This window comes from Rosa rugosa, chromosome 2, assembly GCF_958449725.1.
Source record: "Rosa rugosa chromosome 2, drRosRugo1.1, whole genome shotgun sequence".
In the NCBI taxonomy this organism is placed as follows: Eukaryota; Viridiplantae; Streptophyta; class Magnoliopsida; order Rosales; family Rosaceae; genus Rosa; species Rosa rugosa.
In genome coordinates this window covers 49743476-49815564 of record NC_084821.1, presented here as the reverse complement: position 1 = coordinate 49815564, position 72089 = coordinate 49743476, and the positions used below count along the sequence as shown (strand labels likewise).

The 72089-nt window shown below is 41.4% G+C and overlaps 1 protein-coding gene, 2 long non-coding RNA genes and 1 pseudogene across 5 annotated transcripts; 2 read left to right on the top strand and 2 right to left on the bottom strand.

Annotated features, from left to right (window-relative positions):
* Nucleotides 1-3664: 3664 nt before the first annotated feature.
* On the bottom strand, nt 3665-10140 carry LOC133727927 (probable leucine-rich repeat receptor-like serine/threonine-protein kinase At3g14840; annotated as a pseudogene).
* A 198-nt stretch (nt 10141-10338) lies between these two features.
* On the top strand, nt 10339-11340 carry LOC133727930 (uncharacterized). The gene is made up of 2 exons (XR_009855445.1): nt 10339-11026; nt 11118-11340. It is a non-coding gene; the product is annotated as an uncharacterized LOC133727930 (long non-coding RNA).
* Nucleotides 11341-47262: 35922 nt separating this feature from the next.
* On the top strand, nt 47263-48665 carry LOC133727929 (uncharacterized). Of its 3 annotated transcripts, none has more exons than XR_009855443.1 (4): nt 47263-47328; nt 47439-47561; nt 48088-48159; nt 48271-48665. It is a non-coding gene; the product is annotated as an uncharacterized LOC133727929 (long non-coding RNA). The 3 variants fall into 3 exon arrangements; XR_009855444.1 differs by lacking the exon at nt 47263-47328 and having other exon boundaries at nt 47373-47561; nt 48271-48482; nt 48590-48665; XR_009855442.1 differs by lacking the exon at nt 47263-47328 and having other exon boundaries at nt 47375-47561.
* A 294-nt stretch (nt 48666-48959) lies between these two features.
* LOC133727928 (probable leucine-rich repeat receptor-like serine/threonine-protein kinase At3g14840) lies at nt 48960-56377 on the bottom strand. The gene is made up of 24 exons (XM_062155330.1): nt 56226-56377; nt 55621-55798; nt 55282-55353; nt 55118-55186; nt 54966-55037; nt 54796-54867; nt 54607-54678; nt 54439-54510; nt 54230-54301; nt 54020-54091; nt 53854-53925; nt 53580-53648; nt 53337-53402; nt 52746-52811; nt 52590-52625; nt 52456-52496; nt 51854-52230; nt 51587-51785; nt 51049-51183; nt 50743-50861; nt 50422-50632; nt 50101-50329; nt 49623-49773; nt 48960-49482 (listed from the first exon to the last, which is right to left on the bottom strand). The coding sequence occupies exons 1-24, from the start codon at nt 56329-56331 to the stop codon at nt 49099-49101; spliced, it is 3012 nt and encodes a 1003-aa protein (XP_062011314.1). The 5' UTR covers nt 56332-56377; the 3' UTR covers nt 48960-49098.
* Between the last annotated feature and the right edge of the window lie 15712 nt (nt 56378-72089).

The window sequence follows — 72089 nt, the reverse complement described above, 5'->3', positions numbered from 1 at the left end:
CAAGGATGGACGTCCCTACAAGAGGACGTAGCGCCACCCTACCCAGAGGTAGGCATGGCGCCAACGCCATAGAGAGTGGCACTCTGGCGTTACAGGCCATGGCCTCAGCTAGGATGCATGGGAGGCCCGTGGGTTCGAATGATACTTTGGTACATTCCAATCCTTTGATCATCAAGACTCAAAATCCGTCTCATGAGTATCTTCCGGGTTATGGTTATCGTTAGGGGACGCCTCAACGTTAGAACCCTATTCCTGAGAATATAGAGCTCTATGAAAATTACACTAGTGTACATGAGACGTGGGATAGAAACTCCATCATAATTGATGATGTAGTTGCGCATTTCGTTGCGCATGAGTTTGTTGAGTAAGATGATATCGAACCACGCTCCGTTGATGAATGAATGCCAACGTAGAGAGATTTGGCCTAAATGGAAAGATGCGATCCAGGTTAAGATGGATTCTCTAACGAAGAGGAAGGTTTTCTGAGCTAGTGATGCCAACACCTCCTGACATAAAACCTATTGACTAATGGGTCTTCGTTAGAAATCGTAGTGAGAAAAAGAGATGGTAATCTCGCCTTATGGCGCAAGGCTTCTCATAAAACGCCCTGGAATCGACTACGATGAGACATATTCTCTCGTAATGGATGTCATTACACTCCACTACCCTGTCAGTTTGGTAGTTTCCGAATAACTGAACATGCAGCTTACAAATGTGGTCACTACGTATCTCTATAGGGATCTAGATACGGAATATACATGAAGGTTCATGGTGAACTTCATTTACCCAAGTCAAGTGGCTCTAGACCACGGGGCGCGTTTTACAAAGAGGTTGAAACGCTCAGTAAGATGACTACTTGATTGGGAAGGGATATGCCCACGCGTTTCCATAACAAGTTTAGGATTCTATCGCGGTTCATGTTGGACATGATCTTCATTAGAAGCCCTTAAAGAGTTAAGGGAAACTGCTGAACACTTGAAATCCGATTTTGAGATGAAGGATTATGGGAGAACACGATTATGTCTCGGTTTGGAACTTGAGCATCGTGTTGATAGATGCTTAGGCATTTTGACAAGGTCAAACCTTCAAGCACCCCCATGATCGTCCGTAGTCTTGATCCTGAAAAGGATCCTCTTCGTTCGAAGGATGATGACGAAGATGCGCTAGGGGCAGAAATGCTCTAGTTAAGTACAATAGGCGCATTATTGTACATAGCTCAATGCACAAGACCGGACATCTCATTTACCATGAACTTGTTAGCTAAGATATAGCTCTGCGCCAACGCGACGCCATTAGATTGGTGTAAAAGATATCTTTCAGTACTTGAGATGTACGATTGATATGGGCTTGTTCTATCCCTACGGAGAGATGATGGATTCGGACCCATCACACACTAGGAACGCCGCCAACACTGGCCTGCGTCCACTATCCCCATCCCAAAACGACATGTGTTTTGGAAGGTTTAGCTGATGCTGGGTATCTCTCTGACCCACACAAAGGTCATTCCCAAACTGGTTAAGTGTTCACCATGGGTAAAGACTGCGATATCTTGGAGGTCTACAGAACAGACCCTAGTCGCTATATCTTCGAACAATGCAGAGATCATTGCTCTTCACGAAGAGATTCGTGAATGTATATGGATTGGATCCATAATTACGCATGTTCGAACAATTGTGGTTTGAAGTCTACCATAGATGAGCCTACGAGCATTTAGGATAATGCAGCTTGTTTTGAACAAATGAAGCAAGGCTACATCAAAGCGACAACACCAAGCTTAATCAGCAACAACAGACTCTCCTCAAGATCAAAATGAACTAGGTTCGATCTGAGGACAGTGTGGCAGACTTGCTCACTAAGTCATTGCCTAAATTCCACTTTCGAGAAACATGTTGGTAGCATCGTTTACGGAAGTTATCCGAACTCCCATGACCGTAGTCATCAAGGGGAGATGCAGACATCAGGGGGAGATGTCTACATGTATGGTCTCGAAACGTGAAGGGTGTGTTGTGCTCTTTTTCCCCTTCGACCGAGGTTATTTTTGTCCCACTGGATTTTTGTTACTCGGCAAGGTTTTTAATGATGCAACAAGAGAAGCACCACGTTTGGACGACACAAGGGGGAGTGTTCAAGGAAATCCCGATTATGTGTCTGGCCCAAACTCTAGGTTACTTGACCTAGTGGTAATAGGATTAAATTAGAAGGATCTAGATTCCTGTTCAATGTATGATTACTTTCCTTGTACGATTGAGATTCTATGCATTGTAATCCTCTATATAAAGAGGCCCCTATTATCAATGAGAATAGACAGCAAATTCCTCTCAATTTCAGTTTCTCTACAACAGGAATTAAAATATTTTAAAAATTGTGGGAGGTCCAGTCCATCTATCAAATTAGAAGGTATGAACAAAATTCCCGTTAGTAAAATATTTTGGGACCATAGTAAGCAAAATATGAGATGTGTATGATAAAAATATATATATATATATATATATTCAAATGATTTCATTTAGTACTTTGTTTTTTTTTTTTTTTTTTTTGAAGGGAAGACGACAAGCTTTATTAAGTGAAACTAAAAGTACAAGGAGCGATGCAAAAACATCAAAAATAAAGCAATAAACCAAACGGGATACACAAGCGCATCTAATTTTGAACAGTAACCAGGGCATGACTAAATGCCTTTCGAACATGACTAGAAGCCGAAAAGCCAATAACTGCACTGCATATATATCAATTTAGCAGCGAAACTGTAGTAGTAACCGTAACCAGGATCGTAACTATAGCTTGGGAGGTACACATCAAGAGAGCAAGGTGAGGCTCCCGAGAGGACGAAGGAGTCCAAAGGTGTCAAAAACTTGGACGTTAGCAATCGAACTCTCAAGGACAAGAACCATGAAATCGAGGCTCCAATCCAAAATTGAACTAGAGCCCGGATTAAGCAGCACCACCCCCCTGGGTCCCAAACACGAGCCCAAGAGTGCGCAGGCCTAGAGAAAGCCCACTCACTTGTAGAGCCCCACAAACACGCCCAGACCTAGGCCCAATTAAACTTACTATAGGCACCCAAGCCTCCCAATCCCATGATCCCATTCTTTCGCCGGCGCCACCCGACCCGCGTTGCTGGATCTCTGGAGGAAGAGAGACGTTCACCACCAGAAGAATGAGCGGCCCGCCGGAATGACACGGCCCACCATTCTGAGGCCACTCGCCGAAGTCCACGAGCCCAGACAAACCTAGCAAGCCGGATCGGATCCAGCCTCCCGCCAACGACGAAAGACTTCAGTCGCCATCCTCCTCCGTATCCGGCACCATCAGAACAACTTTTTCTGCCCTGAAAAAGAGAAGAGACAGGTCCAGGGTCCCAAATGCGAATCGCCTCGCACAAACCCATATATGAGAAAAGCCTCCTCCGGTGAGATCTTCAAGCCCAGATCATATTCCCCTCAAACACCGCCGCAACTCGAAAGTCAATTCAACAAGGAACTAATGCCACAACCCATAGGTTGAACATAGAGGAAGGACGACCTCAAGGAGGGCGACAGACATGCGTCACGAGGAGTAGGAAACTAGGGTTTGCCGCCGCCAGGCGAGAGAGAGGAGAGCTCTCGTCATATTATGAAAAAGTTTCATTTAGTACTTCGTTGAAATTCAAAAGTTCGGCAAAATATATTTAAAATTTCAATTAATCTCTAAGGGACCCCCGAATATATATGTATGATAGAAGAAACTTGTAAAGTTTTTAACACAAGTAGGGAATCGTAAATCCTTCAGACCTAGAGCCTGCATGAAATAAGGCTTGTCTGTCTACTTTTCCTCACAACTGGGACTGATTTTATAGAGATCTGAAGATGTTGTAGGAGCAGAAGAACCATTCCATGATGCATCTGATGAATGTATCAAGCTCTTAGTTCCACCTGCACTCTCTTCTGCAATCTGCTCAAACGGATTTCTCAATGCTGTTAACCTCATTTCTTCACTATATATACTTGGATCCATAATCAATTCATCGACAGGAGCTCGCCCTTCAAGCATACTCACGACTGCAGACATGTTAGGCCTAAGTGCAGCTGCCGGATTGATGCATAGCAGAGCTACTTTGGCCATTCTAACCGCCTCTTCCTTACTGAAATCCAATCCTAACCTTGGATCCACCAGTTCCACTAAACTCTCTTTTTGTTGTAAAACAAGAGCCTGAAATAAGATAAGTTGGAAATGAATTTTTTTTATTTTTAATAATGGCTAAGTTGAGTGGAGAAGTCATCAATATAATAGTAATCACAAAACTGTGCATTTAATTGCATGTACAGAAGGAATTTGAGTCCTTACCCAATCCACAAGGCCTACAAAATTCTCATTTGGTCGAAATTTCATGTTGTTTTTTCCGGCAACTATTTCTAATGCAACAACACCAAAACTGAAGACATCTGCTTTGAAGGTTAAATAACCCCATAGTGCATATTCTGGCGCCATGTATCCTCTGCATAACAAAAACATTGATTTGTATGACCACATATACTCTCTAGTACGAGGCATCACATCTTAAAGTTAATCGAAAACTTCACTGTACTTGACATAGAGAAGATAGATAAGTTTGGTCATGGTAAGGTCACACCAAGGACTTGGAAGACAAATGTTGGCCAGGGAGTAAAAGCAGAACAAAATAGCTTACATATGTAACAGTAGCTTACATAGTTCCAGCAACTCTGGTGCTAATGTGGGTGTTCTCTTCTTCGTGAAGCTTGGCCAGACCAAAATCCGAGATCTTAGCATTAAGGTCTTGGTCCAATAGCACATTCGTTGTTTTGATGTCCCTATGTACAACCTTAAGTGCTGATTCCTCATGCAAAAAAGCCAGACCTTTTGCTATGCCTATACATATTCTCTGCCTTGTAGGCAAGTCCAATCTTACTGGACCTTCCTCTGGACCTGCAAGTAACATAGATGGATTAAATTCCAATCAATGGCTTGTTTTAGTATCTTTTAATACATAATTTCAGGATTATGGTTCTACTTGATAGCTTACCAAACAAAGCATGTGCAAGGCTATTGTTTTCCATGTATTCATAAACCAACAGTAGTTCATTTGCTTCAATACAGGATCCATACAATCTAACAAGATTTGGATGTTGCAAACTAGAAATCATGCCTATTTCATTCACAAATTCACGATTTCCCTGCTTTGATTTTGAAGATAGTTGTTTAACCGCAACTATTGTACCATCCAATAATACACCCTGCATTAAATATATAGCTTATTAATTTATAATCACATTAAAGTCTAGGAAAATAGCTACAAAAAACCATGTAGAAGAAAAAATTAAAGTAAAAAGTGATGGAGTCAAATGGTACCTTGTAGACAGACCCAAAACCACCTTCCCCAATTTTGTTTTCCAGAGCAAAGTTGTTAGTGGCAGCTTTAATTTGGTTGAAGGTGAAAAAACCCGTTTGCAGATCCAGTCGTCCATGAGCTGTCCATAGATCAAACAAGGTCAAGATGCCAGTAATGTCATGTAAAATTTCTTCTCACCTAGTATCTGAGTGTGTTATTCAGAGTTTAATTCTTCGGTATTTGAAAGAATGTGACCAATGTGCTACAAAATTTCCCAGTATATTAGTAGCAGTAGCAGTGTAGCACCTTTTCCCCTTGATATCATGCTATCCAGACGGCCTTTCCACCAAAGAATGCCTAAAATTAAGAAAGCAACACACAAAAGCGAACCTCCAGCTGAAGCTGCAACCACAATTACCTTGCTGAGGAGATGCGACATCAGACTCTACAAAATGAAAAATATGCAAAATCAAGTTATCACCATAGCATGGACTTTTATTATTTAGGCCAAATCTAACAATCGAGACAGTATCTTTTGCAAAATTCTCAAGACCAAGTTTAATTAGCTTGATATATATTTTTATTTTTATATCAAGCAGAGAGGCAGAGAGAGAGCTAGTATTTGTAATTCAGAATATACCAAACACTACAGAGATAGCTGATATAAGGGGACCATATACTCCTCTCCTCGGGGAAGCTGTTGTCCCTTTCCCAGACCAATGAAATCGGATTTCTAAAGTTTTATCCTTAACCTCAACTAGGAATTCTTTTATTAATTCTTTATCAACCCTTCCTGCTGCCTCTTTAATCTCAAAATCCTTCAATATATGTTTATCCTGTAACAAATGCTGTCGATCAGAAATCTTCAATGTCATCTAGGGTGCCAAAGGATGAGTATATATGTTTTACTACCTGAATATAAACATCAAATATCCGTCTTCCAAGACTGTAAAAAGATGCATTGCCTCTGATAATTATCTCCGAAAAGTGAAGTCTCACATTATAGTTTCCATTTGCCAAGCAGCGTGCATAATACGTAAGAGAAAGAGGAGAGATGCGTGCATTTGTGTACAACTCAGAGTTGGTCATTTCGAGTATAGATATATTATTTGCTATGTAGTCTTTAGAGGTGATGTTACTATCCCAGAAAAGTCCAGTGCTACTGAATCCCCAGCTAGGCCTTGAAGGAACGAAATATGATGCACTTCCTAGGTCTTGATCCGCTTCAAATTTGATGTCTCCAATGGTGATTGCTTTCCCACCACAATTGATATGCAAAGAGTACTGATCTGTTCAGTAACAGTGAATAACCAACAAATCATATAAGAGAAAATATTTAGTATTAGAAACCATTTACTGTGAGATCATTTGCAAACTTAAGTTATCAACCAGATTCTTTTTACGAGATCTTTACAAAGTTAACCAATCAAAAAGCTAACCATAGTTGGATAACCAAAGTATATATTTCCAAATGACATTGTTACTTACCTTCTGTACATGGAAATTTGTCCAGGCACGCTCCAGATAATCTAGATTAGTATAGAATAAATCAGCTTATGTTATAAGTCCATAAAGTGAAAAGCAATCAAATGGCTTCATCATCAAAGGCTATTAAGTAGAAGCTTACGAGCTGTTTGGTACAGAAGAGCTTTTAAATACGTTCCTGAAACATGCCCAGTCAGTTGAGAAAGAAAAATTAGAGGTGAATGAAGACAGCATAGTGTGAGTATGCCAACTACACAGAAAACAGTTCTTACAGGTTTTCGTTACATGTAGGTGGCTCAGAGCTCTTTGAAAAATTATTGTAAGAAACATCTATCATGCTGATGACAATAGATAGGATGAAATTGTAAGCCAGTATATAAATTCACTGAAAAGTACATTTTAGGGTATTAATAAAACTGTTAATATGCTTCAAGCATGGAGGATGGGGAACATACTAGCGATTATCTTTGCTCTTAATCCATTCTGGAATAGAGCCATTGAGCAAGTTGCTAGTCAGATACCTATTCCGAAAGAAATATCAGTCACATTCTGTTAAAGCAATTATTACTTTAACTACAAAAAGGTTGGTTACCTGGAGGAAGATATTGATAAATCTATGCTTATGTATATGTGAAGATAGTGTATGCCGGGGCGGCCCCCTACATCATGATGTATGCTAGTCATGACATATATGAAATTCACATGTCTTACAAGTACTGCAAATTGTCCAGATCCAGAGCCAAAGCTTCAAGATTAGGAAAACTTCCTTCCAATTTGTTGAAGCTGAGATCTCTGCGAGATAATAACGAGAAGATGTTACAAGAACCTGAAACTTACTTTTGGAAGCTTGACTGAGCAATTAAACCTTGTTAGTCAAATTGCTAAAGAGAGTAAACAATGTATGAAAAAAATAGTAGAATAATTTTTTTTTTTACAGAATAGCAGTATTACAAGATATACAAATCTGTCATTGCTGATAAATCAGGAATAGGTCCAGATAAATTACAGCTCCTCAGCATTCTGCAACATAACTCCATATTAGCATTATTGCAGGTAAGCATGTATTAGTCCAAAACTGTAGATGAACAAAATTACAACATCTTTAAGACTTACAATCTTCGCAAGCTTGTCATATTACTTTAGTTTGGAAATAGTGAACTCCCTCCGCTTAAGTCGCTGATCCTTCTGCATAATTTCCACCATAAATAATTGTTTGAGGATTAAAAAAATAACATCCCTGCATATGCTTATAAATAGTTAAATGTATGTTAAGCATGTTTCCATTGTTAATGCAAGCTAGAATTGATTGTGGAACTCACAATTCTGTTAAATTACTCAAGACAGAAATGCTAGATGGAATGGGGCCTTGTAGACCACTAGCTTGGATCTCTCTGTCAAAAACAGAATACAATATGGATAGAGGTTACACCAATTCTATAATTTATGAATTATATTATAATAGCAAAAAGCACTTACAATTTCTTAAGTTGATTCCAACTTCTGAAAAAATCTGGAATTTTTCCAGTGAAGTTGTTACTGCTAATCCTACTGCATAAAGGGAATAACATAAAGCTGAAGATTTGCTAACAGAGAAATCTTGTGAAGTAATCAAAAGTACAGCAATTGTAAGGATTACACTTACAGTTCTTGTAAGTTAGTCAGATTAGTGAGAACCACTGGCAACTTTCCTGTGAGATTGTTTGCACTGAGAATGCTGGAGATACCATGGAACTTCGTAACTTATCAAATGACACTTGGTTTTCCAAGTTTTAATTGAAAACAAGAATCAAATAAAACAAACTGAAAATAGATAAATAAAATAAATATGGAGCTTACAGATTCTGCAAGCTAACCAAACTCCCAAGCTGAGCAGGAACAGTTCCAGAAAACAGGTTAGTCTCTATGTTCCTGAAACATCTTCCTTCATCAAAGTAGACTAAAACGAACAATAGCTCAAAATTGATGGGATAAACATAAAAAGAGGCAAAGAAAGATGTTGATCATACAGATACTTTAGAGTCGTAATGTTTCCCAAGAAGGCAGGAATTGGTCCTTGTAAGTTGTTCGCAGGAATAGACCTGTAGTGTACTCATTTCAGTTTACTTGATATAAACTATTATTGACTAACATTTAACATGGAGTTAAGAAGTCATTTTACAGATATTCCAACTTTGTAGAAGCCCATTCACTCGGTATGTTACCACTTAGGTAGTTCCTCGTGAAATCACTATAAACAAAAGTAAAGATATCAGCCATGACATTAACACTTGAAGAAATCATATATGTCTTTTCAGATGGTACAATTTCAAACAATGCAACAAAAAATTATCCCGTACATTGCTGTTAGGTAGGGTAACTTTGCAACAGATTTTGGAAGTTCACCAGCGAGATCTTGTCCTTTAAGAAAACTGTACTACAAAAATTTCAAGCTGATCAAATTTTGTAGGCAAAAGGAATCCTACATATAAGGGTACTTCAAGTAATGGATTTTTTTTTTTATATAAAATGGCAAAAAACAGAGATCTTCGACTAGGATGTAAGTTAACGTACATCCCAACAATGTGGCATAGACCATCAGGATAGGAGCAGTTGCATGCGAGAGTGTTGTTGTATAAGGGCTCCTCGGATCTAGGGGAGGACCGCCAGGTTGTGTCCGTAATATTGCAAGGGTCAACATCCACGTCCCAGCCTGTTTTTCCTAATTGTACACCAATTTCTAGTAGTACTTCCCCTGCGCACACAAGTCAGATCCATAATTTTTCTTTCTTATGCAGTTGTTCTTCTAACTCTAGAGATCAAAGGGAAAGATTGTATTTAACAAGATAAGCATACTATCTTGGTCCTACTATTGGCTCTATTTGATCATCAATAACATTGTTCCCTTAGAAAAAGAAAAAGAAAATATAAAAAAAAACTCTTGGGTAAATGAACGTTGCCTACCACAATAACTAGGACTCTAGGAGCCTAGGAGTTCACACCAACTTAATTAAGTGAAGGAGAAGGAGGAGGAGGAGGAGAAGAAGAGCGAGAGTGAATTACGTTCTTCAGCAGCAAGACGTGGGGATTGTGCTTCAACTTGGAGTGGTAGTGTTATGCAGACCACGCAGAGAACCAAAATGGGGAGCATAATGGTCTTATGCTTCATCTTCTTTTGATGCTATTGATGAGCTTTGCTCTTCTTAGCTAGCTAGCTGGTATGCGACCTTGGTCAACACTCCATCACCAGAGGATCTGGGTTTCTGGGGTGTTGAGGAGGTTGCACAGATAAACAATACCAGACAGATCGATGCAAAAGAGACATACTCTTCTCCAACCGGTCAATTGCCATGTGGAAGCCCAATGTTTATTTTTGACAGTCCAAACTCTTCTCCAACGTGGAATAGACATATCCCTCTGACCCTCTCCTCTGTCAAATTTGACAGCTTCTCTGTTTCGGTCATTTATTTTTTTATTGTTTCTCACTTTCTCTTTCTCCTTTCCTCGTCCTCGTCTTTCTTCCTTCATCTCACCCAGAACTGATGCTTTTGAAACCCCAGTTCAAATGAGCTAAAAGTGATGCCTCTCTTCCCTTCAATCATGGTCGATTCTAATTTCTCTCTCAATCAATTTCTTTCTTTTCTGGGTCCAATCTTACTTTCTCTTCTACTATTTCGTGTATAATTTACTCTACTTTCAGACGCTCTATTTAGGTGTTTTGGTTATAGACCATGATTTGATCTCAATTGCGTAGGAATTTGTCTCGGTTAGGAATTTCTGTTCCAAAGTGAAATTGATCAATTGGGTGCTCATTAATTTTTGATCTTGGAGGAATTCATGCCTCGGAATTGTTGGATTTATGTGAGAATGCAGTGAGCTGCATGATTATGGTCCTTCCTTTTCTTGCATGATGATATTGAATTTAATGGAATTAGAAACTTGGATTTGAATCTCGTGGATTCAAACACTTTGCTGTCTTCAACTTTCTTCTCTCTTCTTAGAATAACAGGAACATGGATCAAAGTAAATATGGAACACTGGTATTTTTGGGGCACTTTGTGTATGGTGTTTACTGTTTACCTTCTTGTGGAGTTTGTTTTCTGGAAATAATAACATAGTTGTGTATTAGCTGTATATAAAGACTTGACTCAGTTTCACATTTGTTTTTATATTGGCATAGATAATTGAGGGTGTCCAGCTATGAGAGCCTAAAGACTTTTGCTCATACGTGAGAAGAGAGTAAGTTTGACTGCTAGTTTTCCTTTAATTTGTATAACAGAGATATCTTGATTTGAGTTGCTGGTTGCCTAATGATCTTTATTTGTTGCAGGTTTAAGGCAATGAGCAGAACTTGCAAGGCCAAGGTCAATTCAATGGCTTTTAGTTGCAGTTTGTCTCTGTTTATTTCTTTAGTTTGTATCAATAGCTTTGTATTTGTTTACTCTAGTCCATTATGTTTAAATAGGACTTCAATTAGTTGCTATAGAAAGGAGTTACTATATGTTTTGTCAAACTGATATACAATTTAAGTATTGCTGTGGAAGTTTGGTTTATACTATGGAGTAGATTAATGCTTAGATGCACTTGGCACAGAACAACATAACTGAAATTAGGACAGATGCATTGAAGCTGATTTTGATGCATAAGAGGCCAATTCCTCGTGTTTCCACAACAATTGGTGCTTGGCTGAACATATTTCAGTAATGTATGTTTTGTGGTTACATAAGTATTGTTGTATTCATGTAAGTGTACCAGCTGTATATAATACTTTGGTAATATGCCAGAGTTTACAGCAGCTAGTTGGTCTTGTATTCCCATCTCTCAAATTCTCATAATCTCAATTGCATCTCTTTTCTCATAATCTCAATTGCATCTCTTAAATGGAACCATTCATTGTATGATCTTTGATTACAAGATAAAAAAAAGAAAAAGGAAAAACAACATAAATAGAATTTTATATATTAAAGTAATATTCAAATTTGACATCTCCATTTGAGCTAAAATTAGTCAAAATGTTGCTATATCAAATTTGCCATGTCATATGTCAAATTCAAATTTGACCAAAGCCAAAAAACAAAGCCATTGGAGATGCTCTAATGAAACTTCACAAAGCTTTCCCTTGTGCATTGTTCTTGACTTATTCTTTTTTTTTTTTTTTTTTTTGTGTCTGCAAGCTTTTGACATAGAGAAATTTTGAAAAATGAACTTCTTTGAGTATTGAAATTGATTTATAACCTTTTTTTTTTCTAAAAGGTTGAAAAAGAACTATTTAGAAAGATAAAAAGTCGCAATTATCCTTATTAAATTTTGCTTAAATTTCCACAATTCCATATTTTCTCATTCTTCCCTCAAAGCTTTTCTCACGCCGTTGTTCTTCTTATTCTCTTCAATAAATGAAAAGGTTTACTGCAATTCCAACAACAAAGACTTCCTCTCTCAACACAATTTAAGAATACATTCAAATCATATATTTTCGATTACGCTAATTATGGTCTAGGGTTTCCTGCAATTCCAATGACAAAATTTCAAAATTTCAAACCCCACTCTTAAGCTTTGAAATTTTGAAAAACTTAATTTCAAAGTTTAATTATCTCACATCCCCACTCTTCTTCTTCCTCTTATTTTTTTCTTGATGAATTCTTCTTCATCTTCTCCAGAACACTATTCTACGTTTTTTTTTTAATAATTTTTTTTAATTTCTTTTTTATACAAGAACATTTTAACACTTGTCCTTGTCTTCTTCTATTTTTGGGGTTGAATTTTGCACTCCTCCCTGACATCCACTCACTTCTAATGTTCTTATACGTACTATTTTTTGTATTATTGATTAAATATCCCTCACTTCTCTCTTTTCTCTTCCAAATGTTCAAAACCAATCTTTGACTAATCTCTCTCTTCTCTTCGATCTCTTTTTCCCCATAGACTATTATGTTTCTCGCCATTACTTAAATCAATAAATATACAATATTTTGGAGTTTTAGTACCAACACAGATCCAACCCCTTCCGAAGAAAATTTCTAAATTATTTTATTTATTGTATTGTTATTGATATGGTATGCACCACATGAACGAGAACTTTCATTGCAAAACAAGCGCGATACTAATCCTTTGCTGCTCAATAAAATTAGAAAATTATAGTAGAAACAACCCAAATCAAAAATCTTTGACACAAAAACAACAGAAATCCTAGACCATAATTCTTTTTTTATTGAAAAGGAAACCTTAGACCGTAATTAGCATAATCGAAAATATATGATTCGAATGTATATATTCTTAAATTGTGTTGAGGAAGTCTTTGTCGTTGGAATTGCAGGAAACCCTAGACCATAATTAGCATAATTGAAAATATATGATTCGAATGTATTCTTAAATTGTGTTGAGGAAGTATTTGTCTTTGGAATTGCAGTAAACATTTTCATTTGTTGAAGAGAATAAGAAGAACAACAGCGTGAGAAAAGCTAACTGTGGAAATTTAAGCAAAATTTAATGAGGATAATTTTGCGATTTTTTATCCTTCTAAATGGTTATATTTTATAACAAATTACATATAAGTTATTGACAAAAGATGACTTAACAAATACATCATTTAAAAATTGAATTAAACATATAAGGACTAAATCTTTTTTTTTTTTTTTTTAGTAAAGGGCTGGTGCAACTGCCCTCAAGCCTTGACTAATGAAACTTTCGAATACAAGGGGGGAACATTGAGCTTAAACCCTTGATTACAATAGGCACCTAGAGAACATCTTGAAATCATATCATGACTCTCTACTAAACAATTGTATTCAATTACGCACCAACTAGCAAAGAGCGCTCTACAGGCGACTCTATTTGCTTTACAGCGGTGACACAACTAGCAAAGAGCGCTCTACAGGCGACTCTATTTGCTTTACAGCGGTGACACAACGGAAAGATAACTCGATCTGCAACTCGATTACAGCATAGCATAATTTCCATACTCACAGCTTTCCCATCATGTTGCCACTGGAAAATACATCCAGTGACACTTAGCTTCACCCTGCCACTAGGAGGCAGCGACCATTTGACGAAACAAGGAACTCGCTGCCTACCTAGAGCAGACAAGGTACTTAGAGTGCACATACAGGCACACAGCCCGACTAGTCCTACATGACACATATAGGGACTTATTGCTTGCAAAATGCGCAAAACAACTAAACAACTTAAAATAGGAAAAATATATAAAGTAAAAATAACAACTTGGGCCGGGTCCACAAAGTGAGCCCAAACCCTATCTACAGCCTAGATCGGGCCCACCAGCTGCGTCCAAGCCCAAAGAACCAGACCAGTAAAGTATCCAGCCCGCTCGGCCCAAAGCAGTAGCTGTACCGCCCCACCACCAAAACCGCCACCCCACCACCGGCGTCGGGCCACTGTCATGCCTCCGTCGCCGTCCACCCATCGGTGGACAACATTGAGCGGCTCAGTCCTCCCAACACCAACCAGCATCTAGAAAATCTGCAAAAGAAACCGAATCGATCGCCCGAACCCGCCATCAACCCCACTCGACCGTCGATCTGCTCCATCCGACCATCGAATTCGGCCGGCTGACCAATGACCGTCAACAGACGCCGCTCCGACCCAGCAAACTCCTTGTCCTTCTCCGATCCCCGCCCGCTTCCACAACGCAGCCACTCCCTTCAACCAATAGTGGCGAAACCGTACACCATCCGATCCAATCCTTCGAAACTGAGACACAACCTTGAGAAAAAACACCCGTCCGGCCACATCCAACAGCCACCGGCGCTGAGGCGCAGCCGAACAGGCACTATCACACATAGCGGCATCCTCTAGGGTTTTCCTCTAGAGAGAGTTTTTTTTCTTCTTTTATAAGGACTAAATCTTACAAATAAGGATAATTTGCTATCCACTTGCCACATATCATGAGTTAATTTACTTTTTTACCCTTAACTACCCCTTTGAAGATTGAATTAAACATATAAGGACTAAATCTTACAAATAAGGACAATCTGCTCTTCACTTGCCACATGTCATTAGTTAATTTACTTTTTTACCCTTAACTACTTCTTTTGACTTCTAATCCCTTTATGTTGCATTTTTTTTATTTTTTTTATGAGAATAGTCCATTTATATTACTTTTTTTTTTCCTTTCCTGAGAATAATCCCTTGGGTGAGTCTAGTTAGACCTCCCAATTTGCTATTTGAACATCCTCTAATTTTTGTAAAAATTCAATCACTGTTTTACCCCTCTCTTATAGAAAATACAAGCTTTTGGCCCTCATATATCCAAAAAAAAAAAAAAAAAAAATTACAAGTGAATATTGTAGCCACGTGCAATCCCAACAGAGAAGTTCCGATGTGATATGTTTACACTATTTATTTGCAGATCCAATATGTTTTCTCCGTCGTCTCTCTCTATCAAACTTAAGGAACTATAAATTAATTTATATTTAATCTTTCATTCAGCAACTATAACAAAGGCACCCACTACCTATGTACGAAGTCATGGGTTCGAGTCATCATCGGGGTAGGAGTGAAATCCTTTGATCCTCTTTTGGAAAAAAAAAAAAAAAAACTATAACAAAGGCAATCCAATGGGTTATTTCTGAATAAATCTGATGAGCAACAGAGGCAGCGAAAATCAGTATTCTACAATCCTTTATTAAAGAAATATAATTTCTATTCTCATTATCAACATGCAAGCTTTGGTATGCAACCAAACAATTAACTCAAACCAATTCCTCTCTTTTTCTTTCTTTTCTCTGCGAATATTTGTTTTTGGGCTTGCGCTGCCGATCAAATCGCTGAAGCTTTGCGGTGAACCTTGGTACCCGGCAATCAACTCGAGCTGAAGATATAAATGGATGGAATAGGAGGTTGATAAAATGGTATTCAAATATGTAAAATAAAAATAAGGGTAAGTTAGGAAATTTTGTGGACAAAAATAAAGAAGGAGGTATAAAAAACAAATTAGGAGGTTTGAATAGAACCACCCTAATCCCTTTATGTTACTTCTCAAAAGAAAAAGAAAAAAAAATATCTTCCTTTTACACGTTGCTAAAAGAGAGAATCTCAGAGCTCTTCGTCAAACTTTAAAGAAGAACGTGTCCTCGATTTAGTAGCAGCTTCATTTGCGGTAGCAGGAGCAGTAGCAATAGCAGGAGCAATTAGATCTGTCAATCCATGAATGAAATCGAAGCCTCCAGTTGAATCCCGGGTAGCAGGAGTAGCAGCAGAAGCAGCGGCAGCAGCAGCAGTAGTAGGAGCAGTAGCAAAATTTAGAGTTTCAAGGCACATATAGAAATAGGTAAATACTCAAAGCCTATTCTACACCATCCATGCATCTAAAATTTAGAAGGCATATTCAGCAAACAAGAGAACCAAATAAGTTCCCAGATAGGAACATGTTTCGATGCTGACTACCTAGATGCATTCGATATGAAACCAACCAATGCAGTAACAGAGAAGTGGAAGCCAGTCAAAGTTGTAACTGAAAATAATTAAAATTAATATCAGTTGCAGAAAACCAACTTGCCATAGCCATAATCTTCAATGAGATCATCATATGCATTTGAGTCGTAGTTTAAGCCTAACTAATTGAAATCCACCTAATCTATCTAAAATGCTGTCAGATCTACATGAATGATGACAAGTCTAAAGAGGGTTGCCAACAGAAGAGCAGCCATGAGTGGAAAAAATAATGGTCCATTTGTCCAAGTTCACATGAAACATGTTATTGGAATCTAATTGCATTTTGGCCCCTTGTGTCATCGTCTGAGAACAACAAGTCTTTCAAAAAAAAAATCTGAAAGGGAAAATGGTCCGTACGGTACCCAAACTTTTCCTCCTTATAACTTTTGGTACCTGAACTTCAAAAAATATCACTACGGTACCTGAGGTTCTTTGCCCGACCGAAGATTGATACATATGACCGTTGACTCCGTTACGGAACTTGCCAGCTGTCAATTTTGATCTTAAAATGACAAGTTTACCCTTTATTCTTTTTTTATTTTGTTTTTTCCTTTTTTTTTTTTGTGAACCTTTTTTCCTCAGTTCTTTTTCCTTAATTCCTCTGGTTTTTTTTTTTTCCTAAAAATTTATAGAGAACTAGCTCATTGACCGAATCAACTCTTCGTTGATGTACGGTAAGGCGTCGATGATCTTGGGCGTTGGTTAAGGGGCTGAGGCTTCTCCACCTCTGCAATTGAGAAGGAACAGAGTGAAAGAGGCTTCTCCACCTCCAACGCATTTGGTTCCATCTCCACCTCTGCCGTCTCCACCACCACCAGAATTCCATCACTTTCTTCATTCCAATCCATATGGTAGCCAATTCTAATCAAATGTGTGTCCCAACAACTAATAGGACCTAATTCAATTGTATTGTAACCAAGAAAAAAAAAATCGATCTTGATTGATTCCTTGAAATTATACATAAAACCCTTTCGCGGATAAGGAGAAGTTGGTGCGACGGGGACAGGGTAGTCCTGATGGTGGCAGTTGGTGACGGTAGAGGTCGGGATTATACCGATCGTAGAGACTGAAGGATTCCGGCGCTAGTTGGTGTCGGGGTCCGATTGTCACCTGGTCCAACAAGTTCACTGAGGTCAGGCTAGACCGTGCTTTAGGCAACCTTGAGTGGTTGAATTCTTGGCATTCAATGGACTGTTGCACCCTCACGAAAGCTACATCAGACCACTGCCCTATCTTACTGTCATGCTCAAAGCTAGCTACTGTTCCACGACCTCCCTTTAGATTCCAAAGCTTCTGGCTACAAAAACCGGACTTCATTACTTTAATCCGGACATTTTGGAGTTCTCTGCATTATTATGGTTGCCCGCAATTTATTTTGGCGGCAAAGTTGCGGGCTCTCAAAGGCATGTTGAAATCCTGGAACAAGGCTCAGGTTGGTGATGTGAATATTCAAGTAGCTAACTCCAGGGCAGCTTTGGATTCTATTCAGGCTGAAATATCTTTCCACGGTCAATCGGTTGAGAGGTCTACTATCAAAAATGCTGCTCACACCAAGTATCTTCTGGATTTATCCCTTCAGGCAACTATGCTACGGGACAAGTCTAGAATTCGTTGGTTAAAGGATGGGGATCGAAATACTGCTTTAATTTCCTTCATAACATGATTAAGATTCGGCGACTTCATAATTCCATCTCTTCTTTGTTGATGGACGATGCGGTACTCACTGATCAATCCGCTATCGCTGCCCATGCCGTGCAACATTTTCAAAATTGCTTCACTTGTGACCCACGTATCACAGACACTGGTTTAGTTGAGAGGGTTATCCCTACATTAGTCACTGCTGAGGATAATGCATCACTTTTAGCTATCCCTACTCCTGAGGAAGTCTTCTCGGCAGTACGAAGTATGGATGGGAAGAGTGCTCCTGGGCCCGACGGTTTTGGGGGTGACTTTTTCACTTTTTGTTGGTCAGTGGTGGCACATGACGTGATCCTTGCAGTTCAAAGCTTCTTTACTAATGGGTTCATTATGCCGCACTTCAATTCAAACGTTCTGGTCCTTCTCCCCAAGCTGCAAGATTCCGAGAGCATTTCAGACTTCCGCCCAATTGCTCTTGCTAATTTCGTATTTAAAATCATCACAAGAATTGTGGCAGATAGACTTGGCCCCATCGCCTCGCGGATCATCTCACCTAGTCAGACTGCATTTATCAGAGGAAGGTCAATTATTGATCCTATTGTTCTTACATCAGAGTGCGTCAACCTTTTGGACCACAAGTGCAAGTACGGGAATTTGGCAATTAAATTTGACATCCGCAAGGCTTTCGACACACTAGATTGGCAATTCCTTCTTCGGGTTCTAGTGGCTTTTGGGTTCAGCGAGAGCTTTGTCACTTACATTCATAATATTCTGAAATCTGCACACATCTCGGTTAATGTCAATGGGCAAGCGTGTGGCTATTTCACTTGTTCTAGAGGAGTTAGACAGGGTGACCCGCTATCCCCATTATTATTTTGCCTTGCTCAGGAAGTTCTAAGTCGTGGTCTTTTATCTTTGATCGTTGGAAAAAAGATACGGAGTATTGCATCTCCATCGGCCATCTCACCACCCTCTCATGTGTTATTCGCAGACGACGTCATGGTGTTTCTACAAGGTAAAGTTTCTCACTTGCGTAATTTACTTTCTTTCATGGAAGAATATGCCTTGAATTCAGGTCAGGTGATAAACAAGGCGAAGTCCCAATTATTCTTGGGGAAGTATGCTGCGCTGCGGCAGAATAGAATCTGCAGAGTTTTGGGGATCCAAGTGCACCATCTGCCTTTTATGTATCTGGGGGTTCCAATCTTCTCTGGGCATCCGAAATCTGAGCACCTAGTTTCGAGTGCCGATAAAGTGCGGTGTAAATTGAGCTCTTGGAAGGGGAAACAACTATCTCAAGCTGGTAGGTTGCAGCTTATTTCTTCGGTGATTCATGGTATTTTGACCTACAGTTTCCAAGTGTACGAGTGGCCCAAATCTTTGTTGAAGAGAGTCCAACGATGGATTCGAAATTTCTTCTGGAATGGGGATCCTCTCAAGGATGGCTCTGCACTTGTGGCATGGAGCACAGTCTGCACCCCAAAAGAGCAAGGGGGGTTAGGCCTAAAAAATATTTTTACCTTGAATAAGGCTCTGTTATTGAAGAGATGTTGGGATGTGGTGTCGTGCGCATCAAGCTCAGCCAAGTTTCTCCATGAGAGATTTGTAAAAGGGGGTCTGCAGCCCTGTTCTTACTACAAAAAATCTTCAATTTGGTTAGGGCTCAAGAAGCTTTGGCCAACACTTCTCGACGGCGTTCAGTGGCTAGTGGGGGACGGCACTTCAATTCGATTTTGGAGAGATAACTGGTTAGGGGAAGTTCTAGCAAATTCCGCCAATTATGCTCAGGAGGTCCAAGAGCTGCTCAATGACAAAGTATGTGAGTTTATTACTAATGGGCAATGGTCTCTTCCTGCAAGCTTCTGTCACATCTTTCCAGAAGTAGCCCAATCCATTCATTCAGTGGAAATCCCAACAGAACCCACGGTGGACCAAGTTATCTGGTCAGCCACGGCATCAGGCTCTCTAACAACTAAAGAAGCTTACAACACCCTTGCTCCTCATTTACCTGGGCCCCTGTGGTGCAAGAGCATTTGGCATGCTGCAATTCAGCCAAGGAAAAGTATTACAACGTGGAAAATTCTACTACACAAGATTCCAACTGATGATTTCATTCAAAAACGTGGGACCAGTCTTTGTTCAAGGTGCTTCCTTTGTAATAAAAGTCAAGAAACCACACAACACCTTTTTCTTACATGTGATACTGCTGCGGCACTTTGGGATTGGCTTCTGCAATTATTAGACTTCATCCTTCTCCAGGTGCGTCCCTGCATGATTTATTCCATGATCACTTCCTTTCTTCTCTTAATAGGTCCTCAAAGTTACTATGGTACATATCGGTGTGTAATTTGCTATGGTCCCTCTGGCAAGAAAGGAATAAAAGAAAGTTTGACAATGGTGATATTTGTCCTGCCCGTTTACAGCAATTCTTCGTACTATCTCTAAAAGAATCTGCAGGCATGGCTTTTGCATCTTATTCAGGCACCTCGTCTGTACTGCCCATCTTTGCACTCTTGGGCCTATCTCCTTTGCTATATTCTGCGCCTAGGTACATCCCAGTGGTCTGGAATCCCCCTCCAGTTGGCTGGTTCAAAGCAAACTCAAATGGTTCCTTCCATGACAGTGACCATGCTGGATATGGTGGAATTTTTAGAAACAGCGAGGCCGCATTCTTGGGTGCCTTCTCTTGTAAAGCAACAGTCTCTTGGGCTATTGATGCTGAGATTCTGGCAGTTATTGAGGTAATTAAGGTGGCTCGTGAGAAGAACTGGTTTCCTTTGTGGATTGAGACAGATTCCTGGTTAGTCTTGCATTATTTCAGGCATCCTAGCATGGTCCCATGGCGCCTCCGCACCCGTTGGAAGAACTGCATGAAATCTTTTAACCAGCAGCAGGTTCATATCTATCATATATACAGGGAAGGTAATCGTGTGGCGGATAAGCTTGCAAATTATGGTGCTATGAATATTGGTACAAACTGGTGGAGTTCAATTCCACAATTTCTAATTAGTTCTTTTGGTCATGATTTTACAGCTAGAACAGATTACCGGTTTGCTTAACCGGTTTATTTTTTTCTTGTTCAAGTTAGCAAGTCCACTAGTGCAGTACCCTGTTTTATGTAGCTCTCTTTTTGGAGGTGGTTTTGGCCTAGTCCCCTACCTCATGTACTTTGGCCTGTCGGCCACCTATTATTAATATATTTTCTAGCGAGGGATGGGCGGTGGGTCCCCGGTTGTAGTGGTCCCTTTTGGGGTTGTGTGGGTGCTTAGGCATCCCTTTCAGATCGCTGCAGAGGGACTAATATCGCCTAATCCTCGTTAGTTAAAAAAAAAAAAAAAATCAATCAAAACCCAGAAATCAAAACACACCACCACATTTCTATTAAATCAATACACAAAAACAAAAGTAATCCCCGTTCCAATTTCATAAAATTTCCAGAAAATCAAATCTAAAAGTCTTTGAATTTTTGTTCTAGCTCTCTGCATATGATCATCGTGAGCTACTGCTTTCCTTGACTGCTTGACACAAACCCAAACTCTAGAAATAGAAAAAAGAAGCCAAATCAATCAATCAATCAAATGGAAGTTGGAGGAGGAGGAGCTCAATCAGCAGACACGGTGATGTAAGAGGCGGGCCTCACCCAGCAGCCACCGGCACCTCATCATCAGATGGGGGCGGAGGCCATTCCGGCGACGTTGAGCCACGCCGGCAGATTCATCTAGTACAACATCTTCGGCAACATCTTCGAGGTCACCGCCAAGTTCAAGCCCCCCATCATGCCCATCGGCAAAGGCGCATACGACATCGTTTGGTGTGTATATTCTTCATTTCTCATTTCTCTTGTTCTGCATCACAAGTTCCATCAAATCATCTTAACCCAAGTCTGGTTTCGGTGAAGGTCCTAAAGGAAGAAGAAGAGAACGGTTTTCTTTTTATTTTATTATTATTGCAGAGAAAGGGAAAATATATTTAGTTTAAAAAAAAAAGTTTTAGACATGAAGGGACGAAAATACCCTTCAAAAATTGACAGCTGGCAAGTTCCGTAACGGAGGTAACGGCCATATGTACCAATCTTCGGTCGGGCAAAGAACCTCAGGTACCGTAGTGATATTTTTTGAAGTTCAGGTACCAAAAGTTATAAGGAGGAAAAGTTCGGGTACCGTACGGACCATTTTCCCAATCTGAAAAGCAACTATAATACCACCATCACCGAAAATTCTTCAATACACAGCCGTGAATTGTATGTGCACAGTCTGGCTGACACGTGGCAAAATCTGAACAATCAAATATGTGGGGTCAGAAATCAAGTTATCTTAGCCATCACTAAAGCTTACTCTGTTTTGACAATCAACGTCCACTGTCAAGGAAAAATTTATAGTGGTATGTTTTGTTTGTTGGTCAACTAACAAATAGTAGTTCAAGAGATAAAAACTTTTAGATGGTAAATATCCCCTTGAAATTTAATGTAAGCCCTCCGCCAACTCTGCTACCTCCTCCACCACCGATGAAGCCAGAGAAAAACGAAGCTCAATCTACGATCCGGAAGCTTAGTTAATTTTGGGATTGGATTGGATTTCGGTTACGATCGGCGACACGCCGTTCGCGTCGGCAAGTACGTTCCAGGATCTAAATCTATCGGCGGTGGTGCTTAATGGTTTGTATGTAGAGATACCTCATAATCATGCTGGGTCGGCAAGAATTTCCGGTGGAAGCAATTGCTGGGTCGGTGCTCATTCATAACGATGTATATATACCGTTTACTCGTTTAGTATATGAAAGGAGGAAATAAATGAACGATACCTGTTGTTGGCACAATGGCTAATTGGCCAATGTATTGAGGGTGGGCTATGCGAGCTCGAAAGGTCGCGAGCCGTGTCAAGCTTATTTGTTTTTTATATTACTTTTTATAGTTGTCTCTTTTGCTTTTTATTATTTTTTTGTTCTTTTAATAGTTGTCTCTTTTGCTGTTTATTATGATTTTTTTTTTCTAATATTATTTCCTTCCAACTATACTTATCCTTATAACCCTATATTTATATTCCTCCAAGGACAACCCCATTAAGTGATCAAGACATCTAAAATTGGAAAAACCGATAGTTTGATGAGATTATTGGAATATTTTATATATTTGTACAAAAAAAAAAATTCAACCAATCTCTTTCTCATTTCGACTTTGATCCATTTTGTCAACCAAATTTACTTTTATAACCACGACACAAGCAACTCCATCACGACACAAGGAATTGAGGAAACCGACCATTAGATAAGAGAATTGAAAAGTATTTTATGCATGTTGTAAAAAATTTAGTCAATTTCGTCATAGTTTTGATTTTAATCCACTTAGTCAGCCGAAGTAATATATATAACATCTTGGTTGACCGATGACATAACAACCACGAACGGTGCCAAATTTTTCACACAACGTATATAATTACGTTCAGGATACATGTGAATGGTTGACGGATCGAGAAAAGAAGTTACCAATGAGTAGTTACGAGAATTTTAGTTTGATGGGTATTTAAGGTTTAGAGTTGACCGCATGGATCGAGGCCTAAACGATGATGAAAATAGGTAAATTTTTACCATAGCTTTTTCTTCTCATCATGAGAATATCCAAAGGTGGATTTGGCAAAAATATATTTTTTCCATATTGTTGGTTTTAGAATGTATACTTTTCGATATAACTAATAAGCAAGTTAAACAACATTAGTAGGCATATAAGGATTTTGTAGAATTCAAGAAAATGAAATTGAAAATCGATAAATTTGACATTACCCATGTATTTATCGCGCATTAATAGATACTATGTTAAAAAGTTGACCTGGTCCATCGTCATTTGGATATTGGTCAAAGTGTTTAACCTTATATACTCGTATACTTCCCTACGGGCAGCCAAACTACGTGGAGATAAATGTTTCAAATTGTTTACATGGGTTGACAAAGCTTTTCCCGGTGAGAGTGTGAGAATTGACGGATCGAGAAAAAAATTTACTAATGAGTGGTTACGAGCATTTTAGTTTGATGGGTATGTAGGGTTTGGGGTTGACCACGTGGATCGAGATTCAAACAATGATGAAAATATGTAAATTTGTTACCATAGCCTTTTATTCTCGTCACAAGAATATCTAATTGTAGAATTGGCCAAATTATATTTTCTCCACGTTGTTGGTTTTAGAATGTAAACCTTTTCATATAATTAATGAACAAGTTAAACCACATTAGTAGGCATACAAGGATTTTGTGGATTCCAAAAAAGCGAAATTGAAAATCGATAAATTTGATATTATCCATGTATTTACTATGCAAGAATAGGTATTGTGGAAAAAAATTGACCAAGTCCATCGTCGTTTCGATATTGGTCAAAGCAGTCAATCTTGCATACGCTCATATTTCCCTAAGGGGAGCTGAAGTACGAGGAGATAAATGTCATGAATTGTTTACATGGGTTAACAGAGCTCGTCCCCTTAAGAGTGTGAACGTTGATGGATCGAGAACAGAAATTACGAATGAGTGGTTACGAGCATTTTAGTTTGATAGATATTTAGGGTTTAGGGTTCACCACGTAGATCGAGAGCCAATTGACAAAAAAATATAAATTTTTTACCATAGCCTTTTCTTCTCTTCATGTGAACATCCAATGGTCGAATTGGCCAGATTGTATTTTTCCCACTTTATAGGTTTTGGAGGTATACTTTTCCTAACTAATAAACAAATTGAAACCAAATCAGTAGACATATAAGAAATTTGTGCAATAATAAAAAAAAAAAACTGAAATTGAAAATCGATATATTTGATATTACCTATGTATTTATGACGTATTAGTATGTACCATGTAAAAAATTTAACTCGTTTTGTTGTCATTTTGACATCGGTCAAAGCGGTCAACCATATATACGTTTATACTTCCCAAAGAGGAGTCGAATCACGAGGATATAAATGTCCCAATTTTTTTACATGCATTGACATAGCTCATCCCCACGAGAGTGCGAGCGCTGACGAATTAAGAAAAGAAGTTGTGAAGAAGTGTTTAAGAGCATTTTAGTTTGACGAATATCTAGGTTTCAGGTAAAATTTAGGGTTTAAGATTTACCATATCAATTTAGGCCCATATGATGACGAATATAGGTACATTTTTTATCATAACCTTATCTTCTTGTCATGAGAACATGTAACGGTCAAATTGGCCAAATTCTATTTCATCCACCTTATTGGCTTGATAACGCATCATTGGAAGCAGTTAGAATCCGAAAATGTGCTAGCTCTCCCTTGTAGGATGCTTTGCTCTTTAGTTCCTTATCGACTTCCTGACGAGTGACGAAGCCTCAAATAGGCACAACACACAAACATTCCATAGCAAAGATAAAAGAGTGCGAATTATTTAGATTACAATCCCATAATCCTACATGGTAACACAAAGACAGAACGAAAATCGTTCGATACGAACTCTCACAGTTGAAGTGAGTTTGACTTCCTTTCTTTCCAGCGAGTCGAAATGCGCCATTCGCATGAACACCTTAGCGGATCCACACCGGAACTATATTTCGGAGTCTACACTCCTCGAAATATGTATCCCTCGTAAAATCACATGCGAACAATTCCTCCTTAAATGCATCGGGAATCAGTAGGTGATGAGCTTTATAATGTTCAATCGTGTCGACGATACCTATCACCCTCTCAACGGTTTCAGCTTTATCAGATAGTGAAGTATAGTGACGATCGTCATTATAATAGTGAAGCATATGTTCCCGAATCCTGGAGTTGAAACCAAGAATGTAGCTCCTTGTGACCGCTTGTCTTGATCTTACACGACCAGCCTTCCTTTTCTCCTCAAGCCCGCGAGCAAATAAGCAGGTATACTGACTCACAGTCCAGTCTTCCTGTAGTAAGTCTGCTGCAAAAGGCTCCGCTGGAGGCTGCACATGTCCCCAAGGTGGCCAATCTGAATGTGCCTGAAAATTAACCGAGGGACCACTAGCTGTAGATTCAGTTTCTGGACCAGTTAATGAACTCACTTCTACTGGATCCTCCTCATCATTCACTTCTTCCACTTCCCATGGCTCTTCTTCATTGGATGACATCGTCAAGCTGAAATGAAGAACAACTCTCAATACCACAATTTCATTCAACAAAATCGGACTTAGGACGTAGTCCTATACTGTAATCATTTCAACCCGAAACCAACATTTCCACAACTCAATTGCAACCAATCATATTTCAAATTTCAACAATTTCCAACATCAATCACATTCCCATATACTCAAGTTTGTCATTCACATATCTTGCTCCTTTTATTTTTACCTCATACTGGGCTCACAACTTTGCGGCGGTCTGTGCACTGTGGAGGAGCTTTGGGTGGCAATACTCGTTCAAATTCAAAGAACAAATAAAAACATACACAATAATTGGACTTGATCAAATTTAGAAAACAGATGCAAACACTGGCAATATTTCAATGAACATGATTCACTTAATAACACAACAAATGGATATACACGGTTTGAAAGTGAATCCATCAATCAATTCAACACAGTGTACGAACATATAACAATTGGACTTGAAAAGATGATGAAACAAATCACAACAATCGAGTTTGAAGAAGCAATCAAATAAACTAGACTCAACAAAATACCCAAAGAAGAAATAATTACCAAGTCCAACATTAATAGCAATGAGCACAATTTTAACGAACCGGATTCATTGAACAAAACGATGGCAAACAACCGAATCGGTAAATGAATCCCACAATCTATCAACATTCAAAAGGGATAAAAACCCGAGCAAACACAAGTTCAATTACAAAGACAAGTCCGAACATAAGTCTTCGAAGAAGGGATAACGATTTCCAGATTAAGGAATCCGAAGGGAAAACAAATAATAGTTCCGACTAACAACAAGTCGAAGTTCGGAGAATAACTCTAGAGTCATTTATTTGTCGCAAGTTGTATTCAGTAATTAACAACTTTCAACCTCGGTATGCATTAGGGGGATCCGGTGGCCAGTCGGGCCCTAAACCGTGTGAAGAGTTGTAATTATATGAACACACACTAGCAACAACCCTTTCTAGTAACCCTTTTTACCCTCTCACAACCAAGGAGTGACCCGGAATTTCATAGTAAAGAAATTCCTAAAATCTCCCACGTAAAGGGAAATCAAAACTCTAGACGAACTTCGAAAAACTGTTTAAATTGGTGTAAGGTTTTGTTCAAAAAACCCCAATGTAAAAACCCACGATCAAGTTAAACAACGTTTTCCGCTGAAACTTCCCTTTTTTGAAATCTCTTTTCGGAAACACCTTTAAAACCCGCTCGTGAACAGTTTTTTGAAATCCTTTTTCCAAAAACTTTCTCGAACGTTAGGTAGAAATTCGAACAACTTTTCAAGTCAAAGGTTCAGAAACACGTTCTTGAACAACCATTTCCCCGAGTCGACTTTTTAACAGGACTTGGAAATTTTCACGAGCCGACAAAACTTTTTCAGGTATCAGAGGTTTTTAAATCGTTGAAATCAGAAACTTGGAAGCATTGCTCTGATACCACTTTCTGTAACGCCCCAAGCTGCACCGCACCAGCTTAAGCATGTCACAGCGCCGCGAGTCTCTAAAACATAAACCGAACGCTCGATTTACATCCTACAGAACCGCTAGGCATTTTTGCTTGAATTTTTTTTTTCTTAGACACGGCGGAAGCTACAAATGTTTTCGAGGTGAAAACTTGAGTTGTTAAAACCTATTTCGTTCGTCCAGAACTTGGATAAAAGTTAGCATGAGGTATGAACCCCGATGAAAAGAATTCAACTAAATTTGACACGAGACTAGATATCAACAAGTTCTGAAACACGAAGATCGCGAAGTAGAATTTAGATTGGAATCCAAACAATGTTTTACCGAACTTGTTACGCACACCCAGCTCCGTCCGCTATTGTCCCGTCACCAGTGCACAGTACCTGCATCCATACTGTTGTAGGGGTGAGCTTTCGTCCTCGCTGCTCAACAGGAACCCTAACTCGACTAGGTTGAAAATCAACAGACAAGTATTTGGAGCGCTCCAGTATGAAAACATGCTTAAACCAAGTATTTAAAAGAACGACAAACTTTATAAAAATGCTTTTTGACTCGAAAATCGATGCATGATACTAAATTGAATACTCGCGCTGAATCTTACCTGATGGCCGGTCCCATAGATCCACTACACGACCTCAATTTACTTTATCACCAGGTAAGCGTAGCGAGAGCGTCCGCTACCTAGCTACACACACAGAGTCAGGTCGTCATTGCGATCGCTCACTGTCCGACCGGTGTAGCTAACCCTCCGGAGGTTTAGGGGATCGAACCCAGGGAAATCAGTGCCCCCTTCGCTCTCAAGCCATCACATTTCTCACAGGGTTTGGTCAGTATGCTTCGCATTTTAACTTAACCAAACCACATCACTTAACATGCATAACTTTAGAAACAATGTAACATAGTAAATGCGCATATCGAGGAGAGTTCTGAATCCCTACCTGGATTCCGATCTACACAACAAGACCCAAACTTCCATTCAAGAAGTCGAATTTTACCTTCGGAAGTCGACTGCAACCAAGCCCAACGCACTGCCGGGACCGGGAAGGTGATGAGCTAATGATCCCTCGTACTACAACCCAGAAAGCTTCACAATTTCTCGTCTAGAGCTGCAATCGAGTAAGAAGTGAAGCCCGGAAAGCCGGAGAAGTCGCCGGCAGCGAGGAATCGCAAAGGAGGCAGAAAGAACCCAGAAACACATTCGTCAAAACTCGATCGAATTGAAAAACTAATTATACAGACTTGTAGAGCAAGACGAGGGGATGAATTTCCATACCACATGCAAGCAAATCGGTGACCGGAGACGCCGGAAAACATCACAGAAAAGTCGGAGCTGTCGCTGCTTCTCGTCGTCGATTCTCCGTCTCCGTTCAGTGCATGGATGATCCAAGGATAGGGAGCCGCTCGCGATGGCGAGACGAAGACGATGGTGTATGTGCGCTGGTCAGAGGTGGCTTGACGGTGGAGCACTGGCCGGGTCACGTTGTCAGGTCGGGGTGTAGCTTAGGTCAGAGAACTCTGGTTCTCACCCTCTCTCGATCATTCTGGATCTTCCATCTGATCAAACACCTATATATAGATTTTTCCAATTAACATTGGACGACCATGATCAAGCGGTGGGGAGGATGAACGACTCTCATCACACCACCTAGTTTCTATTTCTTTATTTCATTTTCTAAAATCCCACAACTTCGGAAAATCGTTACAAATAGCTCGGGTATTCGGAAAATTCCCCAAAAATTCCCACGAACTCGCCGTGTCGTGTACTTTATTACCCCACTCCAAAATTGAGAATTTCACTTTATGAAAAATATTCTCGAGTAGCAGTCTCCCTCTGACGCCCTCTGTATTTCACTTGACAGGTAGCGGAAGCTTTGAGAACATCACTAGTATCGATCTGCCCATCGGATCAGCGTTAACAAAGGTTTAGCTACCGCTGAACTTTTAGACATTAACATTGGCGCCGTCTGTGGGAACCTTGAACGAAAGGCCATCCTACCACATCCACCATGACTAACGGTAGCAGGGGAAACGCGGAGGAGCAAGCGGATCAATCCGCCAACCCCCACCCCACCAACCCAGCGACTAACGTTAACCCCGCGGTTAATGTTAATCGTGCACTGTTCAGCACACCGGTCAACCCCAGCGGGGAACCCCAGGCCACTCCCCAGGCTTCGCCAACCCAAACTACAGCGGAGGCTCAACCGAGCGGCAGCCGCCCACCGGTGCAGGACCTCACCTCTATGTATGAGCTGGCACTGGCGGACCTTCACAAAGCAAATAGAAAACGCGAGCAGGAGCGCAGAGAAAAGGCCGAGGCCCAAAAGCAAGTGGCCACGCTGATGTCAAAATTTGACGAGTTGAAGAAGGCGCTGGAGGAGAACGCCAACCCGGTGCAAAGCGAGCAATCGCGGAGCACCAGGCGTAGTCAACCCAACACCGGCGGAATGGTACCAATACCAATCATACATATGCAGATACCACTGAACCCACCAGAGCTACGAGGAATGAGACCACCTCCACCGCCCCAGCTAATGTTGGAGCAAGAGGCGGAGTCTCAACCATTCACCAGCCGCTCAGCAGTCAGGGCTAGAACGAAAGGCAATCCCCCCGCCCCCTGGCGGGAGCCGGTTCAGCGGAACCTCCACGTGGGGCCCGCTGATGGCGCAACCGCCCTAATCCTGGAGCGGATGCAGCAACATGAGCAAAGGCTAATCCGAGCTGAGGCAGGCACCCCAGCGCCAATTCCAAATCCACTTTTTGCGTCCAGGCCGGGACCATTCACTGCCAGGATCCTGCATGCCATCCGCCCAGCACAGGCAAAAACCCCAAAGATGTCACATTATGGCAGTATGACTGACCCCTTTGTCCATATGGACACCTTCAAGAAGGTCACCAATAACAAGGGATTCGATGACGCCACCCTCTGCCACTTGTTCAGCGAAACGTTGGATGGCGAGGCAATGAGTTGGTTCTTTGAGTGCCCGCCCGGCTCCATTGACTCATTCCACGCACTATCAAATGCTTTCCTCTCTCGATTCATCCTGCTGGCCGCTGGACACCACAACACAGCTCAACTATTCAACCTCAAGCAGGGAGCGGAGGAAACATTGAAGGCGTTTGTCACCAGATGGCGAGCGGCAACTTCCCAGTGCCGTGATCTTGATAAGACAATGGCGCTGCAGCCTTTAAACAGGGACTCCTCAAGGGACCATTTCTCTATCACCTCAATTACATTCATCCAAATGCCGCTTACGACTAGGTCATGAGCGAGGTTGTCATTCACGCACAGGCGGAATTCATTACATATGGAGAAACCCCCCCACCACCACTAACACCTGTAAAATCCACCCAACCCTCCACCAGCCATCAGGAAACCGCCAACAAGACCTCCGCTGCACCGCCAACTGATAAGAAGAGAGAATGACAATAGGGCTCCCACCAGAGCAAGCGGCAGAAGGACCAACATTACAACAAGGGCAACCGCTCATCTCATGGAGATAACCGTAATAAACCAACGGAATCTTCCCAGCGGTATGCAGTTTTCACAGTCCTCACTGCCTCGTATGAAGAAATATACGACCAATGCAAGGACCAGATTCCGCCACCACCCCCAAGAAAGTACCCAAGGGTGGGCAAACCGCGAAACACTGGCAAGTGGTGCAAGTACCATGAAGACAGCGGTCACAATACCAACAACTGCAATGCGCTCAAAACCGCTATTGAGACTTTGTACCGAGATGGTAAGATGGAACAATTCAAAGTGCACCAACCACCGCCCGTGATAGCCAACGTGGAGACCATGGGCGGCATCAACACCATTGACGGTGGTGCTCCCATAACCAACATGTCTCACAGGGCAAAGAAGCGCTATGCACGTGCCAACCACCCCAAGGATGTGTGCAATATCCGCTACGAGAGGTCCGCCAAACTCCCAAAGTCTGGTTGGGAGCCCATTACTTTCTCAGAGGAGGAAGAGCGCGGAGTACATCTGCCCCACGACGATCCATTCTTGATCGACGCCATACTCGATAAATGGTCAGTGGGAAGGATACTTGTCGACAGCGGGTCCGCTGTAAATGTCATCTTCAACGGGTGCTACGACAAACTTCGGCTGAACAGAAAGCTACTACAGGATCATGAGCCCTTGCTTAGCTTCTCCGGTGACGTCACACAGCCATTGGGTTCCGACTACATGCGACTGGCTATCGGCGCCAGTCCACGTACGGCGGAAATCCATACGGAGTTCATCATTGTGGACTGCTTCAGTTCCTATATAATGCCATCATTGGTCGACCGGCACTTAACAAGCTCAAGTGCATCATCGCCGGATACATGCTCCTCATGAAGTTCCCCACTCCCAACGGAACAGGCTGTGTGAAGGGAAGTCAACAGCTGGCACGAGAGTGCTACTCCACAACCGTGGCTCGGTCAGCACGCCGTCATGAAATCCTAACTGTAGGAGACCAAGCAGCGGCACCAAATATCTTTGAGGATCCCAGGGATGACGAGAAAAAGTACGTCAAAAAAGAGCATGTCAACCTAGAAACATCCTTGAGGGTTATCAGCATCTCCGACGAACACCCTGAGCGGACGGTCAGCATCGGCGCTCAGCTAGACCTAGAGGTAGCGGCTGAACTCACCCAATTTCTACGTGATAACGCCGCAGTCTTTGCATGGTCCTACGCTGACATGGCAGACATCTCGCCTGAGATCATCACACACAAGCTAAGTATCAAGCCATCCGCCTACCCTATCAAGCAGCGGCGGAGGGCCTTTGATGAGGAGAGATACCGTGCAATAGGGGAAGAGGTGGCCAAGCTCCAGAGCATTGGATTCATCCGCCAAGTCAATTACCCCCAGTGGATTTCCAACCTGGTCATGGTCAAAAAACCCAGCGGCAAGTGGCGAATGTGTGTCGACTTCAAGGCCCTCAACAAGGCATGCCCCAAGGACAGCTTCCCTCTACCTCGCATAGACCAACTGGTCGATGCAACCGCTGGACACGAACTACTTAGTATGATGGACGGCTTCTCTGGCTACAATCAGATCAAGATGCACCCTGGCGACCAAGAGTACACCTCCTTCACCACTGATAAAGGCCTTTATTGCTACAATGTCATGCCTTTCGGTTTGAAGAACGCCGGTGCAACTTACCAGCGGTTGATGAATGCTATGTTTGCGGAGCACCTGGGCAAGATCATCGAGGTCTACGTGGACGATATGTTGGTAAAAAGCATAAAGGCCAGCGGACACGTGGCAAACCTCAGAATCATATTCGCCATTAATTCTCTTGGCCAACGGTATGTGCCTCAACCCAGAAAAATGCTTCTCCGGCGTCACCGCCAGCAAATTTCTCGGTTACATAGTCAGTGAGCGGGGCATAGAGGCCAACCCTGACAAGGTGCAAGCCATCCTCAACATGAAGGCCCCAGAGTGGAAGAAGCACGTTCAGAGCCTCCAAGGCAAACTAACCGCTCTTTCTCGGTTTATTTCCAGACTCACTGACAGATGCCTCCCATTTTTGAAAGTCCTGAAGACAACTCACAAAAAAGTCATCGACTGGAACCCAGACTGTGAGGCGACGTTCCAGAGCCTGAAGGAGTACTTGGCAGCAATTCCGCTCCTCTCTATTCCTGTGTCGGGGGAGACATTATATATATACCTAGAGGTATCACAGTCAGCGGTAAGCTGTGCAATTGTCCAGCGGGACGGCCAGGACGAGCTCCCCGTATTCTACGCCGGCAGAGGCATGAATGGGGCTGAAACAAGATATCCTCCCCTGGAGCAGCTCGCTCTCACACTCATCGTCGCTGCTAGACGCCTCCGCCAGTACTTTCAGGCACACACAATTCATGTCCTCACAAATCAACCGCTGAGACAGGTAATGCAGAACCCTGAACCCTTGGGACGCCTCAGCAAGTGGGCCATCGAGCTCAGCGAGTTCGACATTGACTACAAGCCAAGGACCGCCATGAAAGGTCAGGCGGTGGCAGACTTCATTGCTGAGCTCACCGAGCGTCAGGTTGAACCCAGCTCAGAGGCAGACCCCAATACAGAAATGGTAACCGCTGAAGAACCAGCCCCCCTACAATCAGACTGGAACTTGCACGTGGACGGTTCGGCTTGTGCCAAGGCCATCGGCGCTGGAGTCATCCTGACAGGGCTAGGGGGACTGAACGTGGAATACGCATTAAAGTTCAATTTTAAAGCCTCAAACAATATGGCGGAGTATGAAGCGCTCATCGCCGGTCTACTCCTCGCCATCGACTGAAGAGCTGACAGTGTCAACATATTCAGCGACTCCCAACTCGTTGTTAACCAGGTCAATGACAATTTCCAGGCCAAGGACCAACAGTTAGCGGCATACTTGGGGTACGTCAAGACGCTCCTCAAAAAATTCAAATTTCACACCATCATTCAGATCCCCAGGGAAAAGAACGCCAAGGCTGATTCACTGGCGAGATTGGCAACCACTCAGCCACACCAAAGTCCAGCGGACACAAGGGTGGAATGTCTTGACAGGCCAAGCATCACCAAAACCTTAGCGGAGATCTTCAACATTGAGGTCAACCCCAGTTGGATGGACGAGATCATTGAATATAAGCGTAGTGGGACACTGCCAGAGGACAAGGTCGAAGCACGACAACTCAAGCGGAGAGCAACCCGCTACAACATCCAGAATTGCAAACTTTACCGCCAAGGGTTCACCCACCCCAACCTCCGGTGTCTCACCCAGGAGGAGGGAAAGGTCGTTCTGGCAATGATACGCAGCGGGGAATGTGGAAACCACTCGGGCGCCGGATCCTTAGCCAATCGCACAATGCGACAAGGCTACTTTTGGCCTACTCTCGGCGACAATGTCAGGCAGATATCGAGATCTTGCCACAAATGTCAACAATATGCGGATCTCCCACATGCCCCGGCGGAACCACTATCGATCATCATCGGTCCATGGATTCACTCCACATGGGGCCTGGACTTGATGGGAAAATTCCAAACCGTCAAGGGCCAGTTCAAGTACATCATTGTGGCCATCGACTACAACAGCAAGTGGATAGAGGCGGAGCCACTGACGGCAATAACTACCGCTAAGGTAACTCACTTCCTCTGGAAGAACATTTATTGCCGCTATGGTGTTCCCCACACAATCATCACAGACAACGGCACACAGTTCAACAACAAGGAACTCATATCTTTCACCGCCAACCTGGGCACCAAATTGAGTTTCGCATCTGTCGCTCACCCCCAAACCAACGGCCAGGTCGAAGCAGCAAACAAGATAATCAAGAAGCTGCTAAAAAAGAAGCTCGACGAAGCCAAGAGTCTGTGGGCGGAAAAACTACTGGAGGTTCTATGGGCCATCAGGACTACCCCAACCTCCGCCACTGGCGAAACACCATTTTGCATGATGTTTGGAATTGAAGCCGTCCTACCTATTGAGGTAACTCAACCTACCGCTAGAGTCGAAGGCTACTGTCCCGAGACCAACGGCGAGGGCGTAAACCTCGACAGGACCTCCTAGAGGAGAAACGACACAAGGCCCATCTGCACAATTTGCAAAACAAACAACGGGTATCACGTTTCTACAACGCCAGGGTCAAGGCCCGGAACCTCCAACTGGGGGACTGGGTAATGAAACAAGTCATTCCACCGCCAACGACACTCCGCCCAACTTGGGAAGGTCCATACAAAATCATAGAGGTCGCCAGCCCCGACACCTTCTACCTGATGGACAAGGATGGCGTCACAACGACCCACCCTTAGAATACCGAACACCTTCAGTTTTACTTCAAATAGTTATGCCGCTACCCTAGCGCATCTTGACTTAGCTAAATTTTTGAATCAATATTTAGCTAAGGGAAGCTACCCAACGGGTACAACCCCGCTTTTTGTAAACGCTGGTACATCAGCTATCAATGAAACGAGGAATTATTCAAACCATTGTCTCCAAGTTCTAGCACAAGAATTAACTGGCAACACCAACAATATTCGGCGGACCACGTCCGCTACATCGTGCACTTGGACCAATTTTAATCCCTTTAATGTTTCATTGAGTCACAAAACAGCAGTCAAAACGCTAGCGGTTCAACCGTATTTAAACAATACAACCGGTAAACACAATCATATCAAAAACAAAGAAAAGCCATCTGTATTTTACGGGTCGGGACTCCCCGCCCAAATATAGCCATTACAAAGGGGCCTTAACGGCACCAAAAAAAAAAAAAAAAAAAGGACAAAAGGCCTCAGCGGCACTACTTCAGCCTACAACTATTTTTGTGGAGCAACAGCGACGGGCTCATCCTCTGGCGGCGGTTGTTGCTCTAATTGGCGGCTCATCTGGTCAGACCCACGAGCGGCTGGGCTCGGCGTTATGATAGTACCATCCGCTCGGGTATGAGCGACCATAAAGTTGGAGGAGGGGTCCGCTGAGGGTCATCCACCGGACGAGCACTACACTCTCCGCTGCCTGAGCGAGTGCCCCCAACCTGGGCAGGAACACCCTTCGCGGGCGGTGCTTTTTGGCCTGGCTGTCCGGCGGGCTGGGACGCCTTGACCCAGTCGATGGCGCCCTTCTTGTTCAGTAGCTCCACGTTGGCGGTGGCACCAGCTTTCGCCGCCTCAGTCATCGCATGCTTGTATTCTGCCGACTGCTTAAACTCAGCCACATCGGCGGCCCTGACACGGTTCCCCTTAGCTTCTAGCCGGGCAACCTCATCCTCCAGCCTCTTGACCTCAGAAGATTTGGCGGCAGAATCCCACTGAAGGATCTCAACCTTCTTATCCTTCGCCGCCACGCGATCCTTCAGCAGGGCTATATCCTGCTCCAGCTTGGAAACGTGGTCATTCCGCTCCAAGTCCCGCTCAACGACGACAGCTAGCTTGCCGCGAGCATCCGCAGCATCACAGTCTGCCTTGGTCAGGCGCCGCTCCGCTTCCACCAACCTATCCTTGGCCTCTCCCAGCTCCCTCTGGAGACCCTTAACCTCCTCCCTAAGCTGCCGCTCAACCCGAGGCTGTTTGGACGCCGCCAGGAACATCTCGTGCAACCCAACGGAGAGAATCCCAAAGGCCGAGATGTAGGGCGATTGATCAATAGCGGTCGACCGCACAATCCCCTCCAGGCCGCCAAACTCGAGCCGCTCACAGAGGTGAAAGAGGAACTCCCGCTCGTTGTCAGTCAGGAACTCCGCGTACGCGGAGAACGAGTCTAGGTCACTCCTTGGCATTTCCTTGATCGTAGCAGAGGCCACCTGGGACGGAGCATGTTTTGCCCTCTTCTGCTGACGGGCCCCGATGGTCTGCACGTCATCCTCTTCAGCCTCTTCGCCGGCGTCGTTTTGCCGACGCCTCCTCTGAAGCACCCCCCTGGAGTCAGCGGTGGGCCTCGGTCCACTCTGCGGCACCGGTTCCGCAAGAGTAACTACGCCAGTCGGCGGTACCACCCTTTCTCTCTGGGGCCCACGTTGGTTGGCGGGCTCTCTCTCTTTTTGCCGCGTAGTCGCAGCAGCGGCCTTACTCCCGCCGGCAGCCCCGCGGTGCACACCAGCCCCCGCCTGAACGACGGGTGCACCGTCAGCACCAAGGTGCCAGTGATGCGGTATCGGCAGCACCACCGGAGTCTCGGTCTGACTTAGCACCAGCGTCTCCGGATTAACAGCGATCTTCTGGGCCGCCAGCCCATGAGCGTACATGCTCTCCAGGAAATTGTCGATCTCGGCGCGGTCCATAGCTTTAATGAACGCCTCACGACTCGCTTTGTTTCCAGGCGGAGAATCTATAAAAAAAAAACGACTTAGCTCGGCAAAACACAACGATATCACACATCAGCGGAGGGTACTTACCAAGGGCTCGCGTCATCAGTTGATCAACCAACAACTCCCACCCGGTGAGTAGGCGGAGATCTAGCAAGTTGCGGTTCTGCCAACAGCCTCGAATTCTGGCCACACGACACTCTTCCTCACGCTTCAGATTATACCGCAGACCCGCTACACAAAAACAAAACGATCAGCAACAAGGAATTACTATATAACAAAGGTCAACCATGAGTAGAGGGGTCCGGCGACAACCTCAGATAGGTTGAAATTCCGACTTAATCCTACATGTCGGCTCCCCCTCATTCGACCCCGCTTGGAACTCCCATCCGGCGGTAGCAACACAGAAGGTACCTCGCCAGGGTGACATGGAATCCTTCAGGTTCTCGATCAGCTTTGGCTCCCCCTGGCGGCGACTCAGATTCACTTGCCCGCTGCATCCTTGGCGCTTCACGTACACCAACTCGTAGAAGTGGAGCACCTCCGCCACGGTGGGACCCTCACAACCGGACATACGCCAAAGTGAGTTGACCGCCATCAGCAACCGCCACATGTTGGGACAAATTTGCCCAAAGGCGACGCCAAATTCGCAAATCAGAATCTGGAGATTTGGCACCAGCAGAAATGTCACTCCCTGGCGGAAAATCGCCTCATGAACGGCTGCGTGCCCCGCTGACAGGAACGACGCTCTCTCGTCCTTCAGCGGCGGCCGCAACTTCACTACACCTGGCAGGCGGAACACCCGCTTCACACGGTTGACGACGGCCACCGTCTTTGGCCCTCCCGCCTCGTCAACCGCTGTGCCGTCACCAAGCACCCATGCTGACTCAACCTCTTCCCCGCCAACCTCTCTCGCCCCGTCTGCGGAGCCGCTAGCGGCGCTATTACTCGCCAGCCTCTCCTCTCGCCTTTTGCGGGTAGCGGCATCTTCCCTTTCCCTAGAACTCTTAGGACGACCGGCTGGACCCATGGCAACTTCCCAGGGTATGGTGTGGTGACCCGAGAGGGGGTCTCACAGCGCCGCGACTCCGAGCCAATGAGGAATCGACATGTCACGAATGGCATCTCGATAGCTCATCAACCCGAAACCGCAAGGCCTTTTGAGTTTAGGTTGTTGGTTTACAAAACACTTTCTTGGACAAATCATTCTAGCAACCTAACAACACTTTTTCAAAAGCGGAATTCGAAATGGGCTAAGAGTTTTGGGCTTGCGATCGGAGCCCAATTTGGAAAATAAAACTGATCTCTAAGTAACGACAAGTATGGGAGACGCGCCCCAGGGTTACGGGTCTCCCGGAATTTTTGTAAACGAGTAGGAAATAAATAAAAAGTAAATAAACAAGCTACTACAAAATCCGATTATGGACCAAAACCTTCTTTTGATAAAACTAAAGAGAAATGCGCCAAGCCGTGCCATGTGCCTCCCCTGTACGCTTCCCGACCACATGCTCGAAACCTGCACACTATAGTAGGGGTGAGCTTTCGTCCTCGCATGCCCAGTAGGGGCCGACCCAACCATGCTAGGTTTGAAAAATAATATACTTGAAAATATTACTACACAATATTGTGCACGTTTATCGAAAAATGCTTTAAGAAAAGTGGCAACCACAAACATTCGTTTTCTTTCATAAAACATGTGCAGTATGCTTCACACACTTGGAGCTCCGAGATACTTACCTGCCGGCTAAAGTAAAATAAATCAGTGACCGACCTGGTTCGTCCTGAGTACGAGAACCAGCCAACTACTCTGTAGTCTTTGTGACTACAAGTAGCGAAAGTGTCCATTTCCTGGCTCTGAGTCTCCTGTGACTGGTTCACTGTCTGTATTTACCTTTCCTTGACAAACATAGGAGCACAGCCCCCTCCGGAGGTTCGCGGTTATCGACACCGTGGGATCCCTAGGAATCTACGCGTCTAGGTCCCATTCACTTTCAGGTCACAAGTACACACATACAAGGGTACAGTATCTCAACATGCAAGTCTAGCCTCGGTTTTCACAATTTGCAATTATCAGTTCTGAAAACACATGTATCACGAGGCATCGACTAATGAACAACCAAAAACGTTCTTGCAGGCAACATACTATCATAGTATAGCATTCCACATATATATACTGAAAAGCCTCTAACAAGGAAGGGACAGCTCACCCTACCTGGAATTGGAGTGCTTGCCCACATTCGGGTTCGTTCCTGACCTTCGATCCTTTATCCAAATCCAAGTGCACACGCTCGGGTCCTTTATAATAAAATTTAACCAATAAGTAACTTGACTTCATTATAACTCAACTAACCGAGCAACCAAAACATTTACTTAATTTCCTTATAGTCCAACAAATTATCTTTTGATCAAAACAGCGATCTAGAGCTTATGCTTGAAAGAGTTTCTTTTGGTAGATAAAATCTATTATCCATTCCTAAATAATCCAAATCCAAATGATATAGCATTTGAATCATTTAGGATATGGTGATCACACTTGGCACTTTCACCTTCTTTTGTTTAGCACTTTTACTTTAAGAAAATAAATCACAACTACCATTCCCGAATGATTTTGTTTACTAAGTTCATCCCGGGATATGATAACTACGAGAATACTTTCATTGTTTTTGTTTCATTAACTTTAATCCAATATCCTAATTTAACTCAATCAAGCAAAATCCACCATTTTCATTTCCGAACCCCATTCAACATTGATAATTACTCAAGCTCCTTATTTTCTTTTACAACAACCATTTACTTTACAACATGACAATTCAAACTCCGTCATCGTTTTAACTTACAACACTAATCTTCTCCACACATTTAGCCATTTCATGCTTGTCCACAGTATACTTTATTGTAATCGATAACTTGAAGAGGCATTAATCAATCCAACAATTAACCGGGTTCCAACCATTTAATCAACAACAATTCAAACTCAATGCTTTCAATCGAGAAGCCACAGTTACAACCATTTGAACATCACCACACCAACAGTACTCAGTAACTAGAGACCCAGACCCTTACCAATTCTTCTTCTCCAAACTGAGGGCTAATTCCAATTGCTGCAATCTACCACCAACAGTCGTGAAAACACCTAACAAATACCAAATCATTAGTAACCAACCCTTAACCATTTCGGTGTCCCAAAACAGAACCTGTACATGGTTCTTACCTTCTCCAATTTCAACTGAAATTAACCCAGCAGCTCCTTCTCCTCCAAAACTCCAAATTCCCGACTCCACATACCCGAAGTCCTCCAAAAATACAGAACTCCTCCAACCTCAATTCTCAAATCAAACAGCAGTAGATTAGGGCTTCTCAATCCATATAGAAATTCGGGGTTTTAACCAAGAGAGGGTAAGATGATTACCTAATCGAAACTATCTGGAAATTCGGTATCCCCGGGCGGCGGAGTTATGGTGACTCATACGCCAGCGGCGGCGCGTGAAGCGCGTACGGCGGCTCTGGTCGGGGGTCTAGGGCTTGGATAGATCGTGAAGCTCTGATTCCATGTATGGGGGTGGTTTGGCTCGTTTCGGACTGGAGACCGGAAAACGATGACATGCGGAGCCGAGAGCTCCGGTGATACTCGAACGGCGTCGTCAGGCGTCGGCAGGCAGAGGGGCTTCTGAGTTTTACTCCTCGTCGCTTGTTGAGTGGAGATGTGGTGGCGCTGTGGCGAGGTAATGATCGGAGATCGACAAAAGAGGAGGGGCAGTGAGGTCGCGACTGTGGTGGTCGTGTACGGTGGTTGTGGACGATGCATGTCAACGGTAAGGCTTAGGCTTGGGTCGGATTTGGGTGCTGGATCAATTGGTGGTGGTGGTTTTGCAAGATGGTGGCCGGAGATGGTATTTTCCGGTGATGGCAGAGGGAGAACGAGAGAGAGAGAGGTCGGGGAGAGAGAAAGAGAAACGCGGCCGAGAGGGAGAGAGTGAGGGCTCTAGGGTTTTCTAGTTGCCCCTTTTCTATTTATACTTGTGGGTGTAAAATGTCCATTTTACCCTTGCGACAAATTACGGAAATCTCCTTGCTGATTCCTTTCGGGTTTTGGGCTCGTAACTTTTCTTTTATTCGTTTTTTCGTCGAAAACTTCCTAAGTTAATTCTTCACTTTGTCCAAGGCCCAAAACTCAATCTCGTAGAAATCCGAAATCCAAAACTTTGTTACAACTCCATGTATCGTATTCGAAACTTCAACAAACGGTCGCCTCACTAAACTTCGGTAACCTTCTAGGCCCAAAACAAAAGGGTTCTGGCCCAAACTTAAATTATAAGGCCCAACTTGTGATCTCGATACCAAAATAATTTCCAAAATAAATTCATTCACTTAAATTACCTTGCGGAAAAATCTTATTGTCGAAAAATTACCTTCAAAAATTAAACGAAAATTTCGGGGGCTCACATATGGTCTGTAGTGGCACAATGTCTAGCGGTTCGGAAGGTGAGGTTCCTGCAGGGGCAGACGGACGCAACGAGTCAATAAACATCCTATCCGCCACGTTGAGCGACTCGTCAGACCCGGAATCCTCACCGCTCGAGATATCTACGACGCTAGCCATCCCAAAACCCTAAAACCCAAAACCAGTTAGTTCCAACAGGATCTAAACTCACACTTATCTCTGTTTACATCCAAGAACACCTATCCCAGAATACCCAGAAAATGCCAAAACAGGAAAAACCCGAATCCACATTCAAACCCAGATTCGACCATCTAGCAAACCCCAAAGCCCCAACTCCCTATCAAACACCAAATCCCACCCCCAAAAACTCTTTGCACCCTCAGAAAACGCCGGAGAAGAACAAAACACCCCAAATCAAAAAAATCCCAGAAACGGACAAGCAAACATACAAAAAACCAATGAAACAGGAGTGAGATTCAAGATACCAACCTCAAAGATGAAAGCTTTATGCTATCGACGGCGCTTATCGTCACCATAGGAGATCTTCGTGCTTCAAAGATCGAGAACTTCACGGAATCGCCGCAATCTTCTGTTCGGATCTCAGAGCAAGGCTAGAAGACGACAATAATGTGCAAAGGATACGAAGTGTTAAACCTCCAGGTTTCCCTCCCTTTTATGTCAACATCAGGTCAATCCCGGCCGTTCGCCAAAAAACGACATCGCACTGTAACCATACACGTGCCCCACGCACACACTTACTCTCCAGATTAACCGAGACGACGCCTCGGTTACAAAATCCATAATTACTCGCATTAATGGCAAAGAGACGGGCGTGCTGCGGGGACGTCACTCCACACGCTAACCCAGTACATGTCAGCCACGTGTCGGGCACCTTCAGACGAAGCGTCTGCACGAAGTTATTCCACAAAAGCAGGAATACCAACCGCCAGAGCGAGATAGTCTCCGCTAAGCGCAACACCGCTAGCGGAACTTCTCCCCTTGCCATCTAGCAAGCGAGATAGTCTCCGCTTAGCGCAACACTGCTAGCGGAACTTCTCCCCTTCCATCTTGCAAGTGAGATAGTCTCTGCTAAGCACAACACCGCTGGCGGAACTTCTCCCCTTCCATCTTGCAAGCGAGATTGTCTCCGCTAAGCGCAACACCGCTAGCGGAACTTCTCCCCTTGCCATCTGGCAAGCGAGATAGTCTCTGCTAAGCGCAACACCGCTAGCGGAACTTCTCTTCATCTTGCAAGCGAGATAGTCTCCGCTAAGCGCAACACCGCTAGCAGAACTTCTCTCCCTCCATCTTGCAAGCGAGATTGTCTCCGCTAAGCGCAACACCGCTAGCGGAACTTCTTCCCTTACCATCTGGCAAGCGAGATTGTCTCCGCTAAGCGCAACACCGCTAGCGGAACTTCTCCCCTTGCCATCTGGCAAGCGAGATAGTCTCCGCTAAGCGCAACACCGCTAGCGGAACTTCTCTCTCTCCATCTTGCAAGTGAGATAGTCTCCGCCAAGAGCAACGCCGCTAGCGGAACTTCTCCCTCGGCACCGCTGACCGCAACAACATTTGCTAGGCTACCGCCAGGCAGGCCCTTGCAACACTGCAGGCCACTTATCTTCAGCGGAGGGAATTCCGCCAACGGCGATTCCTGAGGCCACGCCTCACTATGACAACGACCGCAACGCGGCGTTGCAGTCAAAACATGGTCCTCCGGGACAGGCAGGAGGATACATCAACACAGTCTTCGACGGCCCTGATCAGGCATGTTGACCCCCGCCACTTGGGTATCAAAGCTTGGGTTCGCTACCCAACACCCTCTGCTCAGCGCAGCTCCCCTCAACAAACAATACACCGGCCAAACAGAGGTCTATCTTAGCCGGGGAGTGGGGGACTCCTTGGGGGGCCTAGCAGGGTCCCACCCGAAAGGGTTTAAAGCGTTTGTTCAGAAAGTCCATGGTTGGCAACGCACTGACGCTAATTATGCTTTTGCAAGACTGGCAGAAGCAACGCTTCGAACCGCTTGACAACTCCCCAACCAAGATTTCCCTCTTTGACTGGGGACTTGGGGGACTTGTACTTAATTACATAGGCATTTGCAAGCATAATTAGCTATGATGAGCCACGCTCATGCTACTGCCAGCGGTACCAACTCCCACCAAAGGTGTGACCTATGGAAACACAGCCAGGCGGGCTACCGCCTGAGCCCCGGCTCACCCCCAGATCACCGCTGATAGGCCGCCACGCGCCGTGCCAAGACAGCGGCAGAAGCTCCAGAAGCTGGGGACTGAAGCACATCAGTCCCACATCGAAAACATGGAGAAGCTCAGCTCCTTCCCCACCTATAAAAGGTTCTCTCTTCTCTCCTCATTAATTACGCATTAAATACTTTCCTACTGTTACTTTGTCAACATAAATACATTGACTAACTTAGGCATCGGAGAGTTGAAGACCGTCCGGCACGGTCTCCCTCTAACGCCCTCTCTATTTCACTTGACAGGTAGTGGAAGCTTTGAGAACATCACTAGTATCGATCCGCCCATCGGATCAGCGTTAACAAAGGTTTAGCTACCGCTGAACTTTTGGACATTAACAAGAATATTCCGAATTATGGTTATGTCCAAGAGACATCATTGGGGGACTCTCCAATGTCAGAACCAATTCCAAAGAATAGGGAGATCTCCATGAATTACACTAGTGTACATGAGATGATGGATAGAAATTCTATGGCTATTGATGATTCATTTGCATATCATATTGCAAAAGGAATTATAGAATATGATGATATCGAACCTCGCTCTGTCGAAGAATGTCAACGAAGAGCGGATTGGCCTAAATGGAAAGATGCGATCCAGGAAGAATTAGATTCACTAGTAAAGAGACAGGTATTTGCGCCTATAACGCAGACACCCCCAAATGTAAAACCTGTTGGCCATAAATGGGTCTTTGTTAGAAAGCGTAATGAGAAAAATGAGGTGGTTAGATATAAAGCCCGCCTCGTGGCGCAAGGTTTCTCTCAACGCCCTGGAATCGACTACGAGGAGATGTATTCTCCCGTAATGGACGTTATAATGTTCCGCTACCTTGTCAGTTTGGTAGTTTCCGAAAAACTTGACATGCAGCTTATGGATGTGGTTACAGCATATCTCTATGGGGATCTAGATTCAGAGATACATATGAAGGTTCCAGATGGACTTCAATTACCCAAATCAAGTGGCTCTAAACCATGGAGCGCGTTTTCAATAAGATTAAAACGCTCACTATATGGATTAAAACAATCCGAACGGATGTGGTATAACCGCTAAGTGACTACTTGATTGGGAAGGGATATATTAATAATGAAATATGCCCATGCGTGTTCATTAAAAGAACAAGTTCCGGATTTGCAATCGTAGCAGTTTATGTCGATAACATTAACCTAATTGGAACTCTAGATGAGTTAAAGGAAACTGCTAAATATTTGAAATCCGAATTAGAGATGAAAGATCTTGGGAAAACACGGTTTTGTCTCGATTTAGAACTCGAGCACCGTAGTGATGGGATTTTGATCCATCAGTCTGCATATACGCAGAAAATTCTAAGGCTCTTTAATGAAGATAAAGCAAATTAATCCTGTGAGTACCCCCATGATTGGCCGTAGTCTTGAGCCCGAAAAAGATCCGTTTCGTCCAAATGATGAGGACAAAGAATTATTAGAGGCCTAAGTGCCATATTTAAGTACAGTAGGCGCATTATTGTACTTAGCTCAATGCACAAGACCAGACATCTCATTCACAGTGAACTTGTTGGCTCGACATAGCTCTGCGCCAACACGCCGCCATTGAATTGGTGTAAAGACAATCTTTCGATACCTAAGAGGTACGATTGATATGGGCCTATTTTATCCCTACAGAGAGAAAAGGAATGACGGAAATTTGGGATCGGACCCCAAGAGGCAAAACGCCGCGGTCCAAGACTTTGCCGCCGGCCATGTTGCCGCCGCCGTCCATGGTGACTGGCGTCCCCCTACTTCCCTCCATCAAAATGACAATGATGTTTTGATGGGTTTTGCTGATGCAGGGTACCTCTCTGACCCTCACAAAGGTCGCTCCCAAACGGGTTATGTCTTTACCATGGGAAGCACTACGATATCTTGGAGGTCTACAAAACAGACCCTTATTGCTACTTCCTCAAATCACGCAGAGATTATTGCTCTACATGAAGCTGTACATGAATGTATATGGCTAAGGTCTGTAATTAGACATATTCGAGGAAGTTGTGGTTTGAAGTCTACCACGGATGAACCTACATGCATTTATGAGGATAATGCAGCTTGTATTGAGCAAATGAAGTTAGGTTTCATCAAAGGCGACAACACCAAGCATATATCGCCTAAATTCTTTTATAATCAGCAACAACAATCACTTCTAAAGATTGAAGTGAATCAAATCCGATTAGAGGATAATGTAGCGGACTTATTCACTAAGTCGTTACCTAAATCCACATTCGAGAAACGTGTGAAGAGCATCGGATTGAGAAAGTTATCCGAACTCCCATGATTGTAGTAATTAGGGGGAGATATCGACATCAGGGGGAGTTATGATGTCTACATGTTCGATCTCGAAGAGTGAAGGACGTGTTGTACTCTTTTTCTCCTCCTCGAGCTTGTTTTTGTCCCACAGGGTTTTTCACTCGAGCAAGGTTTTTAATGAGGCAACGGATGAAGCGTCACCACCAAGTTTGAGCGGCACAAGGGGGAGTGTTGAAGGAAATCAGCTTTGTGTACCTAATCAAACTAGGAATAGTTCCATGATTGTAATAGGAGAGAAGGTTCTAGAATTCCTAGTCCTACTCGGATTAGTTTTCCTTGTATCATTAGAACATGCACTTTGTAATCCCTATATATAGGGCTCCTATTCTCAATAATGAAACGCACAATTCTCTTATCAATCTCTCTCAATTCCTCTCATTCTTAAACAACTTCAAACTTTTCGACGTGGTAATGGTATGCATAATGCATGTGTTACCAATCTGACCAATACGTACGTGATTGTTGAGGGATTTACCTACAAAGAACAAGATGGACAACGCGGTCCTTTTTTCCTTGCCATGTCGAAGTCTGGAACTATATATGCAGCTTTGATATTTACCAAATGAATTGACATTAATTATAATAAAGCTCACCTCCCTTTTTACTGTTCTTATAAACCGTAACTCTCTTTATGCATCTACCTAGCATGCTCTTCTAATTGTTTAAACACATTAACTTTTATTCAAAGTCTTTACTACTTGTGGAAATAGAAAACAAGACGATTGGGTGAATTGTTTTTAAGTCCTATCTCAATGCATACATGTTTCTCGTGTGCTTTTTAGGATTTGCCCCCAAAACGCATATGGATCTCTCTATCATTTCCCAAGCTAAGCATATCTTTACTACTATAAATGGGGGCGCTCTTTTAGTGTCAAAAAAACTTCACCAAATTTTAAAGTGCCCATAATACTCTTTAACTTAAAAGTTCTCATAATAAAATTATATAAAATGATTACTATAGTAAAATAAAAAAATTTAGAACAAAAATATGAAAAATAAATAAATAATTAAAGACGTGGATAACAAGGAAACTTCCAAGTTCATCAATATAACACGACGGGTGTGAAACTAGTAGGTGGAGAAAAAGAAGGTCTCGGTCATAGTCATAACAGGTGAATGTGAACGAAGGTAGGGGTCAAGGCTCCGGCTGAGTTAAGGTCTCTATTATTCTTTAATTTCTGTATTGTGTTATGAAATTTACGCCTTTGTCTCTTTTCTTTCGTTGTGGGTCTTGACAGAAGAGCTGAGTGAAAGAAAGAGACAGCGATTTCAACCGGAGGTGGAGAGCATCGCTTTGTTTTGGGATTGGGTTGTGGAGTGCATCTTCTGGAATTGCGTTGAGACAAGTAGGAGAGCTCCAGGTCAGACACCCTCGATCTTTCTTAGAAAAAATTGAACCCATCTTTTTATGTCGGTCTGAGAAATGAAAGATCCCGATTTTGTGTTTCTACGGTCTCAAATCCCTACCTTTGTCAATTCAACTGGTTCAATTTTATGTCTGTATATTCTACACACCCTTTTGTCTTTTACTTCAAGTGGATGAATCATGAAATGACAATGACTGTTACAATGATGCCTAAGTAAACCAAGGTTTAACTGCATAATTGAAGCTAAGCTTACAAGGCCAGCAATCCTTGCTTCTGTTGGTTATAAACTTATAATGAGTTTCTGTTGTTATAATGAGTTGGAGTTGATGGCTCAACTTTGTGCTGGATTGTTTTTGTAGCTATTTTTGTATGACTCATGACTAATTCATGTGTTTTGGTCTTAGTTCAGTGCTTGTGTTTCCTTTTAGGCACGGTTTAACTGAGTTGTTGATCTTTGTTTTATATATATATATATATATAGTAATTCAGATATATAACCATCTACTTTGATGAAGCGCAGAGTTTTCAAATATCAAAATTTGCCAGGACAACTCCCACCAGAGTTGATCAGGCTCCCCTATCTCCAAGAAATGTAAGCGCACTGTCACCACTCCAAGTTTGAGACATATTATTTTCACTAACTAATTTATCTGTATTTCAGTTTTGAATGAAGCAATGACTCATTTCTTTCTTTCTGCTTCAGTGACCTCTCCCGCAACTGCCTGAATAGTACTATCCTCCAGAATGGTGCCCTAACATGTACAAGAATGGAGTGGTAGTGTTATGCAGACCACGCAGAGAACCAAAATGGGGAGCATAATGGTCCTATGCTTCATCTTCTTTTCATGCTATTCATGAGCTTTGCTCTTCTTCGCTAGCTAGCTGCGACCTTGGTCAACACGCTACATTAATGAGGTATATAATCGACTGTCAAAGTTTTAAGTGCTGAATTATTAAATTATCCTTAAAACTAGTTCGATCTTGTTCATTTAGATTGCTCTAAATTCATTTTTTTTTCCTAGATAAGTTCTTTTTTGGACAAGGACCTGGACTTTTGGACAAGGACTTTCATGGTTAATGTAGTCATGGTCATCTTTATATCTGCTTATGCTTAGACTTAAATATAGACCAAGAATCTACAAGGTCTTCCGGTAGAATCGTGTTAGATCTATGGACCTTTAGGTATTAGACATCCACCTTGTCGGACATGTCTCTGTCTTTTTAATTCATGTTGGCAACTATATCGGAAAAGCTGGGATGACCAATCCGATCATGATATCGCTAATGAAACTTCACAAAGCTTTCCCTTGTGCAGTGTTCTTGACTTATCTTCTTTTTCTTTTTTCTTTTTTCTCTGTCGGCGAGCGGATTTCTTGACTTGTTAGCCATTCAGAAGATGGCTGGTCAATTGCAATACAGTTCTTACTAAAATGGTGCTACATTTCCTATTATGATCATTGCCATGTGAATTCATGTGTGCAATACGTTTTCCAAAAGACAAGTGAGGTAACATTCCTGTGTGTCTACATTACTAAGAAGTAGGACTAACTTTGTAGAGATCTGAAGACGTAGCAGTAGCAGAACAACCAATCGATGTTGCATCTGATCCACGCAAGAAGCTCTGAGTTCCACTTGATGAGCTGTCTTCTGCTGCAAACTTCTCAAACCGGTCCCTCAAGGCAGTCAACCTCGTCTCATCACCATAGATACTTGGATCCATAATCAATTCAGGAACAACGCTCCTCCCTTCAAGCATACTCACTACTGCAGACATCGTTGGCCTAAGTGCTGGTGCCGGATTGGTGCATAGCAGAGCTACTTTGACCATTCTAATTGCCTCTTCCTTGCTGAAATCGGACCCCAGCCTTGGATCCACGAGCTCCATTAGATTCCCTTTTTGTTGTAAAACAAGGGCCTGAAAACGAGCAAAGACAAAAGATTGGACATGGAAAGCAAACCAAGCTTAGCAGAGAAGTCCATGAAGTAGTAATGGCCACAAAGCTGTTCTAGTTGCATGTACTGGAAGGTATTTGAATGAGTCCAGATCTATCTTACCCAATCCACAAGGCCTACAAAGTTCTCATCTGCTCGAAATTTCATGTTGTTCTTTCCAACAACAATTTCCAATGCGACAACACCAAAACTGTATACATCTGCTTTGTATGTTAAATAACCCCATAGTGCATATTCAGGCGCCATGTATCCTCTGCACAAGAAAGATTGTTACTCCGACTGAATATTCACTCTGGCATGAGGCATTTCGTCTCAAACTACAGCCAATGCCAACAGAACATTTACACAAGATTACATGTTCAAATATTTTGCTGGATTTCAGCATGCTATTAAGCGGTCCATGAAGTTACTCTATAGACCGCATCATTAGAATTTAGAGAGAGATATATATGTTAGTTTGTTCATGATTATGTCAGATTTAAGATTTTGTTCACAAAAGTTGCCGCAAATCAAAATTACTCGGAAATATGGCGTTTAGAGAATATATGCATACAGGTAGCCATATGTAAGAGCAACTTACATAGTTCCAGCAACTCTGGTGCTAATGTGGGTATTCTCTTCTTCGTCAAGCTTGGCCAGACCAAAGTCTGAGATCTTAGCGTTAAGGTCTTGGTCCAGTAATACATTCGTAGATTTAATATCTCTGTGGACAACCTTCAGTGCTGATTCCTCATGCAAATATGCCAGACCTTTTGCTATGCCTATGCATATTTTCTGCCTCGTAGGCCAGTCCAGACCTCCCTCTGGACCTACATTTAACAGAGATTCACAATTAATGGGTTATTTTAGTACAGTTTGTAATACATGATTTCAATATTGTTCCTAGGCATGATAAGCTTACCAAACAAAGCATGTGCAAGGCTATTGTTCTCCATGTATTCATATACCAAAAGTAACTGATTTGCTTCAACACAACATCCATACAATCTCACGACATTTGGATGCTGTAAACCAGAAATCATGCCTATTTCGTTCACAAATTCACGATTTCCTTGCTTTGATTTTGCAGATAATTGCTTTACTGCAATTATAGTACCATCCAGTAGTATTCCCTGCATTGAATAGTTTTAATTTTCAATCATGATAAGATGCCTACCAATAAGGAAAGCAGTTGAATAAACACCAAAATATTAAAAGAAAGAAAGATGGAGTTTTATGGTACCTTGTACACAGATCCAAAACCACCTTCCCCAATTTTGTTTACAGGATCAAAGTTATTAGTTGCAGCTTTTATTTGCTTGAAGGTGAAAAAGCCAGTTTGCAGATCCAGTCCTCTCAGAGCTGTCCATCGAACAAGGTTAGGAACTTAGGATATTGGTAATGTATTGCAAATTCATAAATTTCTTATCACATAGTATCCAACTGTTTATTACATGAAATTAAAAAAAAATATATATAAAAAGTAAAAAATATATGAACCAATGCACTGCTACTACCGCTAGAAATTAGCATGGTAAATTAGTATCACCTTCTTCTCTTGATGTCTTCTTATCCAGACAGCCTCTCCACCAAAGAATGCTTAAAATCAACAGAATGAGGCACAAAACCGAAGCTCCCACCACAATAAATACCCATGTCTTGCTATCATGAGGAGGCTTGAACTCTAAAAAATTAATGAAAATCAATAAACAGATGATCAACATAGAGTATAAGCTCAGATTATAGGATATGCAGCCATACATTGGGTATAACAGTCCAAAACAGAATTGTCTTAGGATGTTATAAAAATCAAATTTATATGGAAATTTCTTAAAGATTAAACTTAGTTAGAAAGATGACGAAGAAAACGATAAATTAGTATTAGTATGTTAAAAATATTGCATATAGTCCTGTGCTTTTGAAGTAAACAGACTCCCATCTTCTTCCACAATTCTGTTTCTAGTATTTTACGATCTATCACAATTAAGTTTTAGTTGCTTCACTTGCTTGTATGTTTCAAACAAGTCAAAAAAAAAAATGAAGAGAGAGAAAGAGACAGAGAGTAATGTTTCAAATGCGGAAAATACCTGATTCTATAGAGAGAGCTGAAATAAGGGGACCATATACTCCTCTGTTTGGGGAAGCTGTTGTCCCTTTCCCAGACCAATGAAATCGGATCTCTAAAGTTTTCTTCTTAACCTCAACTGCTTTAAATGCCCAGATGACTGGCTTATCAACCCCTTGGGCATCCTTTTCAATGTCGAAATCCTTCAACACTAACTTCTCCTGTAACAAATGCAAACAATCAGAGATCGTTGTGGCCTATAGAGTGCATAAACAGTATGAGTGGCTACCTGAATATAAACATCGAATATCCGTCTTCCAAGACTAGAAAAAGATCTATTGCCTCTGATTATAATCTCCGAAAAGTAAAGCTTCACAGTATAATTTCCACTGCCGAAGCAGCGTCCATAATACGTGAGAGAAAGAGGAGAGAGGCGTGCATCTGTGTACAACTCAGAGTTGTTCATCCCGAGTATAGATATATTAGTTGCTATGTAGTCTTTAGAGGTGGTGTTAACATCCCAGAAATGTCCAGTGCTACTGAATCCCCAGCTAGGCCCTGAAGGAACAAAATGTGCTGCACCTCCTGGGTCTTGATCCGCTTCAAAGTTGATTCCTCCAATGGTGGTTGCTTTACCACCACAATTGATATGCAATGAGTACTGATCTGTCAATTAAAAGGAGGGGAAAGAAAAAAAACCATATGAATTTAAATGAAAATTGTTATGAACCATTTCCGTGACTACATATGCAAATGCAAATGCAAATGCAAATTTATACTACATGCCATATCCTATTTTGAAAAATAGTTATCTATTGAAAAAAACCGCAGTTGGATAACTAAAGTATTTACATCATAATCATTTTCTGAACCTAAGTGATATAATGGTACCTTTTGGACATGGAGAGCTCTTCAGGCACTCTGCATATAATCTGGATGGTGTAGTACAAAATCAGTTCATGTAAATATAAAGTCCAAAAAAATGATACTAAAAAAAAGAAAATATCTTCATCAAATCAGCTTACGAGTTATCATGTGCAGAAAAGCTTTTGAACACGTTCCTGATACATTCCAATTCAGTTAGGTTCAGAAACAAAAATGGGTGAAATGAAGACATCAAAGTATCTCACAAAAAGAAAAAGTGTGCCATGTATGCCAACTAGAATGCAACAACTTCTTACAGGTTTTCTGTACAAGAAGGTGACTCAGAGCTCTCAGAAAAATTATTGTAAGAAACATCTATCTCGCTGCACACAAATAACACAAAATTGTAAGCCAGTAGAAGTCCACTACTGGAAAATTGATATGCGTTTTCATATGTTTCAAAGGATAAATTTATGACACAAAACCTGGTGATCATCTAAATGTTGCAAACCAGGTTTTTGGGAAATTAAATAGAACAGCCTAATATTTTGACAAGGAAATAATTTCTAGTCTTTGTTCCTCCACATTCAGTTCAAATGAATATATTCAACAAAGCCATTTTGATGTATGATTCCTCACTAGTCATATTTAACATGTGATCTAACTTAGATCTTAAGCCAGATATTAAACAGCATGCCTAGGCAGTAAATGATAAAATTGTACGTTGTGGAAACACATTCAACAATGTACCTCTAAAACAATATTGAGATTAGCCTCTAGCAAAAGTGGATGTTCTCAAATTTAAATTATCTGTGTGTTAGTGCATGTGTGAAAAACATAATGAGACATCTTAGCAGGCTTCAGTAGAAAAGTAAAATTCCAAGGAAATCTGATATAGGGGCACATACTAGCGATTATCTCTGCTCTTGATCCAGTCTGGAATAGATCCAGTAAGCAAGTTGCTTGTTAGATACCTATTCAGCAAGCAATCACATAACCACATTCCATTAAGACATAGCACACATGGATGCCAACATTTAATGTACCTTACACTTCCTTTTTCCTACATCCAATCTATCATCCCATTTGAGATGGAATTTAGTATGTGTAGTATGCTAGCTAGTGACCTTAATGAAGTTTAAATTTCTTACAAGTTCTGCAAGGGTGTCAGATCTGCCAAATCAGGAATGCTCCCCTCCAATCTGTTGAAGCTTAGATCTCTGCAAGAAAAAGAAAGAAAAGAAAAAGAAAAAGAAGGAGGTGTTATAAGAACCTTAAGTGAAGTAGCCGGAAGTTCTCTGAAGAAATAAACTGTCAGTAGCAGTCAACTTACTATCAAGAAAATCAATTAATTGTGGGCTATGCAACAAGAAAAAGAAAGGAAGAACAAAAAAAAAAAAAAGGGTAAAAGAATAGCCATATTACAATGTTTTCAACTGTGACATTGCTGATAAATCAGAAGGAATAGGTCCAGATAAGTTACAGCTCCTGAGCATTCTGCAACATAACTCCATATCAGAACAGTTGCAGAGAAGCATGGATTAGTCTAAAACTGTAGATGAAAAGAAAATACAACATCTTTTAGACTTACAATCTTTGCAAGCTTATCATATTGCTCAAGTTTGGAAATACTGAACCCCCTCCATTTAAGTCGCTGATCCTTCTGCAAAAATTGCATCATAGATAATTGTCAGATAAAAAATACAAATAAATTCCCTGTGATATGAAGATATAGTAAATTGTTAAATTTAGATAATGGTTTGTAGTGTTAATACAACTTAGAGTTGGACGTGGAACTCACAGTTCTGTTAAATTACTCAAGACAGAAATGCTAGATGGAATGGGGCCTTGTAGACCACTAGCTTGGATCTCTCTGTCAAAATAAGAATTCAATATGGATGGAGGTTACACCAATTCTACATTTTATCAATTAAGAATATACACTAGCAAAAAGCACTTACATTGCTATATCTTAGTTCTCAACTATTATGCGAGAGGACAAATACTTACAATTTCTGAAGTTGATTCCAACTTTGAAAAAAGTCGGGCATTCTTCCAGTGAAGTTGTTGCTGCTAATCCTCCTGCATAGAAGAAAGGATTGGGGAAGGAAAAAAAAAAAAAAAAAACATGAAAAGTTATAGTAACTATAAATACAGCAAATGTTAAGGGTTACTTACAGTTCTGTTAACTTAGTCAGATTCATAAGAGCCGCCGGCAATTCTCCTGTGAGATTGTTTGCACTAAGAATACTGGAGACACAATGAAACTAAACAACTTACTGAATGGTACTTGCTAGTCAAGTTATAAGATATCAAAGATAAGAATTAAATAAAAAAATAATGGTAAAAAGCAGAAACAGAGCTTACAGATTCTGCAAGTTAACCAAGTTTCCAAGCTCAGGAGGAACAGTTCCTGAGAATATGTTATTCTCTATGCTCCTGAAAAATATTCACTCCATCATAGTTGACCAAAAACATAACTTAAAAGTTTATTCAGTAAATAATGCAATCGCAAGAGAGATAGAACCCGAGCATACAGATAAGTTAGAGTGGTAATGTTTCCCAGGTAGCTTGGGATTGGTCCAGATAAGTTGTTCACAGTAATGGACCTGCATTGTACTATCTTATAGTTCAACCGATATAAACTAATTATTGAACAACAAGTAACATGAAGTACAAAATTCCTTACAGATATTGCAACTTCGTCGATGCCCATTCTCGTGGTATGCTGCCATTTAGGTAGTTCCTTGTGAAATCGCTGTAAACAAGAACAAGTTATACCATTTGTGGACACTTTTTAAACCATCTCAGATGATACATTTTAAAATACACAACTGAAAATGTTTCCCTTACACATTTATCAGGTAGGGTAACTTTGCAATAGACGGTGGAAGCACACCAGCAAGGTCTTGCCCTTTAAGAAAGCTGCATTACAAAAAAGTCTCAAAGTTCAAGTCTTTGTAGACAAAAGCAATCATCCTAAACATTATACATCTCCATTCTCAATCAACAAATTTAGGAACTTTAAGCATCCATAATCCCATATCCATAGAAACAATTAAAACTCACTTGGACAAAGATAGGAACTTTTACTCCAAATCCATGGAAACAATCAAAACCCAGTTTGACAATTCCACAAACAGTTAGCGTGCATAAGAAAACCAAGTGAACAAGCTTTTGGAAGTGACATACATGTTGGTGACGTGGCATGCACCATCGGAGAAGGAGCAGTTGCAGGTGACGGTGTTGTTGAACAGAGGCCTGGCAGCTGATATTGGGGTGGCCCAGCTCGTGTCATTGCTGCAAGGGTCGACGCTAAAGTTCCAATCTTTCTTTCCTATTTGTGTAGCTATTTCTTTCAGAGCTTCCACTGCAAGCACAAACCAAATTCATGAGAGAAGAGCTATTGGGTTTGTTGGGCTGGAGTAGAGGTGGTAAGGATGGGCCTCAGTGAATGGAAAGGCCTGGTTTTGACCCAACTAGTGGATAGAAATCATGTTCTCATCACATCAATCATTGAGTAGTGTTTGAAATCAACAATGAAATGGCTAACTACTCAATTATCATCTGTCAGACTCAGAAAGTAGAAAAATTTCCCCGATGTGATCGCGGGTTATATTCTCCACGAAAGAAAGAACAGAATCTAAACGATGTAGCTGAAAGCCATTGAGTTCAGATTGCACTAACACATAGGTACGTGCAATCTTTAAACACTATATGCTGCTGCTATAACTTCATTCAAGAATCAAAACTGATACCAGAAGAAGAAGAAGAATAAATAGTCATGAGCCACCTACCTTCTGAAGCAATAAGAGTTGCAGACTGTGCTTCAACTTTGAATGAGTTTATGCATATGAAGCAGAAAACCAATATGATCATCTTATCTCTACTTGCCATCTTCATCTTCTTCCTTTTATTCTTTGCATTGATGTGATGTGAACCCACCAAACCTGAGAGTGTGAGATTTGACTCCCAGTTTGATGAGATTAGCCTCTTAATATAATGATCTCTGTATCAACCTACCTTATTCCTCTAATGGAAATAGCTAGCTGGATATACTAATGAACATATACCCATCTGGGGATTTTAGTAGTTAATGATTAATGAAGGGACCCCATTAGACGTATAAAGATCAAGGACTTTTTTTAGCATTCGAGTATACAATTCATCTCTTGGACTTCAAAGTTTTCGACTTGGTATGCATGTGTTACCAATTTGACCAATACGTGATTGTTGAGGGATTTTGCTTTTCTCTGCAGCAAGGTTATATCTAGACAGAACAAGATGACCACGTGGTCTTTATTTCGTTGCTATGTCGAAGTCTGGAACTATATATTGCAGCTCTGATATTTACCAAATGAATAGACATCGATCTTTGCTCTAATTGGCTACATCCCTTTTTTAATTGCATTAAATACTAATGTATAGATTAGGTTGTGAAGGCATCCAATTTGAGTTTTTGGATAGAGGAGTTAAAACTTCAGTTTGGAAATAAGAATAATTATACTTTACGTTTCTGTTGAAGTCATTTTGATTGTATATTATCTCATTCTTCTCCTAGTTTTAAAATCATCACCAGCCCTTTATTTAAAAATTAAAATCATAAGTAACAAATAGTATTGTATTGGTCTATCAATTTCATCATATGTCTAATTACTGTCCGATGGAATGGAACACCTTCTGCATTTCCGATGCTCCCAAAATTTCAAACTCTATGATTGTAATGATTGAGAAAGTAGGATTGCGAGCTTGCTCCAATGGAAACTTTAAGAAGTGATATTTTTTATAGTGGTAGAAATGCACTGTAACTTGTATTTTGATCTTTGTAACAAACTTGATTCAGTATTTCAGTGGTGATGTCAATTTATCAATTAACAGTAAAATTAATTGGTTGTCAAAGAGTGAGTTGAACTAACTCTAAAACAAACGGTATGGGGTAAATATTATACCTACTTGTCTTTAACTTGTTTGCTATGCTCTTCGCTTCAAATCTTAAACCAATTAATATTCTATTTTTACTTTGCTCTATACAGACACATTTGTTTTTGGCTAAAATAGTCATATCTTACCATTCAAATTCACCGTCCACTTTTATCTATCATCTACCTCTTTCATGTCTTATCTCTGTCGCTCTCTGTCTCTCAATACATTGTTTATGATCATGATTGAGTATTACATCAAGAACTAAAAACAATTATAAAAACTAGTTGTCATCTTTGAATTGGTATGATAATGTATGTCCGACGCCCGCGTAGCTAATTAGCTTGCTAGCTGTCATTTAGTCCTTGTAAACTTGGTTCTTAATTAAACAATTTATATCGTGGAAGGTCAAATTCTAATCCAATTCCCGGCCTGACGTGTTTTTTTTATACACCAAAATGAAATATATGATCTTAGGTAGGCTTTTCTTTCTCAAACCTGAAGTGAGATCATCATCTTCAATATTATCAAATCTATTTTCCTTTGGGGACAAAATTACATGTTAAATTCGGTCAACTTTTCTGTGTGAACTTTCTAACGCAATTCGGTCAACTTTTCTGTGTGAACTTTCTAACGCCCAGCTATCTAGCCTGTGTGTTTGCTATATATGTCGGAACTGGACAGTATCATTATATAGATTGTGATACTAATTAATAAAATATAAATATGATTCACCTAACATTATTCTAAAATATTAAACATGGTTTTAACCTTAGTTTTGTAAACTCAGGTCCACAACAGTTGCCATTTTTATATATATGGAAACCAGTTAAGTTAATTAAAGTCAAACCTACCAATTTGGGATTTGGGAGGCAATAGCAATCTGCAAAATAATAAGGATTGATCAGGGCTAATTATGCTACGTTGTAATCGAGTTATATATCGAGTTATCTTTCCGTTATGTCACCGCTATTTCAAAGCAAATAGAGTCGCCAGTAGAGCGCTTTTTGTTAGTTGGTGCCTAGTTGAATACAATTATTTGGTAGAGACTCATGATAGTATTTCAGGATGTTCTCTAGATGCTTATTATTGTAATAAGGGGTTTAGGTCATTGTATTCGACAGTTTCATTAATCAAGGCTTGAGGGCAGCCGCACTAGCTCTTTATTCAAAAAAAAAAAAAAAAAAAAGGATTGATCAGGGCAGAAATATAAATTTGCCCATTTCGTAGAAGCTCCATCTCTTGTGAATGAGTTTTTCTATTGACACCTCTAAATTTTCTCACTTGACCTTCTATGCTTTTTACACCTCCTATCAAATTTTCAAATACTAAATTTACTCACTAAACCTCACTAAAGTTCCTCAAATAACCTCACTCGTATAATTTGCAAACAAACTATTATCTTCTTTTCAGTGGACCTAAGTAGAGCCAATACTGCTATGCGCTTCACGCCCCCCTAAACACAGAGGTTTCACTTCCTATTTCGATAGTGCTAGTCCGGCGGCGCGCGGAGGCTGGACTGGCCTCTAGCCTTCCTGCAGTCTGTTCCGCTGCCAGACGGGTGATGAATGTTAGGGCTTGGGGCAGCTTCCTAGAGACTGTGGCTACTCAAAGCTTTGGCAGATGGTTCAGTGGTGTTCTGTTCCTCTTTCTTTTCACACACAGTGCCCGGTGTTCAATTTCGGTGATGTGGGCGATGGATTGGGATGGGAGGCAGTTGGATCCCAATTTGCTTTCCTTCCAAGTGGTGTTGCGGACTTTTATTGGTGGCTTCGATATGGTTTTTGGGTGAACCCTTGTCAGTTTTTGCTTGGTTTCCAGTTGAAGATCTTGATGGTCGGAGACGCTTCGTTGACGGCATCCAAGATCGGCAACGACGTGGTTCGGGTGGTGCAACGTGGTTTTGGCGGTGCTAGTTTCAGCGGCGGCTGTGGCGCTGGGTTGTGCACGTGTGGCTGCTGTACGAAGGATTGGGGCGGGGCCTGTTGGGCCAGTCCACTGGGTTTTGAGCCCACTGTTTCTTTGGGCTGCTTCTGAGGCTTAGGGATTGGGGCTAGGGTTTTGTGCCCTAGGCCCATATTATTATTATTTTTTTTTTTTCGAGATCCTATGTTAGTAGCTTAGTTTACTTTCAATAATTCCCTAAGTTTGTAGGGACCATAGCTTTGGTACTTTGCCTACAGAATGATCGTTAGTTCTACACATCTAGGCGCAAAGTTCTTTAGTGTACCTCAATTGAGTGCATTGGCACCGGGAACTTTGTCTGCTATTATTTTTAGTTTAGAATTATGTTATTCTGCTAGGCTTCTGAAAAGGAGCGGAATTGTTTCAAGTGTATGGCATTTATCCTCCCTAGTGGTAACTCACTCTTTCACCTATAAAAGGTCCACTTCTCTCTCTTCATTGATTACGCATTTAATAGCTATTTAATTACCGCTACATTTTTCAATACAAGTACATCGTTTAACTTTAGCATCGGAGGAGCGAAGACCGCCAACCACGGTCTCCCCTCTTGACGCCGTTGTATTTCTCTTGACAGATTAGCGGAATTCCACGAACTGTTTACATATCGGAAGATTGGACCCCTGTCCACGTTATCAGAAGCCGACATCAGATGGCGGTATGATGTCGGCTTCTGAACATTAACATTTATTTTCTCGCAGGGAGAAAGGACTTCAAAACTCTTTTTGATTCCTTTTTCCATCAAAAAATTCTCTAGCATGGTCATTCTATCTCTCTAATGTGATGCTTTGAAGTTCAATCAAAGCAGAACAAGCAACTTTAGACCCATATTCAGAGAAAATTTTACACTTGATTTGCAATGGACAAGTGCGAGAAAAATATGAGTTCAGTGATAATTCGAGTCCCTTTGAATCCATCATTCCTGGTAAGATTCTAACTGAAATTATTTGGTGTATTTGAATCTATTAAGCAACTATAGAACTGTACAACAGCCTAATAATGATAGCCTTATGATTATAGACATGATTTGTTGTACTATATTATGCTAGAATACGAAAGATTTTGCCATAGAAAAACTATACAAATATGAGTTGGGGGGGGGTTCAGAGATAAGGAGTGGTTGTTTGTGGAGGTGGGGGTGGGGGTGGGTTTCAGCAAGGGTTTGTGTTTTTTTTATTGAGGGTTGATTGGTTTTGATTGGTTTTGATGCCTCTAGTTACATTTTTTATTAGATTTTATTTTTATGAAGCAATGTTGTGGACTGGTACATTGGTTTTTGTTATTTTCTACCAAATTATTTGGATAATTCATGCTCCAATATATATTATAGAAGTATTTCTGCTAACAATTTTATCATTGCTTCTAGTTGAAAGGAATTAAATATGTTGAGATAAGGATAGCTTGCTCTTTGCTATTGTAAGTTCATGTGCAACTTTTTACTCTCTGGTTTTGCGACCCCAATTATGATTTATGCATTTCATTTTTATATACGTACCAACTTTTTACAATCTATACATTTCAGCTCAGTAACTATAACTACTACTCTAAATAACCAACTTGTTATTGTATTGCCATTTTCTTCACAATGCTGAAATAGGTCTGATACCTTTTTACCTAAGAATCAGAGTGTGGAGAGCAAAACCATATTTACTGCTGAAAATTAGTGTTGGAAGATCTTCGTATCATAATATCTTAGTAGCAAAAAAAATTTGATTTATTGTATGATGATGGTTGATTCATGATTGACTTGCCAAATAGAAAAAAAGAAAAAAGAAAAATAAACATAATTGCAAGGGAGGGTAGTTAGGGTAATTTGTAAAAGAAAATTAAATTAAAGTAATAGAAAAATAGAAAGGGTGTGTGAATAGAGAAAATAGGTGTGTAAATAGCACCACCCTATAAATAAACACAAAGGTAATCAAAAGTACAATATTAGGGGAATAATGGAATTGGATTAGTCAACATTCAATTGGACTTTAGAACAAGTAATTTCCATGTTTTAGGGCACAAATATATATATGAATTATGATCCAACAGTCATCAATAGTGTCTTTCGTCGGAATTGTTGCTCCTACAATATTTTTATTTATTAAATGTAATTAATTCAGATACTGACCATATTGGCAGTCATCTAAGCTCCCCATGGAACAAGAGACCTAGATGCGGCGCTTCGCCTAGCTCTAGGGTTTCAAGCATACGGCGATGCTTCGCCTGATTGTGTCTGGCGTCGGTTTTTGACCAAATGCGGTGTTTCTCTTTTCTGGGATTGTTCTCAGGCGTGAAGAGGGAACCGGGGTGATCACCACAAATTGTAGAAGCGACAGCTAGTTGGCTTAACTTTTAATTGTCGGGGAGGCAGATCGAGGTTAAGCGCGTCGGGGAGACAGATTGATTTGGTGCAAGTGTGGTGGTTGCGTTATTCGGTGCAGAGTAAGACTGTCAATTCCGACACGACCCAATAACATGACTCGAAGCCCGCAAGAAATAAAGCGGGTTGAATCCGCACGATTAAAAAGCGGGTCAACCGTGGGTCAACCCGCCATGACCCATTTAATAAATGGGTTATTTAATAAATGGGTTGGCCACGGGTCAACCCGCTAACACGAAGTGAACCGGTATAACCGGATTATGCTATACTTCTTCTTGAAATTCTGGACGTTGGGAGTATTTGATCATAGGATTAGACAATTTGAAATATTTTGCTTTACAATTATTGAATTTAATTATTTATGAATATATATAATTATTTATATTATTCGTCTTGTGGAGTTTTTAGTGAATTTAATCAATTAATTATGCATTTTTAAGTTAAATGGGCCGCATTGTTAACTCTTAAATTGGTCATTTTGTCTAACACAACACGACCTATTTGTTAAATGGGTTAAGCGGGTTGGAAACGGGTAACCCGTTTAATAAATAGATTGGGCCGGTTTGGGTTAAAATTTTTGACACGATTATTAAATGGGTTGGGTTTGGGTTTGTATCTTGCGACACGACAAATACCTTGACCCAACATGAACCCAACCCGACACGATCCATTGACAGCCCTAGTGCAGAGGGAAATTGAAGCGGCAGTTGGCACTTACTTTGTCGGTTCTTGCTCTAATTGCCAATGGGCAGACTCATTGATGTTGGGCTGGAAAGGTCAGTCGCCGGAAAGTTGGCGGCAACAGTGATGGAATGGCAGAAGGGAACTAGGACATCTGCTCACTTTACTTCGGTTTGGGCTGGGGTATTTGAACCTTGGCTTTGTGGGCTTGTAAGGAGGGTGCCTTGCCACCCTCATTTATCACTTAGTGGTGAGGGTGGGCTTGGCCTTATGAAGTGTACCTTTTTGGGCATTTTGGTCGATATATGATCCAGGTCCAATCGTTTCAAATCATAATTTCTGCAGGAGTTGATAATTATCTGGAATAAGATTAGCTTTTAAGTGACTTATGGATAAGGAGCTGCTTTTATTTATTAGATAGGAAGTGACTTTCTGTTGGTACCACAATTGCGTGATTGGCTAATAAGAGATTAGAGAATGATTTTGTCCTAGAAGACTTGGAGTTTCTTTGTTTATAAGTTCACTAATTATAGCGAGCTTATCATCGATTTATAATGAGTTTATTTTGCTTAGAATAGATTTCTGGATTTTCTTATATGTTATCTTGTTGTAAGTGTAGATAGACTCTAGCTATTGGATTTGTCGGCTATTGATTCTAATTTATGTTATAAAAATATAAAAAATAAACTCCCATGGGTTTCCTTGGTTTTTTTTTTTTCTTCTCTAACTTCCTATTTTGCCCTCCTCTTTCTATTACACCTCCACCTTTTTTTTCCCCTAATATATCTACCTTTTTTTTTTCCTTTTCTAACTCATCCATATTTGTTCTTCAAGATTTTTTTTTTTTCGACAAATGTTCTTCAAGATTTTTGATCAGTGATTACAATTACATGGTAGCTTCGAATTAATCAATCATTTACATTCTTTATTGCACAATCAATAATTAACTTGAAAAATTTATAGTTGAGGAACCCATTTGTCAAGATCAAGGCACTATTCGAACAAAGAGGATAAGGTTTAAAGTTTCTTCTAAATCATAGAAACCAACAAATTAAGAACAGCCATGCCAATAAAGACAAACTTACTTCATCAAGCATCCACCAGCATGGTAAAACCAATCAATGAAGGTATTAGATTGGACTTGATTTAAATAGTGAAGAAAGACAATTCCTTCCAAACTCTTATACCCCAAATACAAGACATGGGGTTTTAAAGAGTTCAAAATTAGTCCAAGGAGGTGGAGATGAACAGAGAGCTACAGTTGCAGAGAGGAGGAGAGACCGAGAGAGAGGAGCAGAAGTCGATCATGGTTGAACTGTTAGAAGCAACTGTTATGATCTAAGATGTGTGGCATAGATAGTTCATTTTTTTTTTCTTAAAGGAGAAAGGGTAAAATGAAATATAAAAAATGATTCAAAAATGGGCTATAGGCACTTGAGGGGGAGGACAGAGATACCGGTGGTTGTTATGAAGCCTACCCACTAGTGAGCATTAGAGGGACAAGAAAGAATACGAGTAGGTTTGGTACCGGCTTTAAGGGATAGGGGGAAAGGCGGTTCTTTGGAGAGGCGGGAACAGAGCATGGACCAAGAGGATACCTTTGATTAATTATACAAAAAAAAAAAAAAAAAAAAAAAAAAAAAATTGAACCACCACAGGTGGTCGAGTTGGTAAGAGCCTCCAGGTGTGGAACCTCCACACCCGGGTTCGAATCCCGCCGACGCTTATTGGAGTTAAATCCCAATATATTCTTGGTGGCCAGGGGGGAGGAAGCGTTCTGACAAGATCCCCCGAGCACGGATTAGTCTCTGGGCCTAGGAAACTTTTGAGGACACCGTGTGATTGACAAATCAAAAAAAAATTATACAAAAAATACCGGAGGTCCAAATATTAAATTGAGAGGTCTAATTAGGACCATCACTAATTCAATCAATGGTGTCCAAGGAACCCAAACTTTTTTTTGATCAAATAAGAACTTCATTAATAATGAACTGCTTACAACGAGTTTTTGGCGACATCTCTTACGCAGAAATGGCCACTAGACTTCCCACTGGAACTCTATATACTGACTCTAAACTTGCACTACAACTGTATGACAAAGACAACAAGCGCAGGAGCAGTAAATCCTTAACATCTCACCTCTCGTCCAGCCAGTAAGAACTCTAAAACTAGACAACTCACTTGTGTCGACACTAACTCACCAACCAGAGTCCTCCTGACCAGCGTTTGATCGACCAAGCCAACACTCGTTGTGACCTAAACTCGACCAAAAGGATTGCCGGACCTTCAAACCTGGGACTAAAACACCAACACCATCACCTCCCTATTGTCAACACCATCCATCCATCCCTGCTCCAAAACGCCAACTCCTCCGACCCAATCCCAGACAGGAAGGACCCACTAGAAGGCCAATGATGATTGTCTATGCCAGACTTTTCGCCACCGCTGCTGACCCAACTCCAGAACAGGAACGACCTCCAAGACTGCGAAAAGAAGATTGTCTCTGCCACACCATTAGTAGTGACAAACTACCAACAATAAAATAAAACCAAACCCTAAACCCTAAACTAACAAACAAACCAAAAAACCAAACCCTAAATTAAAACTGGAACAAAATAATTAAAAGCAATAATCATAACTGCCCACATTGGGCCCAATTCCTGAACCCAGGCCCAAGAACCATCCAAGATTGAGAGAAGGCCAAGCCCGGGCCACAAACGTTCATGTCTCACCCCTGACATCGCACCACCGTCCACACCAGACCACGGCCGCCGTCGAATCTTCCCCACCGTCGCAGCAACAACGTCGATCCCAAACCACATGCCTGAACTGAGCGGACGATTCCTATTGGCCACATGCCGGACCAGACCGATCTCCGATCTCAACCTGCGAACCACCGATCCACACAGAGCAGATCGATCTCCGTCGCCGCCTGCAATCAATCCTAACCAGGACAATCTCCAATCCCGCCTGCAAACATCCAAGCGCAGATCGATCCCCGCTCGTCGCACATCAAAGTTCACATCACCCCGACCCCTAAACCCAGCGCTGCTAAAGGGTGTGATCCGACCCGTTGAACTTGTTTTCCACCAGCCATTCCTTGACCATCGATCCCAGAGATGCTCCCGTCTTGCCGACCAGACATTCTTCCCCATCCTTGACACAGCTGTCGGACCCAAAGTCCTACTAGAGACAACAGAGCCTCCAATGGTGCTCGAACAATCAAGTCCCGTCCGACGACGACGTCGCTAGGACGTGCCGCCGGACGGAGGAAGGAATAAGTCTGGGCTACAAGGAGTCCTTAGGGTTTGAAAGGGTTAACCCCCGTAAACTAGGAAGTTTCAAGGAACCCAAACTTCATAATTTTTTTTAATATTTTTAATTATAATTTATTTTTATTGTAACTTTAATAATAAAAATATTATTTTTTTCACTTAAAATTGAATATAAATAAAATGACAATTTTGTCCATGCCGCATAAGCAATTTAATGGAAAAGTTGATGGACGTACTATAAATGTTAGCGGAGCCATACTATAGATAATCTATACGAAATTTTAGATACCAAAAATTGCATTTTGTGATAGTTCAAGTCCCTTTTGTCTTATTGCTTTTTGAATGTCCGAGAGACTATTTCCTAAAATTAGACTTTCACTTAAATCATGGGCTAAGCATCTATCCTTAGAAATTAGAATGCACAACCAGATCACCACCTAATAAAGCAATATTTGATAGGATCTAGACGTGAATTAAACTTGAATCCAGAAAAGAAGCTTGAAGGTTCAAACAAGAGTTGATGATGGATATATTTCAAAAGATGAAATCATCTATACCCTGCTGCATTAGACGAACAAGGATCTCAGAATCACTCCCAACAGCCAATCTTTCAATTCCCAACTTCACAGTCATTTTAAGACCAAGCAAAAGACCCATGCTTCAGCTTCACTTCCCCATTGCTAATGAAAGCAGCAAATCCCTAAATCCACACACCAGAATAGTCTCGGATGACACCACGTCCCAGCTCCAATCTTGCCACTTTGTAAGCTCTTGGCTCCATCGACATAAAGTTTATACCATCCAGGCCAGGGAAAGGTTTAGAATTAGACATTTGACAGGAATGAAGCAACTTGGTTTGTCAACGTTATACCAAGCTGTGGCGCTGTCAGTTATGATCTTGCTTGGTTGGGAAAGGTATTGAAAATTTTCATAATAAATGGAACAATTCTGTTACTTCCTCCACAAATACCAGCAAGCTAGTGAAGACAAAATGGTTCACTACAACAGGTCTCCTTACTATAGGCATTTGCACGGAGCCACTCCAATCTAAGTTAATGGTCCTATAGGTAGAGGTAGAACACATGATCTGCTTGCAAGTAGATAAAGCTCGGGGACAATCACGCAAAAGATGTACAAGAGTCTCGTTCTGTGGCAAACAAATAGGGAAAAGATCACTGAAGTGAGTCTTCTCTTGTATCTTTCCATGTTTATAAGAAGCTTCCCATGAAAAATAAGCCAAGTGAAAGTTTTGAGCTTTGGTGGAATATGTTATTACCATAGCACCTTCCAGTTAACAAATGTGGTATTAGCAGATGGGAAAAGCAGACTTCACAGAGAATCTGCCAGTAGATGTACTTGCCCAGATCAACTTGTCACTCCCACCACCAATCAAACCAGCAGGAATATTGTTAATGTGGGTAACAATATCTTCAGGCAAGATGCTTAGCAACAAATCAAAATTCCATCCTTCACCAATAAGCATATCCCTTGACCATCATGTTAGTGTCCAAACTGATAGCATTGGGGAATTGGCTGATAAAAACAACAAGGTTTTTTTGTATCCAAGCAGTCCTTTTTCTGAGAATCTAAGAGGTGCCAAGCATCATACTGATCGCACCATTTCTCTGTTGTTGTGGACATTTAAGGTATGGATCTTCCCAGTGGGAAGAAAGACACAAATGGTGATTTTCTCCGGTTTGTCTTCTCAAGCCCACCTCTTGTTTCCCATGCAGATGCATTCCATATGTTTGAGACAAATACATCGGTTTCTTGTTGGGGAAGCTGTTGTAGCTTCACCATTGTTGTTAAACACCCTTATGGGAAATTTATCCACAATAAAGCTGCAGGCAAAATCCATTGCAAGGCTGTGTTAGTTCTAACCAACCTTACAAACTAAACAACTTGGAAGAATTCTTATGTTCCAATGTGTCAATGGATTTACGATTTCGTTTCTTGTTGAATAAAAATGCCACATTTAGAGGGGGAATGCTCTGGAATAGCCCGTACTCAACATTTTTTTTTACTATTGCAAGGGCTGGAAGCAAGATGCTTGATGAAATGGACACTAGTGTTGGAAACTTGAAATCCAAAACTCACACAACACAATATATATGGAGCTCAAAGCTTCTAAATGTACCCAGCAAATATCTATTTAGACCCAGCAAATCAATTTAATATGAAAAGACAGTTGTATCCTTATATGAAATGACAATAAAATCATCGTAAATTAAGATAATAAAAAAAGAAATCATAAAATCTGAAACTCTTTTTTCTATTTGTACCCAGTAGTTCACTGTGTTCAAGTTGTTACGTTGTTTCTTCCGACAAAACTTGAAACCCAAATTTCACTTTTCATTATAATTGTCTCATCTCTGTAGCAAAGTTGTGAGTGCAATTTGTTGGAGGACTGGCTTGGGAGACCCATAAGGAGACTATGAATCTTGAGTAGTTTGGTGACATCTTGGAGGCTGTTGTCATCACTGACAAGGCCACCGGCAGATCCAAGGGCGTATTTATGCATATATACATCTTATCATTCTCTTCCGTTCATCCATCTCTTCTTCAATTCTTTTATTTTGATCTTGTTATCACATCCATATATATATATATATATTTTTTGTTTTTCTTTGTAAATATTACATACATGGCTTCCTAATTGTTTTCTGCCAGATCTTGATGAACATATACATGATTATATTTAATTAATTATGATATTAATTTTGGTTAATTTGTACTAGAGTACTAGTAGCTAATTTAATGGTGTTTATACATATGATCGTATATATGGGTAGGTAACCTTTCGTGAAGCAGAAGCAGCGATGAGTGCTTGTGTCGACACTGCCCCAAAGACTTATTAAAGGCTTCGGTAGTTAGTCACCAAACTAATAGGAAGAGCGAAGGAGGTAGCAATGACGACGAACTCTAAGAAATAAATCTTGAGTTTGGGACTAGGTGTGGATTTTGCTGGGTGTGGGTTTTGGGTGTGAGTTTTGGTGGGTTTAATTAAAAGTGAGCGTATTATTGGAAAATTTGCTAGGTGCAATTAAAAATTATATCATTTTGTTGGGTGTAAAATATTTGCTGCGTCTAGATAGATATTTGCTGGGTACAGTTAGAAAGAATAAGGAATGAATAACATTCGGCTTTATACCAGCCTTGCAATACAGGAATGATAACAAATAACAACCACGTTTACATGACCTAATAACGTGGAGTATTAGTTGGAGAATAATTCAAACCTAATCTAAAACTCTAATGACTAGGGCTTTATTAACAGACTACATTAAACACGTTAATAAATGTGACTAAGTCAAAGTAACTTAATCTCCAAGAAACATAAACCCTAACAACAAGGGATCCGCAACTGCGCAAAACGATAAAGCTAGCTTATGGATGAGGAAACTTTCTCTGCCTAATCGCAATTGTGTATGTTTCTTCATCAATATGTAGATTAAGAGCCTATTTTTCATAGATTTATGGCACTAACTACTAACAATTTGTAGAACCACAGAACCAGGAGCATGTGACAATGTGACAATGTGACGGAGACACATTACATCTCTTGTTCTCATCAGAACTTGGATGCATAAATTAAACATAGCAATAGGAAAATAAACACTATTGTAACATTGTTCTTCATTTCCAACCCAAAAGTTTATCCAAAAAGCCTTCCTATATGTATCAGTATGAACCAAATATCGATATCAAAGTAGTAAAGAGAAAGAAAAAGGAAACCAGAAGTGATTTATTTCACTATGAATTCAACAACTCCGTACATCTACGTATTTGATTATGGGGTTTCCTCACAATCGCCGTAGGTACAATAAAAACAATTTCAGTCCTCAGACTCCGTCTTTTCCTCATCACAAACATCTTCAGAATCAAAGTTGCTACAGTCTTCATCATCACTCCACTCCGCACTACTATCATCCTCCTCCTCATCGTCGCTACCGCGGGCCTGGAGCCGCCCGAGAGTAGAGTCCAATGCCCTGCTGAGCCCAAGTCCATCGACCTTGGGCGACGGTGGCTGTTGATATAGATACTGACGCAGACCCGGAAGGTGAAGAAGCGGTTTCTGATGGGAAGGCTGGATTGTCTGAATGAGTAGTGGGTTTGGAGGAGCGGTGTTGGGGATGCCGGCGGCCAAGAAGGGGCTGCGGAACAAGAGGAGTGGGGCTTTGGCGTCTTTGAGAATGATTTTGGTCGCCATTTGAGTGACTGTGACTGTGACTGACTCTGTTTTCAACTGTTTTGGTGGCTCCAATGGGAATTGGGATTTTATATAGGGAGGGGTTTAGGGTTTTACATCATTCGAGAACAAAGGAGCGAAGTCCATCACCAAGTAAAGCCCATTAATAAGGGCCCCATAGCCTAACTTTATCACAGTAGCCAACATCATGCTTGGGATTCCGTAGCCATTGGTACATTGGCATTGATGCACAGTCAATCAAACTATGTTCTAGGAGTCACTTAGATTGGTGTCGTGGATTTAATTTTGTTACCATTGATTTACGAAGTTAACTCTAAATTTTTTTTATGCACTGAAAGTGTAAGTGAACAAACATTTATAAAATGATCTCAACTCCTGATATTTATAATCAATTTTTTTTAATAAACAAAAAGCATATTTAATGCAACTCTTTTAAGTTGCAATGTGCTTGAAAATTATGTTCTTTATTTTGAAAGTAGTAGAAAGGTTCTTAACGCAGCAAGTATGTGGACGCCAAAGTTTATATGAAATTTCTATATCACGTCCTCACAAAACTTATGCAATCGGCAATGTCTCATGAAGTGTCTCTCATATGAGCAGTGCAGTTGAAATGTCTCCTAAATAAAAAAGACTTGAACTCGCAAAATTTCTTTACCATTATATAGTTTCATTTCTCAAAGGTAATTAGAGTGCACAGGACCAGTAGTGTAAGCATGCTGAAAGTGATAAATGTTCAAATTGTAAACATTGAACAACCAGTGAATTCCAATTTTCCAAAACCGTAACACTAAAGCGCAATAGCGACTCTGACTCCATAACACAACCAATTTGCGAGCTCCCAAGAATAATGAGGAACATTTAGTCAATATATTAGAGAGGGATGCATCTTATATACATTGAAGATTGAACTGGAACAGCATATCCCACATTCCCACCAAAGCCAGCAAAATGACAAGCAAACACTAAGCACCCAAAAGTTATAGCAATCTCCACTGGCTGAAGCTGAACTTCAAGATCACTCACCCTAGCCATTTTCACTACCACTCTAGCTTACACAAGGATTTCAATCCATATTCTGTAACCCCATCCACTCATCATACCAAAACATCTTGTGCCACTCGAGCCACCTCTACTGACATCATGTACCTCCCCATACTGCTGGCGCCATCTCTACACTTGCATCAACAAGGCCATACCATCACAAACCACTCAAGCAGGGATAGCAACAAACCAGAGGTATCTGCAGAAATCCCACAACCTCCCTCTCACCCTGGGATGAGAGTGTCCTATGGTTATTTTCGCCTTCCCTCCACTAGAACATACCACTCAAAACATCAGTACCCCTCGCCTCACCTATCCTTCACAATGTCATAGATTCATAACATCCTCCCATACACCTTGAGCCAAAATTCTATCAGAAGCTTTCACTCCTTTTTCTCATTGATGATGAAATCATACTTAATTCCTACTAGTACAAGAAACTGGAAGTATTTCAATAAAATAAGAAGGAATTCATACACCACTCTTGCAAAACAGAGTAACAGTTAATGTAATTGCTCAGAAGTCAGAACATGGTACATTGAACTCACAGCACACATCATAGATTCCAGTAACCAACATGAAATTACAGGGTAGAATTCAAATTTTCAACAAAATCCTTCCTTCTCAAATTCACAATACACACCACAATGTTTCAGTGTCACTTGCAAATTAAAAATAAAAAAGGATTAGGGAGAATCCCTAGTGTTACAGAGTCTATAAACAATTCGACCTCTAGTAGTATCATAGCAACCCTTCATCGCTGATTCAACAGAGCAGTCAGCATGAATTTCTAATAGCTGACCAAAGGCCTTAATCGACCCTTTAAGTTCTTCGATAGTTAGAATTCTAATTCTTTAGTTTCCACAATAACATTAACAATTGTATCATATTTTTGAGACAAACTAAGAGTTTCTCTACTATTCTGCGATCAGAATTTTTTTCACCATTTGATTAATAGCAATATGACATCAGTAAGTCTGGTGAAATAATCATTCAACAACTCATCATCTTTCATCCTAGCATACTCTAAATCTCTTCTCATATGCTGTAATTTAACTGCTCTTACCTTTGTAGTTCCCTGTACTCTTTCTCCATAACATCCCAAGCATCCTCAGCTTTCATCTCGTTGCAAACTCTTGGGAAGATCTCATCTGATAGACCCATTTGTATGATATCAGAACTCTGGCATTTCATGATCAGGTTC

Coding starts and splice junctions, on each gene's coding strand:
- LOC133727928 (XM_062155330.1), bottom strand. CDS start 56,331: ATGAAGATGGCAAGTAGAGATAAGATGATCATATTGGTTTTCTGCTTC. Junction 54,868..54,965: donor ATTACCACTCTAACTTATCT/GTATGCTCGGGT, acceptor AATATTTTTCAG/GAGCATAGAGAATAACATAT. Junction 53,403..53,579: donor CTGACACCCTTGCAGAACTT/GTAAGAAATTTA, acceptor CTTGCTGAATAG/GTATCTAACAAGCAACTTGC.